The sequence below is a fragment of the Nicotiana attenuata genome, chromosome 10 (assembly GCF_001879085.1).
Source record: "Nicotiana attenuata strain UT chromosome 10, NIATTr2, whole genome shotgun sequence".
Taxonomy (NCBI): Eukaryota; Viridiplantae; Streptophyta; class Magnoliopsida; order Solanales; family Solanaceae; genus Nicotiana; species Nicotiana attenuata.
In genome coordinates, this window is record NC_031998.1 from 25,607,988 (window position 1) to 25,666,470 (window position 58,483).

At 38.7% G+C, this 58,483-nt stretch overlaps 2 protein-coding genes across 4 annotated transcripts; both read right to left on the minus strand.

The window, feature by feature from the left end:
• On the minus strand, positions 9,718-46,647 carry LOC109233181 (homeobox-DDT domain protein RLT1-like). 3 transcript variants are annotated; one of them, XM_019398962.1, is made up of 8 exons: positions 46,245-46,647; positions 44,243-44,350; positions 43,495-44,142; positions 42,459-42,529; positions 40,276-40,731; positions 40,107-40,190; positions 10,610-10,707; positions 9,718-10,031 (listed from the first exon to the last, which is right to left on the minus strand). In XM_019398962.1, exons 1-8 carry the CDS (start codon positions 46,249-46,251, stop codon positions 9,968-9,970), a joined length of 1,536 nt encoding a protein of 511 aa, XP_019254507.1. In that variant the 5' UTR covers positions 46,252-46,647; the 3' UTR covers positions 9,718-9,967. The 3 variants fall into 3 exon arrangements, with proteins under 3 accessions (XP_019254507.1, XP_019254508.1, XP_019254506.1); XM_019398963.1 differs by lacking the exons at positions 9,718-10,031; positions 10,610-10,707 and adding exons at positions 39,015-39,389; positions 39,915-40,012 and having other exon boundaries at positions 42,459-42,511; positions 46,245-46,646; XM_019398961.1 differs by lacking the exons at positions 9,718-10,031; positions 10,610-10,707 and adding exons at positions 39,015-39,389; positions 39,915-40,012 and having other exon boundaries at positions 46,245-46,646.
• On the minus strand, positions 10,714-14,701 carry LOC109233180 (pentatricopeptide repeat-containing protein At1g07590, mitochondrial). Its single transcript, XM_019398960.1, has 3 exons — positions 14,517-14,701; positions 12,676-13,136; positions 10,714-12,139 (listed from the first exon to the last, which is right to left on the minus strand). Exons 2-3 carry the CDS (start codon positions 13,021-13,023, stop codon positions 10,889-10,891), a joined length of 1,599 nt encoding a protein of 532 aa, XP_019254505.1. The 5' UTR covers positions 13,024-13,136; positions 14,517-14,701; the 3' UTR covers positions 10,714-10,888.

Below are 58,483 nucleotides of genomic sequence, written 5' to 3' on the forward strand. Positions count from 1 at the left end.
GAGTCAAAAGTGCATATTTTTAAAAAAGAAAAATCAGATAAACACTAGATTGTATTTGTTACATTTGACTCACTTCTCATTAATTATTTTTTATTTTAAGTAATCTCTTCTTCTTTTTCTTCTTTTGAGGTTTAGACGTATAGTATTTGAAATATATTGGCTTGACTTATCCAAATTTATGTCAAGAAAAATCCACTCGAGATTAAGACAATTCCTCCAAAAGAAATTTTCATTTATACTCAAAATCTCAAATTACGGAGGGGAGATATTTATCAACTTACCAAAAATATGGTAAGTAAAATTATAAGTATATTGTGATCCCATTTTATATTTTGAACGGAAGAAAGGAAATACATATGAAAAGTGAAAACAAGGGAAGAATAAGAAAACTTTTATTTTATTTTATATTCTTTGATTTTAAGTAAGTGTGGAAGTTGTGATACTAATGAAATCTCTAAACATATTTTAAATCTACATTTAGAAATCACATAAATAGCATTACAAATCATCCTTTTGATAAAATCATTTTTTTTCTCAAAAAGATATATTTTTGAATATTTAAAAGATTATATTAAACAAAAATTTGACTCCCAAATCAAAAGTAATATTGTCATGATTCATGAGTCCAATAATTCTTTCCCCCATTTTCACTCATATTTTCACCTTTTGTACTTCTCTTCCTTTTTCCTTTCATTTCCTACATTCAAAGCATATTGTTCGAATTCTGTCCAAATTCTCTCCAAGAGAAAAATTCCATTCCAAATCTCAAAAGCTAAAAAAACATTCTGATTCTCCTATACATCATCATAATATTTTAACATTTATTTTGATGTCTCGACTAATTTGAATTTGCGCTACGTAAGGTTTATTAAAGGGGGAAAACATTCCTACTAAATATTTTCCTGTTTGAGCGCTCGAACTCAAGACAATTGGTTAAGGCTGGAGGGATCCTATTCAACCAACCATAATTCTTGGTGGTTAATCATTGACTACAGGTAGTTTTGTTTACCTCGAAAATACGAGTAACAATTAAATTTGATTTGTGGTTTTAAAGATAAGTTAAATACTAATTAATAATCAAGAAGTATAACGTATAAATGAAAGAAATGAGTAAATCAAACCAGTGTCGCTAGGCAGTATCGACCTCGAGCCAAAGTGACCTTGAGATGGATCAATAATAATAAAGCAAGAATAATAAATCTAAAGGATAATTCTGATGAACAATGAGCGAGAAAGTAAGAGAGAGTATATTCTTTGCCAATGATTGAATGTCTTTACAAATGATTGGGGTCCCCTTTATATAACAGGGGAACCCTAAATAAGGTACATTTCTATTTACAGTAAATAATCTTATTGGGACAGCTGTCTAACCGCCTAGTGCGGATTCGTACAAATCTATTTCGGGATTTACACCACGATCTCGGGGACGTAGCAGGAATCTTGCTTATTCTGTTACAAATCCACAACGGCATTATCTCGAGGCCAATCATATTAGGCTTCGGCGTTCCTCGAACACTTAGTTCTTCGAACCTTGTCCTTTGTCATCGAGCTCGAGCATGGTCCATCGAGCTCGAACTCGATCCATCCTCAACTCGGGCTTAAGGCGTCCCCTCGAGCCCGAGAAATTGGGCATGCTCGATTTTGACCGTATACAGATAGTCCCCACATTTCTTAGAGTAAGATGATAAGAAACGAATTGAGTCCTTGATCCTTACCCCGATTTGTTACGACATCATCATCGTGGCGTAAGCGATTGAGGAAACAAAAGTTTGGAAGCTGGCCTTTCCCGAGGACGACTCCGATAACTCTAGCGAGCCCGGCGGTGGATAAGATTTTGAGGGTGAAGATGCTTCTGCCGATAAGGATCGCGCTGCTTAGGTTTTGTGATCTTCGTGATTTTTCGCTTTTGAGGCTGATCGACCCTTGCGAGGCATTCTTGATCATGACCTATAGCCCTTGTAAATAAGTTTGTACAAAGCTTTTATCCTTCCATGGCTCCTGAATCTGTTACCCTTTTTGTGCGGGTCAGAGCGTCTTAGCATAAAATTCCTTTGAATGTCCAAAGTTTTGAGACGGTAATGGCCGACAATAAGTACAACCCTCGAGCGTTTTTGATCAATGAAACCCCGAATGACCTTTTGAACTTGAGTTGAGTAGCTCTTAGGCCAAACAGTCGATGAGGTAAGGTAGCCCTTGGGCTTGATGGTTGAGTGAGTATATGCTCGAACTTGAAGTAAAGTTAGCCCTTATGCTTCATAGATAGTCCCCGAGTGAGAATTTTCTCGAACTCGAGTAGCCCTTGGGCTTAGTAGTCGAGTGAGTGCTTGCTCGAACTCAAAATAAATTTAGCCCTTAGGCTTCATAGATAGTCCCCGAGTGAGAATTTTCTCGAACTCGGGTAGCCCTTGATCTTAGTAATCGAGTGAGTGCTTGCTCGAACTCGAAATAAAGTTAGCCCTTAGGCCTTTGTATATTGGCCCTTATGCTTTTTAAATCGGCCCTTAGGCTCTTTTAGATCGGCCCTTAAGCTCTTTAAGTTGGGCCAATTCGGCCTCTAAAAACGGCTATAATTTTTCCCTCGTTTCGGCTAAAAGACTTGGTAAAAATTTCTTATGCCTTAGCATGTGTCTTTTGTACCCGTTGGGTTTTTCGAGGGTTCAACGATCGGAACCCAATTTTCCCTTAACTCATTTGTGTTAAGATAATTTAAAACCTCCTGAGGCTTTTTCGAAGGCTGATATTATCGAAGCCTTTAAATTATTCGAGGGCTGATTTCATCGAAATCCTTTTTTGTTTGCTTTGCCGAGGGTAGCCTTATTTAACCATATTTTCGAAGTGTTTGAAGGCCTTTATTTTATGGCGGAAGTCGGACGTCTCCGAGCCGCACTATTTCGGTCGTAGCCCTTTTATATGATCGTAGTCTTTAATATGGTCGTAGCCTTCGGGTATGTCTCTTGGACTTGTTTCCCGATAATATTTCGAACTTGTTCGAATCCCCGAGTGTGATGGACTTGACATGTATATCGGGGGGTGCCTCTTTGAGGCCTTATGATTTCGAACTTAGATAGCTCGAGTCGGTAGTCCCCGAGTGTTCGAGGTATGCTTGCACTTGGGTTAAGATAGCCCTTGGGCTTTTATGATCGAGTGAGGACTTGCTCGAACTCGAAGTAAAGTTAGCCTTTAGGCTTCAAAGATAGTCCCCGAGTGAGAGTTTGCTCGAACTCAGGATAAGGAAGCCCTTGGGCTTTTGTATTTGTTACGGATTTCGGATGTCTCCGATCCGCGTTAATTTGGTCGTAGCCTCTTTAGTGCGGAACTTGCCCTTTGGGCTTATCTTCCGTTTCACTTCGAGCTTGCCCGAAGTGTCAGTCCCCGAGTGGGGTGGCCGTGGCTCGTAAAGTCAAGGATTGCCTTTAAGGTCTTATGGTCTCGAAATGTTAGTAGTTTGATTCCCTTTGCTTTTAGGACAAATGGCAGGAATCTTGCTTATTCTGTTATAAATCCACAACGGCATTATCTCGAGGCCAGTCATATTAGGCTTCAACGTTCCTCGAACACTTAGTTCTTCGAACCTTGTACTCTGTCATCGAGCTCGAGCCTGGTCCATCGAGCTCGAACTCGATCCATCCTCAACTCGGGCTTAAGGCGTCCCCTCGAGCCCGGGAAATTAGGCATACCCGATTTCGACCGTATACAAGTTTATAAATTTAAAGTTACTCATAGATTATTTCTTTATATTATAAGTTTATTTTTTGTTTTTCTTGTTTAATTAATAAATTCCAAGCTACCTGCCACCTTGATGATTTAAAAAAAAAAAAGAATATTATATTTTTAGCCGTTTCAAACACTTTTTATTAACCATCTCAACCATAAAATTTGCAGCATTTATCACAAAAAAACAAAATAATGCACCATTTATTAGGGTTCATAAATGTTTTAGGTTAATTACAAAGATTAATTCTTGAGAGGTCACTCCACGCTTATTTCAAAGAGTTTAGCTTCTATGATGTAAAAATTAATCTATATCTATCTATCTATATTATTATAAAAGTATGAATACAATGTTGGTTTACAAAAATAACCTTATAATATCAAGCATAATAACTCATAATAAAAAGATATAACCGAAATTCTAGATATTAGCCTTATAATTGTATTAGTTTTAGGACATAATACTACGTGTTAGTAATCCTACATGATTACCCTTAGGAATCTTATTAGTATAATTACTTTCAGGATGTCTAATTCGTACAAAATTTAAAAAGAAAATATCTTTAGTCATATAATCTTATTACTTTTAGGATATACTTCTTAAAAATTTATGTTACTAATTTAAATATTGGAGTTTAGGCATACTGCAGCTTCATGTAATTTACAGGATATATATATGATGAAATAGGCAATAGGCATGACTGAGGGGCTTTGTATAGAGGGGCATATCCTTTTTGTTTTTGTGCAGGAGGCCTTACACTTTGTAAAGTTCAGTACTAGCGTAGTACTTGACTATTTTTTTCTATCAATAAAATTTACTCATTGATCAAATAAAAGGTAAACCTTGTCTATCTATGCGAAAGATTGCATGAACTGTAACATAGTGCATAATAACTCATAAATAAAAGGACATAATTGAAATTCTTGATATTAGTCTTGCAATTCTATTAGTTTTAGGATATAATACTAGATGTTAGAAATCCTATATGATTGCTTTTAGAAATACTATTAGTATAATTACTTTCGGGCATAGACATATAATACTACATGTTATCGTGTAAACCTTATCCCACATTAGGTTTCCTTTTGGTATAATTACTTTCGGGATAGACACATATTGTTAGTCATGTAATCCTATTACTTTTAGGATATACTTCTTAAAAAGTTCCATTACTAATTTTAGAAAATGAGAGCCTATATATTATAGCACGAATACAATATTGACAGACCAAAATAGCCCTAAAATATTAAACAGAAGAACTCATAGGGAAAGGACATAGCTGTAATAACTTATTTTTTTGGTCTACAATACCTTTTATGTTAATTTGTTTAATATATAATATTTTAAAATTAATAAATTTTTGTCTATATTAACAATATGTAGGAAGATTTACTAAAATCAATTTAAGAAACCTCCGTATTAGAAATACATTACCACTTCATAATGTCCGGTACTAAAAAATAATAAAAGTAATGTTAAATGGACTGCATAAAGCGTTTTATATTATATTTGAACTATTTTCCTACTCAAATAGTATCTTTTTAATCAATTTTTTGCGTAATATTAAAAAATACCCAATTATTAAACAACAACTAAGAAAATATTTACGAATATAAATGTGTGAGAAAGAGAAAAAATAGTTGGTAAGAGTCAATACCACTGAGGATTGTACAGACATAAAGACCTAAAAGTGAAATGCCATATCAATTTTTTACTCTATGAAAATAAAATTTATGGTAGATAAAATTATANGAAAATAAAATTTATGGTAGATAAAATTATAATTAAGAATAAATATTCAAAACAAGGGATGAACTAATATCAAGATCTGCAGCATAGAATAAATGATTTTTTATGTTAAAACTAAATAATTAAAAAAATTAATTAATTATTTAGCAATAAAATCCAATTCAATTATGTTTTAAATTCATCATATGAGTAAAATTCTTATTCAAGTTAAAAAAAATCTTAGGGTACATAAATTTATTCCATAAAAAGAACGTTAGAACACAGAGTAAAAAAGGTTAGTATATTATTAAGAATCAAAATGCTATACAAATCTTTGAGGAAGCGCATTCAAAGCTAAATTCTAAACAAGAACAAGCTTTCAAGACTATATTATAAAGAGTCGACTATAACGGGATTATTCTTTGTAGATGCCTCCAGCGAAATCGAAATAATATTTTTATGTCATGCATTGCTTGCAAACATCATATCAAGAGGCATGATATTATTAGGAATAATAGCAAGTGATGTACCAACAACTATTTTATTATGAGGCCACCCACTTTACATTTGATATATCTCTTCAAACAACTTAATTGACCATCACAAATATATCAAAGCAGAGCAATTGTGCTAAATTTATAGGGAAAACAAAAATGATAATATGTGATGAAGCACTTATGGCTAAATATCAAACGATCGAAATAATTGCCCGAAATTCTGAAGATATATTGGATATTAATGAATCGTTTGATGAAAAATTAATGGTTTGGGAGGTAATTTATGTCAAGTACTACCAGTAATTCCAGAATTGACAAAAACATAGACTGTAAAAGCTAGCTTGCCAAAGTTATACTTTGGCATCAAATGAAAAAGATTCAACTAACAAGAAATATAAAGTAAGAACAGATCCAATATTCAGTGCCCTCTCGCTTCGTATCGGAAACGAAGAAGAGCATCCAATAAAATATGATTTGGTTCTTCATGAACTCTTTGTTATCAATCCCAATGGTAATAGTAGTGCATTTAATAAAAGAAATATTTTTATAATTAGATTAAAATGTAATTTGTACAAATCACATGATAGAATTAAAAAGATATAGTAAATTGTTAGTTGCACCGTATATATAATAGAATAAGTTAAAATTGATCTTCCATTGTATATAGGTTGATTTTGAAGAAAAATATGCCCGTCATGCTACTAAAAACTTAGATACGCCGAATAACTTATGTAATAGCAGACATATGGTATATAAAAGTTTTGACAATAACGACATACGTGCAAAAATTATGATACTGGTCAATGTGCTTCTAAGTATATTCTTATCCTTCAATTCAACTTTCGTCTTTCGAAACAAAGGAATATCCTTTTAAATTTGTGTGAAAATAATTTTTAGTATGTTTATATTTTGTAAATATAATAAATAAAGGACAATGACAAACATCCTAAATATTGGACTATATTTATCGCGATATGTTTTCTTGCACGAACAACTATATGTTGCACTTCAAGAGAGATATCAAGATCGACAACGGGAGTTCTGATTAAGGCAGAGCAACCAAAGTATGAGGAGGAAACATACACAAAAAATATTGTCCACAAAGAAGGGTTCGTTAAGATACCATCACATTAAATACTGTTAAATTATAACACATAATTATCTAACTAACATGATAATATTGATAATTTATGTAAGTTTTGATGATGTCCTTTTATTTTAAATTTATGTATTATGCTAATGTAATAATATTTTTCGCTATTTAGATGATTGTTGTATTATTATACATAAAATTTCTCTCATTAATTAAATTTTATTGTTTCTTCATATAAATAAATATTTAAATCATCACGTGCCATTATTAACGTGCAACGCACGTTCATAGATACTAATATTTTGATAAACGCTAATGAGAATAGAGTTAATATTATGAAGAAAAAAATTCACAATATTTCAAGAGGTAAATAATCAATAACGTCAATTGACTTATATAAATTAGTCATGTCACGTGAGGGAAAGAAGATTAAACACGGAATAATAATTCTTTTATCTAGTTTCAAATTAACTTTTTAAAAAAGTATTAGGAGTATAATTACATTTATAAACAACCCTATCTTCAAATAGAATTACACTTATTACCTAACACATTACAATTCTTCCAATATATTTCTTAAGACAAAATGTGGACCAAAAAAGAACAAAAAAAGAAAAAGAAAAACAAGCTTCTTAAAATAAATAAAAATGTCAGCAATATAATGGAGAATATACCAAAAATACCCCTGACAAGAACACTTGTCTTTCCAACACATTGACAATAACTATCACCATAAGTTTTATGCACTTTTTTTTTTAGAAAAAAGGAAAAGATAGAAGGATCCACAAGGGAGAATTATGCAAATTAAAATGGTCCCCTAGTTCCTTTTTACAAAATTATGTTTGGGTAATGTGCTTATCAATTATAAAGTCAACAACCATTTGCCACATGCAAAGATGAAAAGATATTCAAGCAAAGTACCTCCACTTTGAAATATGTTTCACCTTTTTATTCTTCACAAAGGAAGCTTTTTGTCATGTGACAATTCTTGATTAAGGGCAGTCGGTGTACTAAATATTTCGTATTCATGCGAGTCCAGAAAAGGACCGTACCCCAAGAAGTATAATATAGACCGTCTACCCTGATACAAGCATCAGTGGCTGATTCCACGACTAAAACCGGTGATTCCATTGTTCCAACCCGTGATGTAGGCAGTCTGGTATACGGAGGAAGAAATTATTTATTCTCGAAAGATATTCATTGTCTAAACATAACTATCAAAAAGCGACACACTCGGTTGAAGGGGTTTATTGATGGTTTTTTCGTCAAGTAGAAGTGCTTAAATGAAAAACTCGCAAATTAGTAACTAGCTAGAAAAATTTAAGGGATCGTAAGGTCATTCAACATAAAAGTTAAAAATCGTGACATATTAGGATTTATGTCACCCATGAGACTGATGCTCTATTTCGCAATAAGTAAAACGTCTTACCTTACGCTTCAACTTTTAAGACACAGTAGCCATTTATAAGAAGAGAATTGATTAACTTACTAAAAGAAATCATTTGGATAAGTTTCATCTTATCTTGGTTCTGATTGCTGTCAAACAGTCAAAGTCCTAAAGTTTGCAAGGAGAAATTTAACATTTAAAGACTTTTCATGTTACTCACAGAATATAAATATATAAAATTTTGGATCTGTCAATAGTAACTTAACCTTCCTAGACGGCATCAGGCATCCAGTCTAGGTAAAAAAAAATCATAAAAAACAACACATTTTTTGGATTCAGTGTCCAACACAGGCAATAACAAGTTTTGCCACTTAGCCATTGGGCTTCTGACAACTTAAACTGTCATTAATTTTCTATTATATATCTCTGTAATTGAGTTGAATTACCTATTTAATTTCCTTCAAGTTTTTCATTGACAGTATAAAAGTGCAGTTAGATATATAATCTCTTTCTATGTGTAGGGTTCAAGAAACTGTAATAAGTTATTTCTAGGACTTGAATTCATAACCTCCTATCTATACGACTACAACTCTTATCGTTGCACCAAAGTTTCGCTTCTTTTACATAATAATATGATTTCTTACCATTGCACCAAAGTTTCTCAGCAATGGTAAAATAAGGAACATTCCTCTTTAACATCACATAATTGGCTCGCGTAAAAGCAAAAGAAAGAAAGTTGACCATTAATAGGGGCCTAATGCGTGTACCGGACACCCAGAGGAAAACCAAAAAAGAGAAAAGGTGACCAGGAGTGTCATATCACTTTAGCATCTTCACTCTTGCAACTCCTTTAAGCTATTACATTTGGACTGGGGCCCTCCTTCCCTGGTTCTTTTATACACATGGAGTTCCTACTATATCCAAACCTAACTTATACACTACTATGGATATAAAAAGACTTTTAACAATCATACAAATATGAGATTCTCTGAAGAGAAACAAATTCCTATGTAAAATTGCCATGTTGCTATTGTTTATTGGTTCATATCCACATCTGCCCTTTAACTGGCACAGTCTTCAATGAAATGACAGTGCTGCATTTACTTAGATTCAATCAAGAGATCATCAAGCTATTGCAGCAGCAAGGGAGGTTTATTTTGGTAAACCCTCCTCCTCTTTTGCATAAGTCTTTCCGGGACATCTGATAAAACTGTAACGATACAGAGAAGATAAGCATGGCCCCTGCGCAAGGATGACACAAATCGAGAGATGGTCTCCTCTTTTGTACAGTGGAAGTACCTTACTTTAAGCTGAATGACAATAAATATTACTCACAGTATTCCTATTTCAGTATGAAGCTACAAAATTGGATACAAATATTTTGAACTATACAAGCCCTGAAGAATCTCTTCAAATGCTGGAGTACAGACGAGTGAATTCAAGTTGCTTTGAACAGTACGAATCAGAAAGAGTACCATCGACACTGAAATCCAACAAATATTCGTAAAACTAATGGATCTGCTACTTTTCTTCAGTCAAAAGCAAATCTTTTAACTCTCAAAGGAACATGTTTCTTCATCTTCACTAAAGTTACACGGCATCTCAGCAGCAGTCCTATATATAGAAAATACAAATGGAGTCATTGCAAACATAAAGAAATTTTTCAAAATCTTTGGTTTTGCTTGCAAAAAGAAGAACACATGATGACTGCTTAATAAGACATACTAACCATGAAATTTTCAAATTTTTTGGTTTATTCTTGCAAAATAGTACATCACCTTGCTTTTATAATTGGTCATAGCAGGTAGAAAGTCTCGTAAGATAACATCTCAACTTAGTAACTACCAAGAAGATAAATGCACATGGTACTACAAAAATATGAGCCTGCACTTTGTTCATGAGTCAAACTTCTAGAGAAGGACCGAGATAAGCAAATAAAGGTCTTAAATCAGTTAAAAGATGGCATGACACACAGCCATTATTCTTCTGCACTTCAAATTGCCATTTTATATTTGAAATTGAATAAGAGAATGCATTCAAACTTCAAAGGGTAAATTATGACATCTAATAACATGATCATCTCACAATGGAGTTATATTCCAAGAATCCTATTAAATAAACGTGTTAAAAATACAGATGCAGATTCATGCATACTAAGTGGTGTAAGATCAAGTACTTTAAGTTGGTCTAACCTTATCCGATGATTTGTCTGCAGTGGCATTCCCATCATGGGTGCTTTCCTCAAGTACTCTTGATGGTCAGGAACTTCATCCATTGGACGATGTACAACCATCTCTCCAAGTATCTATGTAATATAGTGTAACTTGTCTAACCTGCCACCATCTCTCCAAGACTCGAACATAAGGGGCACGTTAAGTATGGCTATATCCAGCAAATGGAAAAATAGGACTACTCTTAGCTGAGTAACTTGAACCACCAGTATATAAGCATATAAAATAATTCTAATATAATCACGTCCGAAATTGGTCAACAACTTTCAAAAGGCTATAGGTTTCAGAATCTGGCCTCGCCCCTCCAAGAATCATTCTTTTAAGCAGATTTGGATCATATACCTTGCCCTTAACATACGCCTTAATTAACGTATTGTACACAAAGGTATACCTAGTATAATTTGCTTTCTTCAGTTCTTCAAACAACTTTTCAGCATTCTCTACATCACCATTATCTGCAAATATATCGATTATTGAAAGAGTAGTCTCCAACCATGGAGTTGATCTTTTCACCTTTATGCTTGCTGCCATATCCATCCCCAATTGAAGAGTTTTAATAGCCTCCTTAATTAACCCTGCTCTCAAGCAACCAAGAGCAAGATGCCGATAAGTAATGGCATTTGGCTTGCACCCACTTTTCTCCATCTCCTTATACAATGCAGTGGCTTTGGTGATAAGTCCATGTCTGCAGTATACAGATATCAAGGAATTGAACTGCTCATTTGACTTCAAAGAATTCCTTGATTTCATTTCGGACCATAGCTCTTCAGCACGACATATATCTCCGGTCCTACCAAATGCTTCGATCGCCAGGACATAACTCTTAGACCTAACATGGGACAGCTCCATAATGATGCCCCATATTCTCTCCAAATCATTCCGCTTCCCCAAATACCCATGAAGTATGATAAGAATGTCCAATGTAGACCAGTTTCGTCCAGTTGCAGACTTCTCAAGAGCTTCAACATAGGTCTCACAAACTGTATACAACCTAGCCACAGCATGTGCAGTGGCCAATATGCAGTATGATACCTCATTCGGTTCAACTTCTGCTCTCTTCATGTCACCAAATACTTTTAACAGGCGTTCAATATTGTGTTCATTTGCTTCTATCTTGAGCAGAATATTAAAGGTCGAAACATGTGGAATGACCTTATCGGCTTTCATCTGCGTCAGGATTTTAGGTATGGACTTCTTGCGGCTTGGGGAGGAGTGGAGAATAATGAGATGGTTGAACACCAAATAAGATATGGGATGACCCAGCTCTCTCATTTTCTTCATATATGCTAGTGAAAGCCTTATTAGGCCTCTGTTCAAGCATCCGAGTATAAGATTGTTGTAAAGCAACTCATTTTGGAACTCAGATGGTATTCGTGAGAAAAGGCTTTCAGCTTGTGATATCCCATGAAGCTTAGAAGTGAATTCTAGTAAATATGAGTAATCTAGTTCCTTTGGTCTGTAAGGTCTTTCCCTTATAACCCATTCCATCACCTGTGAAAAGTAAACCACAGAAGATTAAGAATACCGCTCAATATCAATATAATTACATTTGAAGTTCTAACTGAGCACCAAATTTATACCTTTTTTTTATTGTTAGCACCAAATTCTATCAATTTAATTGATAACTGAATCTAACAATCAAATGCAAGTGAATACAGCCAGATTAAGAACCTCAAAGATTGTCAATAGCAACTACAAACGAGCTTGATCTGACTTTATGATAAGTAAGACTTGAGAATGAGCTCAACAACAGTATAGACCAAATTCAGTATGCTGAAAATGCCAGAATAGCTCACAACATACCACTCTGCAGCAGCTTTACCTGAAACATGTCACAGAACTGTGCAAGGCAAAGTATTCCTCTCTCCCTAATACCATCACTACTATTACCCCTTAGACTTAGATTTCTCAAACAAACATATAGAGTAACTATAGTGATTTTCTCAGTAGGTTGAATATTTCACGTAATTCATAATAGGTAAAATGCCCATCTTCAGATTTGGCAAGAGGGGGCAGAGTAAAAGAACCTCAAGACCGCGCTTGATGAATTTGAGCTTGCGCAAACGATTGATAGTATGGAAAATGTCACCTCTATGAATAGGTAGACCATCACCCATCCAGCTTTGGAAAGCGGATCCGATGGACTCTCCTTTGGGTACACTTTCAATTCTGTGACTTAAGCTGTTCCTTGTTGCCACCATTCCCTGATCTATAAACCTTTCTTCTCTTTTTGATATTGAGTTCTCATTTGCATCGGATACTTTTGAGCAAAAACTGTGACATGAATGAATACTTTGTTTGTACAAAGATATAACAACTGTTGGATGAATTGCACTAATGATCCGATGTTGCCGCAAAATGGTTATGAAGTTCATTGTCGATATGTCAAACAAAATATACTTTACTCATCAGGACTGCTTAATGGAATGAATTGTTCTGAAATTATGTATTCAGCGCCACTAGCTCGACAGAAACCATTAGAGGGAACCTGCCACGGGTTGATAAAAACAAAAGATCAGGAGTCATTTTGGCTTGCAAAACCAGTAAATAAAAATAGTTTCTAGCTCTCTGATGACTCTATTTTTAGGACAGATCTTATTTACAAAATGCATTGGATTTAGATACAATCAATCAATACCCAGAGCAAAACAAATCTCCTATCCTACGAGTTTATTATAATTAGTACTAGAGCACAGAAAACTACGCGAGGAAAATATTACACTACTTAAGATTGACTTGCCGGCTAACCTAAAAAAGACTTGGAATAGCATACAGATTTACAACTAATCTCTCATGGATTTATTGGTGCTGCACTTTTTTTCTTGGCGGGAATGACTTATGATAGAATCCGTCTTGTTTATCTTGACGAAGAATTGGAGCAAAAACTGTTAAGTGGATATGCTGTATGATTTCACCGACGTTCTCATGCATTACATATAATCATTTGTTTCTCTATTCGAATAGGCATGTGAGAAAATGAATAACATTTGAATATGATCAGATTAAAAAAAAAACAGGGTCTTAAAGTTCTAGTCTAACAACTTAAGCATAAAATAAACACATATATATACCAAAATAGTTCACTCTTATTAGAGTTTTGATTAAAAATTAATTCAAGTTACATTCCAATTAGGAGTATGAATATTTTAGGGATCTTTACACAAATAGCCGTCCATATTCATATACATAGTTTATACATTGATTATACACAATTATACACATCTAATACATAAATTATGCATATATTTTATCTCCACCGGCTATTTTTAATTTAAGCGGTTGGGTGGGCCGCTATTTGGGTTAATTCTTCAATATTTACCCACTACATATGAGCTTTAACAAGTTTGGATAAATCCAGAGAATATCATCCACACAAAAAAAAAGGCATCATTGGAACACATCATAGAGAAATATGATTGTGTCATCAGCTGCACTTTCCAGTACAACATATTCTATCTATAACAAACCAAACAATCATTAGACAAATCCAAAACCACCTATAAGGCAAATTTAAAATCGGGGAAATAGAAATTTTAGTCCATGTGTTATTGTTTAATTTCAATTTTGGTCCCTGTTTTACTAAGCACTTATAACCTTTAATTTGTTCAAAAATCTGGTTTTGATCCTTGAAGTTAACGAAAGTTAAACATTTGCAAACATAAAACATTACCTAATTTCTCCAATGATAATAACTAGATTGTCCAAAGAATGTGACACTTAGCGAAACCTAAGAAGCAAATACAAATTTATATGTGTAAAATTGCAAACAACAATGGGAATAGACCACAACATAGTACATCTTCTAAAAAAATTAATACCCGCAACAATAAGGAAGAAGAAGCAGCAACAACATAACATTAAACTTAACTGCAAACTCTTTTGACAACAGTTTTTCACCAGATTGAAACTCCTTTTATTTCAGCATGGAGCTAAATAGACAGATTCCCAAAATGAAACAAGAAAGAAGAAAGAACTGGAAATTTATTGGAAGAAATTTCATGATTTTGCATTTGGAAGGTTTAGTGGTATCTTTTAATGGCGGAACCCTTCATTTCATATTTTATTTTTTAATATATTTTTTTAATACTCATCCGTCAAATATTTTTAACTTTCTTTAACTTCAATGGTCAAAACCACGCTTTTAAAAGATTGAAAGGTTATAAGTCCTTAATGTTATAAATATACTAGTTTCTTGATTAGTGCGTTACACATGTTTTTCGGTACAAGCAATAAAAAAATATTAAAATATTATCAAAACATATGAAATATTACACCAAAATTTCAAAAGAAAAAAATACAAGCTAAAAATAATAAATAGTTTTAGAGATGTAGTGTTGAACTCAAATTGACCGGATAGCTCTGCGAAAATCAATAATTATATTTAGTTAGACAAGTGTATTTTATAATTACATAAATTTAGTTGTTATGAGTTACAAACATATAATATGATCGTATATTCACATAATATTTCTTTGTAGATATTGTTCTTGAAGTTGTTCCATTTTGATGTTTCAGCGAAATGATCCGTGCAACAAATAAAAGAGAAACTAATACTTATTTGTACATGATATATTTTTTGTAAAGAATGGAAGAATTAAATATTTGTAAAATTTTGTGAACAATTAAGTAAGAAGTGACTGTCAATAATAAAAACATAACAAAAATTTTTTTTTTTCATAGCTATGCAAAATTATACAAGAATTGATATACTAATTGCAAAAGGTTGAGGGAACCAAAAAGTTTTGTACTTATTTATGAAGGTATAGTTTTTTGAAAGGTATCATAGTCACTTAAGTTTATAGGGTTATTTTGGTCTTTCACATTCAACTTTTGATCTTCATGCTTATGATATAGTATGATTATGGATGTTCATTTAGTACTCAATTGTAAATAAGCTTCCCAAAGAAGCTTATCCATACGGGACTCCGCCGTAAATATGTTTATCTATTTAGTACTCTATTGAAAATAAGCCTCCAGAAGAAGCTTATCACTTCGGTACTCGGCTATGGATAAACATTACCCCCAGTAGAAGATTATCCATACCGGGTACAATAAGCTTATCCTTTCGATACTCCGTTATGGATAAACATTACTGTCACGACCCGAATTTCCCACCCTCGAGAGTCGTGATGGCGCCTACTATTAGGAGCTAGGCAAGCCAATTATTTATTATCTTTTTTTAGCAAACCTCAACATTATTAAAAACAACGAAACATTTAATAAAAAAGCGGAAGTCTTAAATATAAATAAACTGAAAGCAATGCGGAAGTTCAATACAACTCTACCCAAGAACTGGAGTCACAAACTCACGAACGTCTAGAGAATGCTAAATACAATGTCTGAATAAAAACATAGTTTTGTTTGTTCCGGTACAAAGGATAACAAACTAAAGTAAATATAGAAGAAACTCCGGGCCTGCGGACGTCAGCAAGGCTACCTCGGTGTCTCTGGACTGAAGTCAGCTCCCAAATCTACTATTGCTGTCCAAAAGCTGCTCCGGCACCGTGATCTGTGCAAAAAGATGCACAAAGTGTAGCACCAGCACAACCGACCCCATGTGCTGGTAAGTGCCTGGCCTAACCCCGACGAAGTAGTGACGAGGTTAGACCGGACTACCAAACAAACCATGGTGGTTCAATATATATGTATGCAATATAAAGGTATACAGAAATTAACCAGTCAAGGGGGAAGGGGAGCATGTTGTAGGGGCTGTAACAGTTCAGGTATAAAATCAATAATTAAGGAATGAAACAGTACAACTACAATAACAACGAGAGTAGGAAATCAACAGTTGCACGGCACCACCCTTCGTGCTTTTACTCTCGTTCTCACCAAAACAATCATATAGAGTGCACGGCATCATCCTTCGTGCTTTACCTCACAAAATGATGGCACGGAATGATCCTTCGTGCATAAACACTCATATCATGGCACAGAATGTTCCTTCGTGCATTAGTAATCATATCATGGCACGGAATATTCCTTCGTGCATTAGTATTCATATCACAATCGTGCACGACATCACCCTTCGTGCTTTATCACTCGTCCTCACCCAAACAACAATCACAAACAATGGGGCGAGGGAACAGACAACAAAATAGGAATCCCGACAAAGGAACAATAACAATAATTTCAATATCCCGGCAAGGGAGAAAAGTCTACCAAACAGCAAAACATCCCGGCAAGGGAATAACCAATAACTCATTAGCTTTCTTTCATTTCTTACTTCACATCTCACTATATCACTTGAGCCAATGCTCCCAAGAATCTTATAATCTCAAATACCTTTTCAATTCGTATTACAACCAAGCCAATACACCACGAAAATCAAATGATCATAATGTTTTTCACATATTCTTTACAATATATAAAAGTCCTCAATTAACATGGAATTCACAACAAAATCATGATAATCACCCTTTAAGGACTCACGGTCATGCTAGACACCAATGTATAGATACTCGCCACCATGCCTATACATCGTACTCGATCAATTAGCAAATAGCAAACAAGACTCAACTCCTATTCCCTCAAGCTAGGGTTAAACCAAACACTTACCTCAACTTCCACAGCTAAATCAATCCACAACGACCGCCTTCCCTCTCGAATTCGGCTCCAACTCAATTAAATCTATGAAATAATGACTTTACAACATTAATATAAGCTAAACAAATCAAACCCAATGCCTAAATATAGTTTTCTAAGCTTTCTTCCAAAAATTCCAAAAATCGACCCCGGGCCCGCTTGGTCAAAACCCGAGGTTCGAACCAATTTCATATCACCCGTTCCCCCATGAGCCCGAATATACAATTTGTTTTCAAATCCGACCCCAAAACGAGGTCTAAATCAAAGGAAATTGAAAAGCCCTAATTCTACCCATTTCCCCCAATTTCCACCCTAATCTATGTGATTTAAGCTTAGAATTTCAGTAATTAATGAAGAAAAATGAAGGAAATAAGTGGGTATTTACTAACCCAAGTGGACTTGAAGAATAGGGGCTTCAATGGACTCCTAGAAGCTTGGGGAAGAAGAGAGCTCGTGAGAATTAGAGTTAAACCCGTAGCTACTGTTTTGAACATTTTAAAAAAAATCACTGGGCAAAATTGCCCTTCGCGTTCGCGGGAGCAAGGTCGCGTTCGCGAAGGGTTGACTCAACAGACCATCGCGTTCGCGATGAGCAGGATGCGAACGCGAAGAGAAGGACTAGGGGGGGTCCAGGAATTGGCCTACGCGAACGCGTTGTACTACACGCGGACGCGATGAAGAGATGTTGGGAACTACGCGAACGCGAGGATTCAATCGCGAACGCGAAGAGGAAAGAAGACTAAGCCCCTCAGGGTCACTTGACCCTACGCAAAGCAAGGGCTGCGAACACGATGAAGGAAAATTGATGAGCTTCGCGAACGCGTGAGAGAGAGTGCGAACGCGAAGAAGGATTCACCTAGGCACCTGTGGCAGATTTTCTACAACATTTCTAAGTTCAAAACCACCCCGAACACCTCCGAAAACACTCCCGAGCCCCCGGGGCTCCTAACCAAACACACACACTAACTCAACGACATCCTACGAACTTAACCATGCGATCAAATCGCCAAAATAATATCAAACTCAATGAATTAAACCTCAAAATCATCACTTTTTCATCAAACTTCATAAACTTTCATTTTTTTAAAGACTTAGGTCCGAAACACGTCAAATGACGTCCGATTTCAACCAAATTTCACAGAAAGCGCTTAAATCACATATAAGACCTGTACTGGGCGCCGGAACCAATATACGGGCCCGATACCAACACGTTCTAATCTATTTTCGTTTCAAATTTCCATATTAATTTCAGAAAAACAACTTCACAGAAAAATTCATTTCTCGGCTCTAGACCTCGAAATTCGACTCCGGGCATATGCCCGAGTCTCATATTTTTCTACGGACCCTCCGGGACCGTCCAATCACGGGTCCGGGTCCGTTTACCCAAAATGTTGACCAAAGTCAACTTTAATCATATTAATACCAAAATTCATCATTTTTCACACAGAATTCATATTTAAGCTTTCCGGCTACTTGCCCGGATTGCGCACGCAAATCGAGGCGACTAAAAATGAGGTTTTCAAGGCCTCGGAAGCACAGAATGAATGAGAAAACAAGTGATGATCCTTTGGGTCATCACAATTACCCCCGGTAGAAGATTATCCATACCGGATACAATAAGCTTATCCTTTTGATACTCCATTATGGATAAACATTACCCCCGGTAGAAGATTATCCATACCGGATACAATAAGTTTATCCTTTCAATACTCCGTTATGGATAAACATTACCCCGGTAGAACATTATCCATACCTGGTACAATAAGCTTATCCTTTCGGCACTCCGTTATGGATAAACATTACCCCCAGTAGCAGCTTACACAGCAGCTTGCAGTAGTAGCTTAACCAGCAGCTTGAAGTAGCAACTTACACAGCAGCTTCCTTTCTTCTATAAATAGAGGAGATTTCAGTTTATTATATATATAAGTTTGAAGTTGAATAATGTATCAGTTTCTCTCTATAATTGTCTTTAGTTTATTTGCTTTACAATCGTTATTTTATAACACGTTATCAGCACGAGACTCTGCCATCTCGAGCAAATACTTTAAAAGTATCAGAGGTACTGTGACGACCCAACCCGTCGTCACGTGTGTTACCGCCCCGTTTTCCCCATTTTCTATTTCTTTATGCTTCATTATCAGTGTTTGGTGTGAATGAATCGATTTGGATTGGTCCTAGAGGGAAATGAGACACTTAGTCTCTTTTAGGAAGGTTTGTTTTGGAAAAAGTCAACCGGACCTTCACTTAGCTGTTAGAGGGTTCGGATATGAATTCCGATGATTCGGTTAGCTTCAGGGGATGATTTGTGACTTAGGAGTGTAATCGGAATTGATTTTGGAGGTCCGGTGTAGAATTAGGCTTGAATTGGCGAAGTTAGTATTTTGGCGAATTCCGGTTGATAGGTGAGAATTTGATCCGAGGGTTGGAATGGAATTCCGAGAGTTGCAGTAGCTTCGTTAGGTGATTTGGGATGTGTGTGCAAAATTTCAGTCGATTCGGAGGTGTTTTGGTTGGGTTTTCGATCGAATGCAAGTTTCGGAAGATTTGGATGAACTTAGGCTTGAATTTGGTGTAATTTGAAGGTTTAGGTGTTATTTGTGGTGTTTTGATGATTCGAGCAAGTTTGAATAAGGTGTTGGATCATGTTTGTGTTTTTGGTTGAGGTCCCGGGGGCCTCGGGATGATTTCGGATGGCTATCGGGGAGTTTTGAGCCTTGGTGAATTGCAGGCTTCTGCTGGTATCTGGTATTTTCGCACCTGCGGTTATGGGACCGCAGGTGCGGTTTCGCAGAAGCGGAGGAGGAAGCCGCAGAAGTGGTTTTGGGTCTTGAGGCAGTTTTTGCAGAAACGGAAGGGTGGACCGCAGGAGCGGTTCCGCTGGTGCGAAATTTGGAGCCGCAGAAGCGGCCGGGTGCTTTAAGTGGAAGTCCGCAGAAGCGGATGGAGCGACCGCAGAAGCGGTCCCGCATAAGCGGAAATGGGACCGCAGAAGCGAGAAAGACTGGACAGAATATTTAATTGGTCTTCTTTGCGAATTTTGAAAGAGTTAACATATTTCACTTCGGACTTGGAGAGTTTTTGGGCGATTTTGAAGAGGGTTTCAAGGGGATTCGATAAGGTAAGGATTCTTGAACTTAAACCACGATTTTATGGTGCAAATACGTGAATTTAGACTGAAAAATTAAGGAATCAAGGGTTAAGAATGGAGGTTAGGGTTTGAAACTTAAGAGAGTTAAAATGGGAATTTGAGGGGTCATTTGGACTCCGATTTTGGTGTTCTTTATATGTATAGACTCGTGGCGAGATAAGGAACCTGTTGATGGTAAATTTTCGGACTTTCGAGAAACAGGCCCGGGGCTCGGGTTTTTGCTAATTTCGAGATTTTAGCTATTTTTCGATTGTTTTCGATTGGGTATTGTCCCATTAGCATATTGTGATGTATTCGTTGTGGTTTTGATCAGATTCGGTGCACGAGGAGGTCAATTCGAAAGGCAAGGGCATAGCGAGCTAGGATTTTGGCCGGCTTGAGGTGAGTAATAGATGTAAATGATGTTCTGAGGGTTTGAAACCCCGTGTTTGCACATCGTAGTGCTATATTGAGGTGACTTGCACGCCGGGTAGCGAGCGTGGGGTAGAGCACCGTTGGGGATTGTGACTTGGTCCGTCCCGGTAGATGAATATACTGCGTATTTGACTGAAATTCACTTATTATCATTTTAACTGAGCTAATTGCTATGTTTGGGCTTCGTGCCAATTGATTAAATCCTTCAGGGATTTTTATTACTGGTTTCTTACCATTTTACATATCATTGAACTCAGTCCTGGTATTTAATACTGTTTTGCAAACTCAGCCACTTTTTCTTAAACTTGAAACTTAATTAATATTTTTAAATGAAGTTTGGGCTGAATATTTCTATATTATTGTGCCCGAGAGGCTTATGTGATTTTGGACTGAGTATGGGATCGGGCTGCACGCCGCAGCGGTATGATATTGATATTGATATGAGGCCGAGGGCCTAGTTGATGCCACGAGATGGCTTATTATTGCGCTTGGGCCGTAAGGGGCCCCTCCCGGAGTCTGCACACCCCCAGTGAGCGTCGTCGACGATAAATAAATGGAGCGGGCTGCACGCCGCAGCGGGTACTGGAGAGTACCGGTCTATGTGTTGCATTGCATATTATTAGTTGTCATTTATTTACTTATCTGCTCTGATATTTCTGTAATTGTTTTCACTATTTTACTGGATTTCATGCTGCTGGGTTCAAGTTGCTGTATTTATACAATTACCTTGTGCCTATTCAGGATTTCTTATTCTCAGTCTTTATTTATGTTTATTACTCACTGAGTTGGAAGTACTCACTTTACTCCCTGCACCTCGTGTGCAGATTCAGGTGCACCCACTGAGGCCGAGTGAGACTTTCTCTGTCGAGCATCATATTCGGGAGCATCAAGGTAGCTGCATGACGTCCGCAGTCCTGATCTTCCCATCTATCCTATTTATTTTATTCCGCATTTCTTCAGACTATTATGTAGTAGGTTGACACTCGTATATTAGAGGCTCAGACTTGTGACACCGGATTCTTCGGGCTGTGTAGTAGTATTTTTACTTGGGTTTTCCGCATGTTTGAACTTTATTTCAGATATTCAGTATTATGACTTATTAATTTAACTGTGTTAAATAAATTCATGAGCTGTATAAATAGTCAAGGTTATTGGATTGGTCGGGCTTTCCTAGCAATGTGTTGGGCGCCATCACGGCCGGGGTTGGGGTCGTGACAGGTACGAACTTTCTTTTTCTAAATAATGTCAAATCTCTCTAAACTTGAATTTGTAGCTCTAGATATATCGGGCAAAAGCTACATGTCTTGGGTGCATGATACTGAAATTCATCTTGATGCGATGGGTCTGGCAGACACCACCAAGGACAAAAATCAAGCATCAAACCAAGACCGTGCCAAAGCAATGATATTCCTACACCATCACCTTGATGAGGGCCTGAAAATGGAATATCTTACTATTAAAGATCCGGTCATACTGTGGAATAATTTGAAAGATAGATATGACCACCTAAAGATGGTCGTTCTTCCACAGGCACGTTATGAATGGACTCATCTAAGGCTACAAGATTTTAAATCTATCAGTGAGTATTATTCTGCTATGTTCAGAATTATTTCTCAATTGAAATTATGTGGTGATAATATTACTGATCATGATATGTTGGAGAAAACTTTCACCACTTTTCATGCCTCGAATATGCTCCTGCAGCAGCAATATCGAGAGATAGGATTCAAAAAGTATTTTGAACTTATCTCACATCTTCTTGTAGCCGAACAACATAATGAGCTATTAATGAAAAACCATGAAAGTCGACCTACTGGTTCTTGTCCATTCCCTGAAGTGAATGAGACGAACTTCCACCAAGCTAAGCGCGGAAGAGGTCGTGCCCAGTCGTGGTCATGACCGTGGTTGGGGATAAACTTTAATCGTGGTAATAATAATGCACCAAAGAACCCTCCTCACCACCAGCAGTGCAAAAGGAAGGAACAAAAGCATGAAGCGGTGCAAGCTCCAAATGTAGAAAATACATGCTATAGATGTGGAGGAAAGGGGCATTGGTCACGTACTTATCGTACGCCAAAGCACCTGGTTGAACTTTATCAATCCTCCTTAAAGAAGACAGAGAAAAATGATGAAGCAAATTTTATTTCTGAAGATAATTTAGACTTCATGCATTTGGATGTAGCTGATTACTTTGCACTCCCAGAAGGAGAAACAAGTCATGTGATCGGTGGTGAATCTGTAGAAATATAAATATTTTAATTTTTGTTGTTTGTAATAGATAGTATGGTTATGTACTTGTACATAAATAAAAGTTATGCGTTGATAATGATGTTTACTATATATATTTTATTTATGTTATTTTGAAAAATATGGATAATATTATTAGATCAACTTAAACTCCAGCAGAGTTTGCAAGAAATATACAACCACCAAAAGTGGTTATATTTCGTATATCTCATTGTAACTAAATTTTGTTAACCACTAGAAGTGGTATATGACTATGATCACCATAACTGATAATTTAGGTTTTTTATGGTTACAATTGAAGATAAGCTACATAAATATTCTCTATATTAAATGCATGCCTTGATTTGCTCCTGAAGTAGTAAATATTTTTAAAAGAGGTTGAAGCATCACAATTTGATGTGATTAATGCGCGTTTAGATAATTATGTTCGATTTTCTGAAGGATGAGAACATTTGATAATATTAATACATTCCCTGAAGTGAATGTGACAATATTAATAAATTTCGTAAATATGAACGCGCTCTTGATGTAAATATATTACAATTCACCTCCAGAAGAGGTAGTATAATTGAGAGAATATATACTCAATTTCATATTTTAAATTTGCTCCTGAAGAAGTAACACAATTGAAATTGCCTCCTGAAGTAGGAAAATATTATGAAGAGGAGTTTTCTTGTGCTTAAACAATTGTTTTATATTATTTATTTGATTGTGATTTTCTCTTATGATACCAGAAGTGTCTGAGCAATATTTGATGGTACAAAATGTATCAACAACTCCTGAAGAGCTAACTGTTTGCCTAGAAGACATATGACACCAGTCGTGTCCGATAAATATTAGATTGTGGATAATAAATGAAGGCTCTCGAAGAGCTTATATACAAATATGTCATTCATATTATATGATTATGGTGAAAACATATGTTGCAGTAAACCCGAAGTTTACTAAAATAAATGGCTATCATATTGAGACTATAAATAATTGGAAGATTGAAAATCTTCATGTTTTCACAATCATAGGGGGTAAAATAATATGTATATGAGAAGTTACCCGCCTTATTCTTCGATTTGTACTACATCATGTATCGTTGTTAACCAGAAGTTTACTAATATAAAAGTAGCCACAGTAAATCAAAAGTTTACTAATGCAAAAGTTTATGTCATAGTAAACCAGAAGTTTACTAAGAGATAGCACATGCCGTGATAAACTTGAAGTTTTCATTTGCCATTTTTAAATGAGCTATTTGAGAATTCAGATAAGCATATACTGAAGAACTAAAAGATTCTTCAAGAATTCTACTGTGTTGCTTGTTCTCATAATAAATTGATTATACTAGCTAAAGTTGGGAGTAAGACCCCTGATTCTGAAATATATAAAAGGTGAATATGGGCCAATTCACCTATCATGTGAACCACTTATAGATGCATATATATAAGATGGTTACATGTATGTTTATTGTCAACCTGCAGTTTGACATTTAAAATTGCTTTTCTCACTTAAGAGTATAATTTTCAGATTATGAAATCAAGACAGTTCATCTTGATAATGCTGGCTTATATACAAGCTAGTTTAGCAGTGAATACCTCCTATTAATGGCTAAACTATTGTTTATGAGAACAAAGCTTCATGTGTTGGTCTAAGATTTTCTAAATTGCATGTAGCAGCACTTGTATGCATCAGACCAACAATATATGATAAGTCCTCCCCTCACAATTGGTTTAGGATCAGAAATCAAATATTTTACTATCTTTTAATGTGTGGTATATGATTAATTTATCTACCACAATGCACAAAGATATGTTTCCCAAAGAAGATTGGGGATATATGGTAGTTTTTCTAACATTTGGGGGATGGAATAAACAACTGAAAAATATGCTATATGAATCGAATTATCATTAATATGATCCTCACTTAGAAGATAATTCAAGTCAAATGCCAGAAGCATTTGCTGATCCAAAATCAAATATCATATTTCAGCTGCAAATGCTCCTATTAAAATTTAAAGTCCCTGAAGGATAGAGTTTACTGTACGGATGAAGCGTGGTAGAAAGGTAACAATCCTTGAAAAATGATAAGGAGCTAATGATCAAAATAATCATAATGAGGAGGAAATGAGCTCTAGAAAGCCCACGGCATAACATTTCATGAAACTCCAGAAGAAGTTGAGGTGCCTGAAAATATAGGAAGTGATGAGATCTCAACAAGTTATGTCGCTTAGGAACCGATACAAAATGATCGTCGACAATATATTTGATACAATATAGTGCACAATACTGTGAAATATTGTGAGGATCGGACCAGTAGTCCAGACACCTGAAGATGTCATGCCATTTAAATGCGAGTCATAACCTATATGACTCATTTGATTAAATCTCTATAAAGATCCCTGAAGGATTTAAAATGCCTGAAGCATATAGTTCAAAGTCTCGAGAAATGTACTCGATCAGATTATAAAGATCTTTGTATGGTTTAAATCAATCTGGGCGCATGTGATATAATCGCCTCAGTGAATATTTGCTGAAAGGAAGTTACATAAATGATGTTATTTGTCCATGTATTTTTATAAAGAAAATGTTATCAGAATTTGTTACACTTGCTATTTACGTTGATGACATAAATCTTGTTGGAACTCCAGAAGAGCTCCAAAGGCAATTGAATATCTTAAGAAAGAATTTGAGATGAAAGATCTTGGAAAAATAAAAATTTATCTTGGTCTGCAAATTGAATATTTAGCAGACGAGATCTTTATTCATCAATTTGCCTATACAAAAAGGGTCTTTAAATGCTTTTACATGGACAAAATGCACCCATAAAGTACACCAATGGGTGTTCGATCACTTGAAGTGAATAAGGATCCGTTCCAACCTTCAGAAGAGGATGAGGAACTCCTTGGTCCTGAAATACTCTATCTCAGTGCAATTGCTATGCACTTATGTATCTTGCTAATGCTAACAAAGGTGGTGCAGATCGTATTGGTTATGCAGATACAAGATTAGAATGCAGAGACTCAAATATTTGAAACAAGGTTTTTAACAGGGGGAGTAAAATACGCGATGCACTCTTTTTTTCCTTACTAAGGTTTTTTCTCACAGGGTTTTCCTTATAAGGTTTTTAATGACGCACCTAGCAATGCGTACTACTAAATATGTGTACTCTTTTTCCTTTACTAGAATTTTTTCCCACGGGGTTTTTCCTAGTAAGGTTTTAATGAGGCACATTATCTTTTAATGAACATCTAATGGGGAGTGTTATAAATATATTATGGATGTTCATTTAGTACTCCGTTGTAAATAAGCTTCCCGAAGAAGCTTATCCATACGGGACTCCGCCGTAAATATGTTTATCTATTTAGTACTCTATTGGAAATAAGCCTCCTGAAGAAGCTTATCACTTCGGTACTCGGCTATGGATAAACATTACCCCTAGTAGAAGATTATCCATATCGGGTATAATAAGCTTATCCTTTCGATACTCCGCTATGGATAAACATTATCCCCGGTAGAAGATTATCCATACCGGGTACAATAAGCTTATCCTTTCGATACTCCGTTATGGATAAACATTACCCCCGGTAGAAGATTATCCATACCGGATACAATAAGCTTATCCTTTCAATACTCCGTTATGGATAAACATTACCCCCGGTAGAAAATTATCCATACCTGGTACAATAAGCTTATCCTTTCGGTACTCCGTTATGGATAAACATTACCCCAGTAGCAGCTTGCAGTAGTAGCTTACCCAGCAGCTTGAAGTAGCAGCTTACACAACAGCTTCCTTTCTTATATAAATAGAGGAGATTTCATTTTATTATATACATAAGTTTGAAGTTGAATAATATATCAGTTTCTCTCTATACTTGTCTTTAGTTTATTTACTTTACAGTCGTTATTTTATAACACTTAATAGTATATTTTAATCACAAAATACTTTTCTCAAAATAAATTTCCTAACTTTTTTTCCATTCCATATTGGTTGTTCATCCTTTTCTTTACCAAAATAACTTTTTATTTTGTAGTATTTTGTAAAAATATTTAAGGATATTTTAATCATTTTAACAAAATAATAACTTATCAGTGTTTTTTTATTACGTATGTCAATTTCAACATAAATACTTATATTTAAAACATCAGTTTCAGCACTTAAAAATGCTTAGCAACTATTTACAATCAACTAACCCAAACGAGCTTTTAATGGTCGTCTTTTAATGGCGGAACTCTTTAGAACTCGCTAATCCTTCATTTCATATTTTATTTTTTATTATATTTTTGTAATACTCATCCAATAAATATTTAACTTTCTTTAACTTCAATGATCGAAACCATACTTTTAAAATAATGGAAGGTTATAAGTGGTTAGTCAAATAAAACAGGGATCAAAACTGAAATTAAGCATGTTTACCCTAAAAAATGGATAATAATTGAATTTATACGCGGTTTTAAGGATATGTGATATAATTTGGTACAAATTAAGAAGACAGATTAATATTGAAATTGGTGATAAGAGAATAAATGCAAGCCATACAAGTTGAATAGCCTTGGCCTTCGAGTTCGATCACCCTCGAACCAAGAAATGCCTCAACTGATGTAAGAACAGAATAATAGGATGATAAGAGCTAAAAATGACAGTATATTGCTTTGTGATGCGTATTACAATATGTCTTACAAATGATCAGACTCCCCCCCCCCCTTCATATAGTAGGGCTGTCCTACTCTTGATACAATTCTATACAAGGTAAAAAATATCATAATTTGCTAATTAATCGGCTTCTCCTTGATGCGTGCCGAGATTTCCGCCGTGATCTTCAACTGATAGAGGATATTTCGATCTTCTGTTATTCGGCTCGCAAGATTTCCCTCAATTTTGTTTGGTCTCGATCTTGCTCGGTCCCAGGATCATGAGCTCAACGATGTACCTTCGTACCTCGGTTCAATATAACCCGAGATTGAGCTTTAACCTGTCACGTTTTAGTCTCGATTGGCCACGCAATAGACGAACCCGATTTCGACCATATACAGATATTCCCCTCATTTTTTGGAGAGAAGATGACGAGAAACGATATGAACTTTCAAACCCCGCTTCGATAGATCATGACGTAAGCGATAAGCGATTAATGAAACGTCCCGTCGGTCCAGTTACCAAGGCATTAAATGCCTGTCAGTCGTTGGTCGGCCACTACGGGTTTTGAACCGTTATTAGCAGATTATAAATATCCCAACTTTAATTCATTCAAACTTTATGTTCAAAATATATTCTTTTCTTCAAAAAATCTCTTCACTCTCCAACTTCAGTACCCAAATTTCTTGAACCTTTTGCAAACCACTAAGCATTAATTTCCTCTTCTTCATCTCTGCTCTAAAATGACGAAAACTTCTAAGGTTGTCCCACAAAAAGAGGCCACTTCTTCATCACGACCGCCGTCGATGGGACTGCGACGGAACCACTCCCTGAAGAGTTCTTTCCCAGAGGGTGCCCGACCGGTGCTGATTTTAAGGTCGAAAAAACTTCCTCGGTACCGGGTTGCTGCGAGCTGGTCTCAAGGTACATATGTTCTATCACCGATGATCTCCTCTCCAAGGTCAAAGAGGATTGTAACTGGGTCGATAAGCACGTGGTGGTGCCTTCACCTAAGGAAGGAATCACTACCCACGTGGAGGTTTTTTTAAGTGTTTACACTTACCCCTTCACGTTGGGCCCCTTAGACTCGGTCATTATCGCCTTCTGCAAGAGGTACGAGGTGAACCTTGGTCAAATCCACCTCTCCTTCTGGAGGATAGTGATTCTTTTTCGTTTTTTTGTAAACAAATTGAGAGGTGTCCCTTCACCCTCGATAATCTTATGCGCCTGTGTAGTCCTTGACTCTATCGAGGGGGATTAATCAAACTTGCTCGCCGGGCCAGTAGGGACCCGTTCTCGAGTATAGATAAGGATCGGGACCGAGGCTGGATGGGCCGATTCGTTCAAGTGAGGACCTCGGACTTGATCCCTGCCGAGGACATGCTATTTTTCGAGAAATGGAACATGAAGCATAAGTATAACTTTGCCTTAAAGATTTTATTTATTGTTTCTCCCCATTCCTCCCTTCTTATCGGTGTTTTTGTGGTGCAATCGTGGCTCTGCCGGATGCAGTTCCTCAACTCAAGGAATGGGTCGAGGGTCTCGTGTCATAGAGACCATATTTCGAGCGTGCATGGCGGGAATTGTCGAAGGGTCGATGGGAGGCCCGTAATCATGGTAAGTTTTCTTTTCTGATTCAATAATGTTTGATTTTCTCCTTGCACCGTCGAACCCTTATTGGCTCTATTTTTCTTTTGTAGGTATCCCCAAAGACGTTGCTATGAATCCTCCATCCGGTAATGAGGATGTGCCTCTTGAGTCCCCTACTCCGTGGCAGGGTGATGAAAAGAAGAGAAAAAGGGTTCCGAGTTCCTCGAACTCGGAAAAGAAAAAACCAAAGAGGGGTCGCGCAAGCCCAAAAAAAGCTCCAGCACTCTACCTTCGGACTCAGTCCATCGGCTAACGGATGAGTCCGAAGAATAAGAAGAAGAAGAAGAAGAAGAAGATAAATCCAAGTTGGTGGCCTGCGTGCGGGCAAGTGTCACGATATAAGAGGCTTCCAAATCGGCGGGTGCTGAAATTGAACCGTCTCGACATGAGGAGGTCGATGAGAGAGCTCTAGCCGAAGCTCCCGAACCAGAAGGGGGTGAGGCCAATCCGCCCCAAGCTAGGGGGTCGAGAGGGAAACCAGGGTTGATAATCCCCGAGCAGAGGAAAATGCCCCGAAAGATGTGCTTAGGCGATTGACATTACCAGGTCTCCTCAGTTTTTAGATGCCATTATCCATGAGGCCGGTATGCTAGAAAGTTGTTCCTTCGAGGGGCCTCAAGGGGCGACAGATATCCATAACTTCTTGGATGGATTAGAGTCTATTGCCTCAGAGGACGTCACTGGGCTCGGAGACTTGCGAGTGCCAAAGAAGGTACCATCGTTGGGAGCCAGTGGGTCTTCCTCGAGCCCAAAGTTAGTGGACCGGTTCCCCGCCCCGAGTATTGACCCTGACTGAAAGCGGTCAATAGTTTTCTTTATCTCGAAGGATGCGCGGGTTTTATCTGCCCCCGAGGGGGTTGCTAGCTATCTTCAGTATTTGGTGACGGAAGAGGAATAGACCGTGATGGATAAGGTGGAAGCGCCCTACCTTTTCAATGAAGCGTAATAGGCATTGAATCGGGTAATTTCGAGTGTCTTTTTTTTACTATCTATTTTAAACTTAAAGTCGTAAATAATCATAACACCTTCCTTTATGCTTGCAGGCTTCGGTATTGCACCATGAGACTTTCCTCCGATACCGGGAGGAGTTAACCCATCATGAGGCTGAGGTTCGGGATCTCGCTGAGAAGAGGGATACCTACAGTTTCTCAGTGAGAAGCTTCAACCCGAGTTAGAAGCGGCTCGAAGAGAGCATGCCGAGATGGCCGAGCATGTAAAACGGGTACTTCACGACAGTGAAGACGAATTGGACATAGTGACTAACAATCCGATCCTGCAGGTCCGACAGAGGCTTGAACAGATCGGGTAGCTCCAGGCACAAGTAGATACGATACAAGTTGAGGCTGAGGAGTTCAATAAAAATATGGACCTCTTTGCCTCGAAAAAGGAAGTTGTCCAAGCGCAGCTGGAGTCTGCCGAGGCCCAACTCTGGGCAAAAGAGAAAAACTTGGTGCATGCCAAGAAAATTGAGGAGCTCCAATCTCAGTTGGACTTGGCTACTTCTAGTAAAGAGAATCTGGCCAAGGAACTCGAGGCGGCCAAATTAGAGGTGGTTATGGCCAAGACCGAGGCTAATGCTAAAGTGGCCAAGTACAAGGTTGACGTCGAGGCGATTCAGGTGTAGGCTAAAAGTATGGTGGAGCATGCAAGGTGGCAAGCTCGAATGGAAGCCCTCGAGGGAGTCCATGGTCAGAACTTCGACATACTGGCTGAAATCGAGAATGCAAAAGCAAGTGAAGCCAGGGCCCGGAAGCTGGCTTTTCCCGAGGAAGATCCTAGATCTTAAGCGAGTCTAAAGGCGGGAAAGATACCGGGGATGAAGATGTTGCCTCCGATGAGGACCGGGCCACTTAGACCTTTATATGTTATTATTTTTTTTGCATCTTTTTGAGGCCGTTTCGGCCGTTGTAGATTTTTGTATTGGGTCATTCTGGCCTTTGTAAAAAGATTATTGGGTAAATATATATACAAGGCTTTCTTTACCCTCCGGATTTCAAATTTTTCCTTTGCTTTATCACTTTTATTCACAAAAGGCCAGAATGCCTTAGCATAAAATAACTTAGGCTATGTTCGAAAGTTTAAACAAACCTCGCCTTTACATTGCTCTGTTTTGAGGCGACTTGGGGGTTCGGTGTTGCGTAAACTTTCTCCAAAAGTAGGTAATTTAGATTATAGTTTGCCAAGGGTAGCCTTTAAAATCGGTTATGAAAAAGTAATTTTCTTTTTTGAAGGTCTATCTTTTATTACCGTTCTCGAACGTCTCCGAGTCGTACTAATATGGCCGTAGCCTTTTAGTTCGGGCATTGCCCAGTGGGATTGCCTTCCCGAGTTACCAGTCCCCTAGTGGGTACGGCCGTGGCCTCTAAAATTCGGGGGTTGCCTAATAGGTCTTATGCTCCCGATGTTTAATAGCTCGATCTGTTCGAGTTTGTTTTTCAGACGGAAGTCCCCGAGTGAGGGAGTGATCATCCGAACTTCAGTTATAAGCGGCCCTTGAGCTCGTTAATTAAGATATTGGAAGTATGAAATTCTTTAAGGGATGTAAATAGGAAATTTTGAAACATAAGATGATTGCAAGGAAAGTATTTCTCTTTATTCTTGTGCAAAACAGTTATACATGCGTACATGTTTTATGACAGGGCTCGGGAAATCTATGTGGGCACGGTTTATTTGACCGTTTGGACCTTACAACAAATCCTACCTATCGAGACCCTTCCATTACAAAGTAATTTCTTTGCTAAAGTCGATATCCGAGGGTAATGCCCCCCAGTATTCGAGGTTGATTGTAGAGGAACCTCGGATACTGTAAACGTGATCTTCGAATCCGTTTTGTGATTGGCCTTTTATTCTTAAGTTAGCACGATCCACTATTGCCTCGTTAAAAACCTTGCCGGAAAACCCATTTGGGACAAAACCAGTCTAAGGAAAAAAGAGTTCAACACGTGCTTTCAGACCTAAAACTTCATGTTGCTTCTTGTTGATTACCTGCAAATGTTAGTCTGAAATAAAAAAAACGAATTGGTTCATACCTTAGTAGTAATATCGTTTTAGGTGAGTTATGTTCCAATTGCTCGGATATATGATCCTTTCCCGGTGACTTCGATAATCTGGTACGGTCCTTCCCAGTTCGGACCCCAACTTCCCTTCATTCGGATTCTGGGTGTTTAATGTGACCTTCCTTAGTACTAAGTCCCCAACATTGAAGTATCAAAAGTTGGCCCTTCGATTATAATACCTCTCGATCCGTTGCTTTTGAGCGGCCAATCGGACAAGGGAGGCTTCACGCCTTTCATCCAATAGCTCCAGGCTCATATTCATGGCCTCGTGATTTGATTCCTTCATTGCATATCAGAATCTGATACTTGGCTCACCGAATTTGACCGGTATTAAAACTTCGGCGCCATAAACCAAAGAGAATGGGGTAGCCCCGGTGCTGGACTTCGAGGTTGTGCGATATGCCCCAAGAAATTTGGGCAAGATCTTCTTCCATTTTCCCTTGGCGTCGGTCAACCTTTTCTTAAGGTTTTGGATTATGGTTTTGTTGGTTGATTCGGCTTGTCCGTTCACTAGGATGATAAGGTGTCGATAAGATTCTTTTGATCTTATGATCTTCGAGAAACTTGGTCACCTTGCTGCCGATAAATTATTTCTCGTTGTCACATACAATTTCGGATAGTATCCTGAACCGGCATATGATGTGGTCCCAAATGAAGTCAATGACTTCCTTCTCCCTGACCTTCTCATACGCCTAGGCTTCAACCCACTTAGAAAAATAGTCAGTCATAAATAAGATAAATTGAGCCTTACCTGGTGCCCATGGAAGAGGGCCAACAATCTCCATTCCCCGCTTTATGAATGGCCATGATGACAAGACTGAATGCAGTAGTTCCTCAGGTTGGTGAATCATCGGAGTATGCCTTTAGCATTTGTCACATTTTCGTACGAACTCCTTCGCATCTTTTTCCATATCGATCCAGTAATAGCCGACTCTGATTACCTTTCGAACCAATGATTAGGCACCTGTGTGGTTTCCGCAGGTGCCCTTGTGGACTTCCCTCAGAACTTACTCGGTATCTCCCGGTCCCAGACATATTGCTAGAGGGCCATCGAACATTTTTCTGAACAACGCTCCATCCTCGGACAAGCTGAATCGGGCTGCCTTTGTGCACAGGGCCCTCGATTCTTTTGGATTTGAGGGTAGTTTCCCGGTCTTCAAATACTCTACATATTTATTTCTCCAATCCCAAGTCAGGCTTGTGGAGTTGATTCGGCGTGACCTTCTTCTACTACCGATCTCATGAGTTGTACGACTGCCCCCGAGTTGAGCTCGTCGTCCTCGACCGAAAAGCCTAAGTTCGCAAGTGCATCGGCCTTACTATTTTGACCTCGAGGTACGTGCTGCAAAGTCCATTCTTTGAATCGATGTAATGTTACCTGCAGCTTATCTAGGTACCTTTGCATCTGTTCTTCTTTGACTTCGAACGTTCCGTAAACTTGATTTACCACAGGGAGGGAGTCGCATTTAGCTTCGATCACCTCATCCCCCAAGCTTTTGGCTAGTTCGAGACCTACAATCATGGCCTCATATTCGGCCTCGTTGTTAGTTAATTTCACAGTTCTAGTGGATTTTCTAACTATATTACCAGTGGGTGGCTTCGGTACGATGCCAATTCCGTACCCATTTACGTTCAATGCACCACCCGTAAAGAGGGTCCAGATTCCCGAAGACGTCCCCAAGTTTACTAACAACTCTCTTTCGACCTTAGGTATTAGGGCCAGCGTGAATTCAGCCACGAAATCTCCCAAAATTTGTGACTTAATGGATGTTCGGGGTCGATATTCAATGTCGTACCCGCTGATTTCTACGGCCCATTTGGCCAATCGTCCCGAGAGTTCGGATTTATGCATTATAGTGGGCAATGGGTAAGTTGTCACAACACATATAGGGTGGCACTGAAAGTACGATTTCAATTTTCTAGAGGAGCTTAGCAAAGCGAGCGCTAGTTTTTCTAGGTGAGGATATCTAGTTTTGACCTCACCTAAGGTCCAGCTAACAAAATAAATCAGAAATTGCGTACCTTGTTCTTCCCGAACTAGGACTCCACTTACCGCTATCTTCGATACTGCCAAATACAAGTATAGTTGTTTGTCTGCCCTCGGTGTATGAAGCAGTGGCGGGCTCGATAAATATCGCTTAAGTTCTTCCAAGGCCCGCTGGCATTCCGGTGTCCATGTGAAGTTGTTTTTCTTCTTCAGCAACAAGAAAAATCGATGACTCTTATCGGAGGACCTCGAAATGAATCGCTCCAGGACGGCCATGCGCCCGGTTAGCCTTTGCACGGCCTTCACGTTGTCCACTACCGTGACATCCTCGATAGATTTGATCTTTTCGGGGGTTGATCTTGATCCCTCAGTTGGATACCATGAACCCAAGAAATTTACCCGATCCGACTCTGAACGCGCATTTTTCCGGATTCACCTTCATGTTGTACTTCTTCAATATACTGAAGGTTTCCTACAAATGCTTTAAATGATCCTCTGCTCGCAGGGATTTAACTAACAATATTGTCAATGTAAACTTCCATAGATTTCACCTATTTGTTCTTCGAACATCCGGTTTACTATGCATTGGTATGTGGCACCAGCATTTTTTAATCCAAATGGAATTACGTTATAACAGTATGTGCCATACTTAGTGATGAAGGAGTTCTTTTCTTGATTATCCGAGTTCATTCGTATTTGGTTGTACCCGGAGTAGGCATCGAGAAAACTAAGGATCTCGTGGCCGGCCGTGGCATCGATCATGCGATCGATGTTAGGCAAAGGGAAAGAGTCTTTCGGGCATGCCTTATTTAAATCCTTGTAATCCATACACATTCTCAGTTTGTTCCCTTTTTAGGGACTACTACTATGTTTGCTAGCCATTTCGGGTATTTGACTTCTCGGATGGACCCTATTTTAAGGAGTTTACTTACCTCATCCTTGATGAAAGCATGCTTGATCTCGGACTGTGGTCTCCTTTTCTGCTTGACCGGATGGAATTTCGGGTCCAGGCTTATTTGTGAGTGGTGATATCTGGGGGGATCCCTGTCAGGTCGAGATGGGACCAAGCAAAACAATCCATGTTAAATTGAATGAGTTTTTTCCTATGCTCGGGAGTTAACCCCGTGCCTAAGTATACCTTTCGATCGGGTGGATATTCGATTAGAATGACTTGCTCTAGCTCTTCGACCATTGATTTGGTAGCGTCTGAATCATCAGGGACTATGAAGGATCAAGGAACCCCGTAATCATCATCTTCGTCAGTCCCCTGCTTGTCCGGATGGGTCGAGGCCGGCATCGGTGTTTGCTATTTGGCTTCCTGTTTTGCTTTCGAATTTGGCTCATTTGTTGACGAGAGTGTTGATATTGGAATTACTTCATCGATGGAAAACATTTCCTTTGCGGCGTGCTGCTCCCCGTAGATCGTTTTACTTCCCTCTGGTGTCGGTAATTTTAACACCTGGTGAAGGGTCGAGTTGCACAGCTCTCATGTTGTGGATCCATAGCTCCCGAACAGGGCGTTATACCTCATGTCCCCTTCGATCACATAAAACTTGGTCTCCTGGATGGTTCCGGCTGTGTTTACCAGCAATGTTATTTCTCCCTTAGTAGTTTCACAAGCCATGTTGAACCCAATTAGCACTCGGGCTGCGAGTATGATTTATTCCTGTAGGCCGAGTTGTTCTACGACCCTCGATCGAATGATGTTGGTCGAGCTACCTGGATCAATTAACACACGTTTAACTCGAGTTTTATTCATGAGTACAGATATTACCAGTGCATCATTATGGGGCTGCATGATTCCTTCCGCATCATTATCGTTGAAAGATAAAGTTCCTTCTAGTATGTAATCTCGAGTCCATTTCTCCCTCGTGATCGATACCTTGGTGCGCTTTAACATCGGACCTTGAGGAACATCGACCCCTCCGATGATCATATGAATGATATGTTTAGGTTCCTCTTGCTCGTTTTGTTTATTGGAATCCCTATTTCTGAAATGATTCTTGGTTCGGTCGCTTAGAAACTCCCGAAGATGCCCGTTGTTGAATGACTAGGCTATTTCTTCTCTCAACTGTCGACAATCTTCCATTCTGTGGCCATGAGTGCCATGATATTTGCACATTTGGTTGCGATCTCTTTGGGCTGGATCGGTTTGTAAAGGTCGAGGCCATTTGGTATCTTTGATGTGTCCGATAGCCGATATGATGGCGGTTGCATCAATATTAAAGTTGTACTCTGATAATCGTGGTGCTTCTTTAGGTCCGATAGGCCTGTCGAAGCCGTTCTTGCTCATGAGCCCTCGAGAGCTCTGGCAGACTGGCCTCGATCGCTCCTCCTTTTATTTCGTATAGGATTTCGCACTGATCCGTTGCTCCTACGATCTCCATTATATGGCTGATATCGATCTCTGTTCGACCTCGGTTCTCGGTCAATATCCCTCTTGATTCTGTCGACGGGTCTGATACGATAAACGGACTCGGAAGGAGCCCAAAGTTGGTCGTCTTCGACCCTGATCTTCGATTGATACCGATTATGTACACGACCCAAGTAACAGCCGGGTACTCTATCAAATTCTGCTTCAACTACTGCTAAGCCACTGAGCTTCGAACATTGAGTCCTTGGGTGAAAGCTTGAACAACCCAATCATCGGCGACTGATGGCAGGTCCATCTGTGCCATTTGGAATCGAGACACGAATTCTCTGAGCATTTCGTTGTCCTTCTGCCTTACTTGAAGAGGTCCGATTTCTTGATTTCAACCTTGATGTCTCCGACGTGTTCCTTTACGAAAGAATCTGCAAACATAGCAAATAAGTCAATAGAATTAGGTGGTAAATTGTGGTACCATATCATAGCCCCCTTTGACAGGGTCTCTCCGAATTTCTTTAGCAAGATAGATTCGATCCCGTCATCCTCTAAATCATTCCCTTTGATAGCACATGTGTAAGAGGTGACATGCTCGTTCAGATTGGTCGTTCAGTTGTATTTAGGAATCTCGGGCATGCGGAACTTCATGGGGGTCAGCTTGGGAGCCGCGCTCGGGGGGAAAGGCTTTAGCACAAACTTTTTGGAGTCCAGACCCTTCAATATCGGTGGTGCCATGGGATTTGGTCGACTCAATTCGTTTTGTCAGCTCTTTGAGCATCTTCATGATTGCAGGATCGGTCCCCGATTATTTCTCGTTCGATTTCCTTGAAGCCGATTCAACCCTGTGGACAACTTCCTGTGACGGCTCGGGCTCGATCCTGCTCGGTGGGTGATTCTGATTTTGGAGTTGGGCTATCGCTGCCTGTTGAGCCTGCAACATTTCGAAGATCACCCGCAGGTTGATCCCGCCATCTTCGTCGCCATGTGTGCTTGAGTGGCTGATCGAATATCCCTAAGGATGCTGCCCTCAGGATCGACGGCCAAATTTGCGTTGATGGCTGCATGCGAGCTGACGTCGATTAGATCTACAGCCGGAACTCCATCGAGATCGACCGGGGGTACGTCGTTCCCTGGTGCTATGTTATCATTCTCGCCGTGGTGGCCGAAATCATTGTCAACGTGAAGGGGTGTTGACTGAGAGTTCGACAGTTTGGTCCTGGAATCAAAGATACTTCAAAGAACAAGTGAAAAATAGTGTGTGTTATGAAAGTTTGTACGGAATAACCACTATTATCCTTAGCCCCACGGTGGGCGCCAAACTGTTTACCCTAAAAAATGGATAATAATTGAATTTATACGCAGTTTTAAGGATACGTGATATAACTCGGTACAAATTAAGAAGACAGATTAATATTGAAATTGACGATAAGAGAATAAATGCAACCACACAAATTGAACAGCCTTGGCCTTCGAGTTCGATCACCCTCGAACCAAGAAATGCCTCAACTGATGTAAGAACAGAATAATAAGATGATAAGAGCTAAAAATAACAGTATATTGTTGTATGCTGCGTGTTACAATGTGTCTTACAAATGATCAGACTCCCCCCCCCCCCCCCTTATATAGTAGGGGTGCCCTATTCTTGATACAATTCTATATAAGGTAAAAAATCTCATAATTTGCAAATTAACTGGTCTCTCCTTGATACGTGCCGAGATTCCCGCCGTGATCTTCAACTGATCGCGGATATTTCGGCCTTCTATTATTCGTCTCGGTAGATTTCCCTCGATCTTGTTTGGTCTTGATCTTGCTCGGTCCCGAGATCACGAGCTCAACGATGTACCTTCGTACCTCTATTCGATATAACCCTAGATCGAGCTTTAGCCTGTCATGTTTCAGTCTCGATTGGCCACACAATAGACGAAGCCGGTTTCGACCGTATACAAAGCATGAACGCAAACTGCAAAATTTCCTAGATGGCGTCATGCATCTAGTTTAGGAAAAAAAATCATAAAAATCCAATAGATTTTTTGAATTCATTGCCAACACAGGCAATAACAAGTTCCCATTGCCCCTTAGCCATTGGGCTTCTGAAAACTTATACTGTCATTTATTTTCTATGATCGTATTTGTAATCGAGTTGAATTACCTATTTAATTTCCTCTCAATTTTTCCTTGATGATCATCAAGCTACTGTAGCAGTAACTGCAGGGAAGTTTATATTGATAAATTGCCTCTCCGATAAGATTGGAACGATATAGAGTAAGAAGGTATGGCCTCTGTGCAAGGATGACACGCACAAATAGAGAAATAGTCTCCTCTTCTGTATAATGTAAGTACCTTACTCTAAGCTAAATGACAGTTGACAACATATATTACTCACAGTATTCCTATTTCAGCATCAAGCTACAAAATGGGATACAAATCTTTTGAACTATACAAGCCCTGAAGGATCTCTTCACATGATGAAATACAGGCGGGAGCGAATTCAAGTTGTTTTCAACTGTACAAATCCGAAGGAGTCCTATCGACACAGAAATCCAACAAATATCCCCTAACTAATGGACCTGTTACTTTCCTTCAGTCAAAATCAAATCTTTTAATCCTCAAAGGAACTGGTTTCTTCTGTTTCTTCATCTTCACTAAAGCTACGGCGCATCTCTGCAGCAGTCCTATAGCAAACACAAACAGAGTCATTGCTAACCAGAAAGAGTTTATCAAAATCTTTTTTGCTTGCAAAATACGTAATGACTACTCAATATGATGACACTAACCATGAATTTTTAAAATGTTTGGTTTTTGCTTGCAAAATAGTACATAACACCTTGCTTTTATAAATGATCATAGCAGGTAGGAAGTCTCGGTAAGATAAACATCACAACTTAGCAACTGCCGAGAAGATAAATGCACGTACTAGAAAATACTAGCCTGCACTTTGTTCACGAATCAACCTTCTAGAGATGGACCGAGACAAGCAAATAAAGATCTTAAATCAGTTCTAAGATGGCATGGCGCACAGACATATATTCTTCTTTTTGTCAAAAATTTTTATTTTGAGAAGGACAGCCATCATGTTACCAATTTAGATTCAAAATTGAATAAGAGAAGGCATTCAAAGGGTAAATAGGAATCTAGTCACAGATGCAGATTCATGCATACTAAGTGGTGTACGATCAAGCTCTTTAAATTGGTCTAACCTTATCCGGTGATTTGTCTGCAGCGGAATTTCTAAGCCAGGAGCTCTCCTCAAGTATTCTTGATGGTCAGGAACTTCATCCATTGGACGATGTACAACCTTTAAATTTTAAAGTTGGGTTTAGAGAACTCATAAGCATGTCCAAACCAAAAGGAAGTTGCAAGAATTAAACCAAAACAGCCATAAAGCTTACTCTTGTCTCATTGTGCCGGGGAACCTTCACACGAACTAGATCATGGTTTTCGTCAACTGCTGTCCTTTTTCCACTGATGTGATCCTATATATCATTTCAGGAAATAGGTATCAGGATTTGCTGAACCATAAAACAACGTACATAAAGCCAATATGGTACTATACTATACCTTTTCCACTATTTTGGGGAGCTCTCTCCCCTCAAAATTATGATAGTTAATTCCCTTATAATCAGAAGGCTTGCGATCAAAATGTTCCTTCTCAACAGCCTTAAGTCTCACTTCACTGTGGCTATTAAACCGAGGTTTCAATTGCTCCCCGTTGACTTTTCCAACATAAGGACTTCGAAGACCATTGCTCGAACCAGTACTAGCTCTAATTTCAGCACGTCCATGTTTGGGCATAAACTTACAGCTGTCTCTGCTGTCAACTGCAATTTTTCTTGCAGAACCTTCATTCGTGTCAAATGACGAGTTCCGCTTAGGATATTCATTATGCTCAGAGGAATTCGGCTTAGGCTTTAGATTGAAGTGATATTCAGGAAGAGCGGAATTGGCTTTTCTTTTGAATCTCAAACCATCCAGATCAGAATCATGCGAGTTGGACTTGGAATTGGATCCGTATCCCTGATGGGGCAATGCAAAAACAAAATATGTATAATATAGAAACCACATATCATGAGACTTTGGTTTAGATAGTACGATCTATTCGGTAACTTGGTAAAATGAGTGGCCCTAAAAGACAATCACACTTCCGTTTTAGTCCATCCTAAAAATTAAAAGATACATATATAAAAAAGGAGTGATTTTTATTTCGAAGACAGAGGTTACTTCAGAGTACAGACTATTTTTTGATGCCCAAGAAAGGTAAGTGACAAACGAGATCACTGGTGTAATCACAAAGCAGCCTTTCTATAAGGATTCAAGAATTCTCTTGATTAGTGCAACCATCACTTTCAAACTTTCAAAAGCATGATTCTCATATCAGAGCTATTTTTAAAAGTGAATCAACAGAACTCAACAGCCTACAACACCTTACTTTACTTTGCTAAAGATTCCATTAATGTACTAATCTTTATTCTTGGACAGTAATTCCACTGAATTCGGAGAAGGTTAAGTCATGATATAAAGAATCTAATCTGGTACGTTACACCAAGTACCGGTAAATCCCTTGGAGAAAAGCATTTTTATTGTAACAAAGTGATTAGACTGGTAATAAGAGGTGTATTAAACTATATTTATCAGAAATAATGGAACTATAATGTTTAAAGAAAACCAACAACACTGAAGCAGCCATCAGAACCTTCCATTTCTTTGCTAAAAGTTTCCGGTGCTATAACAATCCTTATTCTGATAAGTCCACAGCTATAACCATTTTTATCTGAAGATAGAATCCCTTGTCAATTTAAAATAGTTTTGCCATGAAAGACCCAATCCGGTATCTTATAGTCCAGTTGAAACAAGTCTCTCTTCATGGACAAAAGGAAGAGAAAAATTCTAGCGTTCCCAACAATACGAAGGAAAATATGGAGTAATATTTAAAGAGTAAGTTTTTATTTTGATGAAGTAAGATATTTCATTAATAAGCATCCAGAAGAAGCAAATACATAACTATCTTACCTTATCAAAAAAAGAAAAGAGAAGAAGAAGATGCAAATACATAGAAGGAAAAAAAATAGCTCCTGTATATTGGATGTGCATTTTTAAGAACTTTTTTTTTGGTAAGTTAGAAACTTTGGGCCGATAATCCAACCTTAAAGCACTCCAATTCGCCAAAGATGCAAGCCAAGAAAAAAATTATTGAATTTCTACAAGCTTTTATGAGATAATACTGGGTCTACCGGAAACAACCTCTCTGCCTTTTTAAAGGCAGGGGTAAGGTCCGCGTACACTCTACCCTCCCCACATCCCACTTGTGAGAATATACTGGGTTTGTTGTTGTTGTTGTTCTTGTTGTTTTGTGAGATAATAACTAATTCAATAATTTTGGCCTCCATACCAGTAATAAAAGGGAAATCTAGTCCATCAAAGATGTACCATCTAAGAATTTACCAAAGCTTCAAATATGTTTCAACATTTCATATCACACAATGGTTTGAAGTACAGTTAATACTTATATATACAAATTTGTGCAGTTTTGCTATAGCAGAGTTCTAAATATGGCACTTCCTTAGTTCCTTCGCTTCAACAGTCAAGTAGTAAAGGGTAAAAAATATCGTCTAAATTCTAGTTTTAATTGAGTTGCCAGAACAAATTAAGCATTCTTGTGGAATATGCAGAACGTTCACGGTTTTGAAATTCCTAAATTGAGGTCTACCAAACCAATTAAGAGGAATACGGCAAGATCCACTTACATTTGACCGCCTGTAGACGTTGGACATATCTGGTGAGCAATCTGGAACAGGTTCTGTAGAATAATAAGGGTCTGTGAAAAATTCATATGACAGTATCAGTGAGCAACGCTTTGTATCAGGAAACTAAGTTACTTGGAAATCCATATTTTAGACATACAACCAGGAAATGTAACATTAAGAATATAAACTTGCAGATATATAACAGAGTTGAGGTGATACTGGACATACTAATAAGCGCTTGACATTCAGCATGAAAAATCCCTCAAACTCTTATTGTAAATACAGAACCAAGGTTGACATCTATGTCAATATCATACACCACCCGGCACGGACTAATGCCTATGAATAATTTGAAAAACAAAATTCCATGTATATAATAAAGTGCTCAGCATAGTTGATAAAACGATGAAAAATGTTCCAATTTTAATCCCCTCAGATGTGAAGAAGACGAGTTTAACAGTTATTGCCCAATATATGGAAGACACAGCAAAAGCTGAAGCAAAACATAGCTGACAGCATAATCATGTTTCTAAGATAAAGCTATATGTATCATGTTTTTCTGTGATAAAGCATTGATAAGACAAAAAGTTGTGTATTCATAAAATACAATACATGTGAACAAGTAAGCAGCCACGCTGAATAAGAACTAAGCATGGCAAAGCAGAAAAAGAGAGGCATCCTCTTGAAAGATTAAGGCATACGAGCTGGAAAAAAAGAGAGTAATTCCACACAGCATAAAACTTGGAGGAAAGGAAGAGAGAAGAAAAAGAGGGAGAAAAAGAATAAGTAGTACCAAATAGTAACAACAGGGAGTGCAAAATTGGATAACCAAAACACCAAAAACAAACAAGCATTTGACCTCACCATTGACAGAGGAGGGAGGAGGAGGAGGAGGAGGAGGAGGAGGAGGAGGAAAGAAAAGGAAGAGAGAAGAAAAAGAGGGAGAAAAAGTATAAGTAGTACCAAATAGTAACAACAGGTAATACAAAACTTGGATAACCAGAACATCAAAAAACAAACAAGCATTTGACCTCACCATTGACAGGATTTGGCACTGATGATTCAAAAGCACCAGGCGGAAGTGGATCAAATTCAACACCAAGTGCTGGACCATCCAGTCGATAGTGCCTCCCCAATTGCCTCTTCACAGCAGTAATTGCAGCGTTCTCTACCTGACCCTTTACTTTTAAATACCCAGATGGGCCATTCTTTGGTTTTACACCCTTAAAGTCAGTAGGTAAATTCTGCGATATGTATCTTGAAGTTGCTATATCATATGATTCTGCATTGTGTGAAAAACATTCATTCCGTAATGAAGAGCTACTTCTTGAAGATGCGTCATCCATGCGATTAGACTTCCCTCTAAAATGAGTGCCAACCTCATATGTCACATCTGCAGTTGAGAATTCTGGGCCAGTTAATCTTCTACTCTCAACTTCCCGATGATCAAATCTCTTATCATCCGCTTGCTTGGTGCTACCACAAGAATCCTGCCTAAATCCACTGCCATGGTCCTGAATGACGCCACTTGAACGATCTTGTCTTGCATTTGCGTATATTTCCCCGTTTGATAGCCTCTTGTCCTTCAACCGCCTATGACAAAACCAACCAGAAATTTGCTTTTCTGTTAATCCCGATGACTCTGCCAGATCAGCTTTCATCTCATCGGTAGGGTACTTGTGCTCTGAAAATTTATAAGCTTTCTCTTATTGCTATGTCTGAAACAACAGGTATGATGTAGTAGCTAATTGCAAAACAAAAAAATAGTAAATACGATCTCTTACCCTCATAAAGTTTCTCTAGAGCTTCGACCTGAGCACGTGTCTTGATTATTCTTTTCTTGTTTTTCTCAGGGTGACCTTTATCATCTTCAGAATGCACTTCACATAAATCTGCAAAAGGTTAACAACTTAACTATTATCCAAGCAGGAAATAAAGACTGCTAAATGTTCCAACAATAGTGGATTCTACTTGAAAAAGAAATATCATTTGCTATTTCGTATATAAATTGAAAAAATCTATTATATGAAACATCAAGGATCCAAAACCAAAAAGAATAAAAAAAAGAACTATTTCTCAAGGAACCTAGAGACCGAAGATGGTATCGTATCAACCGGTAAGCATTTAAAAGAGGGGGGCTTTGGAAGGGGGTCATGTGTAACAATTCTGTGATAATGGAGCACTTCAAAAGGTGATAGGTATAAACGACGAAACAGTAGTTCATTACTTATTCCTCCCTATCTCATCTGAATTGACTCCAGTCACATCTACCTATATCACTTTAGCTATTTTAAGTTTTAACTTATAAGTGAATTCAAGTACTAATGGAAAATGAAAGGAAAGGGGCATTCCCCAATTCAAATACGCTACGTACTTGATACCCAGTGATCTTAGTCATGCACCTAGCATAGAAAGAAAAGAAAAAAAATGCAATCTCAAACATCATCATCTCAAGTTTCGACTTTCGACCACTTTTTTTTTTTATTCAGGACTCAAGTTTCAACCACTCGAAGTTAATTCCAAATTCAATCCATTCCCTGTCATCATAACCAATTAACACCTCCCTTGTCAGGACACTGCAAATATCATATTACAAATAAAGTAATCCGCATACCAGCAAAACGTTCAAATCCCCACCCCCTAAAAGGCACACAAAACCACAAAATACCTACATTGCATGTAAATCTCAAGGTATAAAGAAATATTCAACAACAAATTGCCCACTCCTCTGGAACCATTATTAATCAATATCAATCAACTGCGCCCAATCCCTGATAGATTATTTGAATCCTCGATATCAATTCTGCTCAATACCATTATTAGTTGATTTTATTGTTTTCTTTAGCCATGAAGCATGATTTACAATATTTATACACCATGAACTATCAGATATCAACATTCTCTACTAAAGAGAACATCAAGGCTTAAACACTGTACAAAAACCCAACTATGGATCTCTCAAAAAAGCACACCTAAAGCTTATCAGCTGCAAAATCAGAATCTTTAACTCACAACAATGCAGAAACTGTAATTTACCCATAGAACTCAACTTAAAACAGCACACAAAACCCAATATTTCTAAAATCCAAGAAACACCCAAAATTGTAAAATCCAACACAGTAGTAAAACACCCAGAATTACATTTTATTTTGATCTGTAACCAAAGAAGGTAGAATTTTGATACCTTTCATTATGATTTATCACCAAAACAGAACATCTAACTCAATATCACAGAACTAAAAATTGCAAAACTTTAAACCCACAACAATGCAGAAACTGTAATTTACCCATGGAACTCAACTTAAAACTGCACACAAAACCCAATATTTCTAAAACCAAAGAAACCCCTACAATTTGTAAAATACAACACAGTGATAAAACGCCCATAATTACCTTAAATTTTGATCTGTAATTAAAAAAGGTAGAATTTTGATACTTTCCATTATGATTTATCACCAAAAAGAACACCTAACTAAACTCGATATCACAGAACTAAAAATTGCAAACAACGACGACGATGACAACCCTACTAGTGGGTTCTGGTAGAATGTACGCAGACCTTATCCCTACCCGAAGAAGGTAGAGATGCTGTTTCCGGAAGACGCTCGGCTCAGGAATGCAGAAACTGTAATTTACCCATAGAACTCAACTTAAAACTGCACACAAAACCCAATATTTCTAAAACAGGAAAAAAATGCCTATAATTGTAAAATCCAACACAGTGGTAAAACACCCAGAATTACATCAAATTTTGATCTGCAAGAAAAAAAGGTGAAATCTTTATACCTTCCATAATGATTTTTCACCAAAATTTTTGTGGGTTTTTCCTTATTCCCTCTATCCTTTGCTCTATCACCTCAAAGACTCGACCTTTACGCCTTACCAAGCGGAGAATGCAAGAATTGAAGCACCCTTTTGTGCATCTTATGCAGAGGAAGAAATTGGAGGAAAAAAAATAGATTTGTATATACAGAATAGAAAAAAATCAATAAAATTGTAATTTGATACAAATCTGGATTGGAGAAAGCATTATTATCAGAAGGGTGAGAGAATTGTTGTGCAAATAAAGGAAAAAATTAAATGGCAATAAGTTATGGACTTATGGTTTTGCTTTGCTTCTTTTGCTTTGAGTTCTTTTCTTCTTTATTACACGTTCGTCTTCTCTCTCTCTGAATTTTCAATTAATTTTCTGAATTTAATACTCACTTTACTACTGCGGCAAAATAAATAAATAGCGCTACTTCCTAAATTCTCCCTTTTCTTTTGTTTATTGATTTTTACAGTTTTTTTTTTTTTTTGGGAATTAAATGCTTTCAGTTTTGCACACTGTGAAAGGGGACTTTTTTTTTTTTTTCTTTTTTTTAGGAAAGGGGGCTTTGTTTGACAATACCAACAAAAATAAGATATTTATTATTCTTCAATTTGTTTTTAGAGGTTAATTATTAATGTATCTTGTACACAAAAAAAAAATATTAATTATACTTTGAATCAATTTTTTTAAAAGAAGAATTAGATGAGACTCTCTTTAGGTTCATATATATTCTGCAAATCATGCATTCATTATATTCAGAAATTAAATACTTCAATTTTGTCACCATTCTCTTCTCTTGATTTGTCATATTGTAGGTGTCTGAAATATAAAGCAAAAGAAAGGAAATTGAATTAGCAACAACTAAAGGAAACCGATAGTTCGAATTGAAAATATGTTATTAGATTATCAGTATCGAATTATTTGGTTAATTAGGTAACATTTTACCTATTTAACGATTTAAGATAACCCAATAAGCATTAATAATAATAATTTTATTCTTAGGTGAAGAAGCCACCTTAAGGCTTAGAGACCTTCGTTTTAAAATTTTCACACACGATGTCTCCTCACTCTTAAAAAATGCACGGTAAGGCTGTGTACAATAGACTCTTGTGGTCCGGCCCTTCCCTAGGTCCCGCACATAGCGAGAGCTTAGTCAATCGGGCTGCTTTTTAAGATTTAAGTCTCCTCACTCTTCAGACTTAGGTAAGTTTAAATATGGGAAATTTTCATAAAGCACTATCTTTTAGTAGTAATTAGCCATCTATAAATACCATTTGCTATATTACAGATTATAGCTACCTTTTATGTGGTTATAAGATGTATTTCATGTATTTAAGCTATTGTATTCATGAATACAGTAGCAAAAATAGGCGTGAATCGGGGAAGTACAGCTAATCAGTTGTTGTATTCGAGTGTATATCGACATGGAGTGAAACATGGGATTACAGCTGGACAGATTATTCTATTCGACTGTATTCACGGCGTGAAATAGGGGATTACACTATTTTTAAAAGGGAAAGTGAATCATTTAACATAATAGACTCCTAATATAACTCAACAAACTCAATTATAACACACAAATTTTGTACTTTCAGTTATAAAAAAGATTCTCAACCGAAAAATACCCCAAAAATATAGCAATCTTCAGAGAAATTATATAATACATCTGAATACATAAATTATATTAATTGAAAAAAACTTATGAATACATTCATGGCATATAGCGAGACAGTGAATACAATGAAATACATAGAATACAGCGGGATACATTGAAATACAATGAGAAAAAAAGACAGTGAATACAATGAAATACATGGAATACAATGAGATACATTGAATTACAATGGGAAAAAAAAAAGACAATGAATAAAATGAAATACATTGACATATATTAACAGAAAATCATCCTACAACATCCATATCTCAATTTTTTCAATTGGCAGGGACGGTATTCACGAGGCTAGTGGAGCCAGCTTATACAGCAGTGAAGAACGAGTTTAGGAGGAAATATGCTGATGTTTGCGGGCATGGAAATACGCTGCCGCAAGACAACTTCTTGATCCGTAGCAGAGAAGGAATCAATTAATGGAGGATATTGACTTCTTGCTAACAACGCTGCCGCAAAGACAACTTCTTGATCCATAGTAGAGAAGGAATCAATTAATGGAGGATATCGACTTCTTGCTAACAATTCTCCTACTACAATGGAGGATATCGACAGAGGAGAAATCGCAAGCGAACTAGACAGAGAATCGAAAATTTTAATGGGATGGGGGAAAGAGAATGGGATGTATCAAAGTAGATAGAGAGAAAGAAAATATTGTAACTGATTAGCGTATTTAGTGGCTTAGGGCTAGGAGGTAACCAAAATTAAATATTTTGCTATAAACCTTAAAAGGTATCTATAGAATATAATTTTTTAAAATATTATTTATTTAAAATAAATAAGGTGTTAACCTTTGCTATATGAGGTAAAAATTCCTTTAAATATCATTGCTAAAATAATATTACATGCACATATTTGTTAAAAACCAGCAACATAGCTATCAAGTAATTGTATGGGTCAAAATCTGATCAGACGAGAATCCGCATGAAGAGGAACGACAAAAAGTCACTTGGGCCGAAGTCGTATCCATACAATGCTATAACGAGACAGAGACATATTTTCAGAGAAAAAGAGGGATCTTCATCTCCTTCTCCCCGCTAAGAGAAAGAATCAAGGAAGCTTAGATCCTTAGTATACATCGTTAGTCTCATCATAACAAATGTGGGCGGGTCAACCTTGTTAAAGATCGGTGACCCTTTTTATCTATGTTTTCTTCATTATTATTGAATGTTATGAAAATCACCATCTTGTTCTTACATTACGGGATTCAATTATTGCTATGATTAAATTTTACGTTCTGCTATGCTTGTTTGTTCTTATCTTCTGCCTCAGATCTAGGACGAATTTTCTTTGGCTAGGATTTACCTCAAATCTTCCTATTTAATTAGTTTATAAAAAGGCCTATCACTTTTTAGTCAAACAATTTCGCGCCGTATGTGGGAATTCTCTAGCCAAAATTTTAGTTTCCTCTAGATCTAAAGTCACCCAGAGTTGCACTTCCCGGTTATTGTAGCCTCTCCCTCTCATTACAAACACCAACTTGAGAAATTCGTAGGCAAGCTTTTGAAATAACTGAACCAACCAAGGTCAGGTCTTTGCATAAAATCAAAGTTGTTTGATATGTATGCAAAATCCACGTCTTGCTGTAGTGATGGGTTTGGCACGTCATGAGTATGAGCTGTCAAAGTGGAATGATGGCCACCACGCACTGAGCACGTCTGCAATCCTATCTGCTATATTAACGTTAGATACCAATATATACTTCATGCACATCGCCCCCTCCCTCTTAGGAAGGGACGATAGCCTATTGTGTGATTCTTTGAAATAACAAGCTTGTCCTACCCGTATGTACGGAGTATAACTTATGTTTCCCTTATTTTTGTGCACCTCGGACGGGATCGGACCGGGAATCGAGCTCGAGATCCCAACGGGCGAAATATGTTGTCAGCCCATAAGAAGCCCAAACTCGACTAACGACGAAGCTAAGCACGAGGCTACCAAATCTGAAGCCGTCATTCGAGTACGGGACAAAACGAGTCGTTCTAAAGCACCTCTCTCCCCTCGCCAACTAATCAGGTCAAGGTAACAGACGATTTCGTTTGGGTTTAACTTGTTATTTTTCTTTTTTTGATTGGGATAGGAACATGATCATTCTCCCAGGTGCGCGAACAAGGAACAAACGCCACCAAAACAACACGCCAAGAAAACGTTCCACACCATATCGTCCCGCAGGCAACGGTCGAGCGAACCCCCCACACCGTACCATACTGCGAATAACAGACAAACGACTCAAAACAAGCAGGCATTATTCAGAAACAATCTCCATAACCCGGTACTGGGCGGTGAGCCCATGGAACGTACAATCTCTCCAACACAGGCAGAACATGAACACAAAAAGCTTGCACGTATGCTCGCCATGGAAATCCTATACCGGTTCAGCCGACTAAATATTACGAATCACGTCCGAACTTCGTTCGAATTAATCAAGTCCCAGGGTGCCCAGAAGCCCAAGCAACAAATTCATCGCCCGTCCCGTCAAGGGTCTCTCTAGGCCGAAAATGAAGGTACTAGATAGACTGGGACTCACCCCGACGCATACATAAACTGTGCAGCAATGAGTAATATTCTCTAATAGAAGTAAGGCAGCATGCAACCTTCTTACCACTCCACCGATCCCGCACATCGCCAAGTGAATAAAGTTCGACCTCGTTCGAATTCATAACGGGTTACAATTCGACCTCGCTCGAATTTACACCCTCCCCCGGCCATCGCCAAGTGAAGGTAAAGTTCGACCTCGTTCGAATTCATAACGGGTTACAATTCGACCTCGCTCGAATTTACACCCTTACGGCCCCTAGCCATCGCCAAGTGAAGGCAAAGTTCGACCTCGTTTGAATTTATAACGGGTTACAACTCGACCTCGCTCGAATATACAAGTCAAAACTGACTCCGCCCAAGCTGGAAAGTCAAAATTCGACCTTGCTCGAATTTACAAGTCAAAACTGACTCCGCCCAAGCTGGCAAGGAAAAATTTGACCTTGCTCGAATTTAAAAGTCTAAACTGACTCCGCCCTTGCTGGCAAGTAAAAATTCGACCTTCCTCGAATCTACAGGTCAAAAGTTACTTCGCTCAGACTGGCAGGACAAAACTCGACCTCGCTTGATGTTGTATTCTTACAGCCCCCGGCCATCGCCAAGCGAAAGTAAAACTCGACCTCGTTCGAGTCAACAAGCCAAAGTTCGATCTCGCTCGAACTTATAACGGGTTACAATTCGACCTCACTCGAATTTACACCCATACGGCCCCCGGCCACCGCCAAAGAGAAACTCGACTTTCATTCAAGTTATTAAAGTTCGACCTCGCTCGAACTAACAAAGTAAGGTTCGACCCCGCTCGAACTAACGAGATGAGATCCGACCATGCTCGAATCGGCGAGCTAAATTCGACCTCATTCGAATTCCCAACTGAAAGTCAGGGACTCATCACGGGGAAATCTGAAGATCTTTTTCAAAAAAAAAAAAAAAAGAAGAGAAAGAAAGTCAAAAGATATGCTACCAAAGGCAAACCAACTATCTTATTCAGATATATATACATATATGACAACGTCTTACAAAAGGCAGAAAGCGTGCCCCCATAAAAAGAAAAACAAGCAACAACAAAAGAAACAAAAAAAAGCTAAGTACAAAAAGCTACAAAAACTTCACTCGGCCTCATCTCCACCACCGTCCTCGTCAGCATTGCCACCGGCTTCTGGTGTCGCAGGGTCATAACCGTAGGCAAGACGAGCCTCGCGTGCCTTAATCCGAGCATCTTCAAAAGCGGACTCAGGAACGCTCCCCGCCACCCATAAACCCTTGTATATATCTCGCTAGGCCTCGGCATGGACCCATAGCTCGTACAAATGGCGGGGGACAGCAATAGAGGTAGATTCCTGGGGGGGGGGGGGCAAGCCAACAGCTGCGCCTTCTCGGCCTCGAGAGCCACAACTTGGTCTCCCAGGTTCGAGGCATCCCGCTCGAGCTCACCGATCCGCTCCTCGAGCCTTGCCTCCCTCAGTGAGGTCGTCGCCCCTCTCGACTTCCCACTCTGACCTGAGGATGCGGATAGTGTCTTCCAGCGCCGCTGCCCTCGCCAAAGCCGCCACACGGGCCCCCTCGGCCTTCTCCAACTCGGCTACCTTCCTTTCTAGCTCAGCCACCTTTTTCATCCACTTTACACTTAGATTGGCAACTCTAGTGGCATTCTGCTCAAGCTTCGCTCGCAAAGACAACACCTTCGCCTGAAGGTCCTCGCATTCCGCCGCAACCCCTTTGCCCACCTCGAGCTCCTCGTTTTTGGCCCTAAGCAGTCCCTCGAGCTCGCTACAACTGCGGATAGATCGCATCAGATCCTCGTCCCTTTTTTTCTAACTCCTCCCTAAGGGATTGAGTATTACTGTCCGCCCTAAGTTGTGCATGCATCTCACGACACCTGTTGCGATACCGGTGATACTTCGTGGCCATTTTCAGAAAGACTTCGGCCCACGTCTCAACCCTACGATCACTCTCGATCTCCAACATGTAAGTCTAAAAAAGTGGAGGGGGGGGGGGGGGAAGAATCAGCGAAAGCAAATGGAACAAAACAAAGAAAATAGCAAAAGGAAACTCACCCTCAAGGCCATCCCAGCCACACCGCGTGACAAACCAGAATCACTGATCTCCCGAAGAGACCCGCTTTCGGCGACGGAGCACAGAAGGTCAAATTGGACCACCAAGTCCACCGCGTCCTCCAATAGGTTAAAGTCCGACAAAATTTCGAGCATACAGGAAAGGCCTTCCGCCCTCACATCGACCCTGGTAAAACCTTCCTCGAACATCCGCATGTCCTCAGGATCGATATCAGAATCGGATTCATAATCCTCTAACACTACGCCTTCAACCTCTCATTAGCCGAAGATGGGGTACGGGCCTGCCGAGACATCGATGGGCCGCTCGGAACAATCACGGCAACCTCGAAACAATGTCCCCCTGCCGCATCAGCCTCTTCCATGCCCGTAACGGGTATCGCCTCCACACCCAGGCTGGCATCACCGCCGGCTTTAGACACCGCCAAAATGGGGTTGCCCCTCGAGGGCGTTTCAGTCAAAGACGCACCCTCTGACACTATACTCTGCCTCTTTGACGGAGCCTCTTCGCCATCACCATGAGAAAGTTCGATCGCCAAACGAACCGTGGGGACCGGAATGTCCGACCGATGAGCAGACTCTGAACAACCAGATCTGGACGCGGACGCGATCTGCGGAATAGCCAGATTCTAAACGCCCTCATCCGTAGTCTCCACTAGCACGGGCCTAGTAGAAGAGGTCGGCTGACGAAAAGCAAGGGTGGGAGCCCTCGCCCTTCTCGCCCCTCTCCGCCTGCCGATGAAAGATTCGACCAAATGAAAATGTAAGGCAAAGAAAAATACATAGCAAAGAACAAGATAATTAAGGCCGAGACAAGGCGACTTACCGGTGGAAGGTTTGCGCCCAAACCTCTCGCGGAAGGGTGCCCATGCGCGAATCCCCATCGTATGGGGCAGAACTAAGCTCACCCACCCACGAATATCAACAACTTGCGGAGGGGGTAGTCTCTCGGCTGCAAAATGAAAATCCTCAACGAGATCACTAGAGGAAAACAACCAACAGCCATTTAAAAAAAACACACAAACAAAAAAAAAAGATGAAAAGAAAGGCCTACGGGCGAAATTCCACATCTCAGAGAACCCAGCGGGGTTAGACACCACGTGCTCCTTGCGAACATAGAAGTAGTTCTCCCAGAAGCGACGGTTGGTCTTGTCGTCCATCTTTACCACCAGGCTCTTAGCGCCTCAGTGACGAAGATGTAGCATGGTACCCCTATGAAAGCTGGGGACGAAGAGGTGGAGCAAGTGTTGAAGAGAAACCCCTCGATCGGCCAGCTCCGCATACTTGATGAACATTAAAAAGAGTTTGTATATATACGGGGGAGCTGAGCCGGACACACTTCGTAGAAGTGGCAAAAATTTGCCACCAGAAAGGGGAGGGGAAGCATGTATCCCATGACAAAAGGGTATGCATAGAACGCGCAGTATCCTGGGCGGGGTATGTGCACAACATCAGAACCCACCGGAACGAGTTCGATATGCTTAGGGATTCTCCATTTGGCCTTAAATGTCGCAAGCGCCGCGACATCCATCGTTGAAAGAACAGGTTCTGGCTCATCCCCAGCAGGGCTATTGAAGTCAGTCCTTGCCTTCCCTGGGCGGGGGACCACTTCATCCACCGTCGGAAAACTTTCATCCTCCACCATAGCCACTCCCTCTTCAAGTAGGGGTATATCATTTTCCAGCACGGGGGCACCAACGGCTCTATCAGGGTTGGAGGATGCACTATCCATCTCTTCTTTGATTGCGAAAATCGGGAATGATAAGGGAAAAAGGTAGTGGCCACAGGAATTTTCAACAGAAAGGGAAATGTGAGAAACTGAAGGAGAAGAAGAAAAGCTGCAAAAGTCTCTCTTGAGCGATTGGGAAGCACTGCATTCAAATGTAAGATTTTCCCCTATTTATAGGGATATATATACCCTGAGCGGGAAAACCAAAACTCCGCCATTTTGAAAGCGGATAGGGCACGGGGAACGACGCAATGCATAGAAAACGTGCGCCATAATGACGCATGAGGAGTTTTAATGACATTCTGAACTGACGTGACGGTCTGATGCAGCTCTCGAAACGTCACGTCGCTACCTCGCCACGAGGTACTCGCCTCTCGCACAAAGTGCTCAAATTTCTCACAACTTTCAAATTGACAGAGTTCGCCCATCGAGCTCGCCAAAAGACGACCCCAATAGGTGGAGGGACTAACTTTATGTGTCGAAATCTGACTAGACGAGAATCCACGTGAAGAGGAACGGCAAAAAGTCACTTTGGCCGAAGTTGTATCCATACAATACTATAATGACACGCACCTCGGCCACGGTCGAGGTCGTGTATTCACAATGCTTGAAACGTCGGATTGGATGTTACCACATTTCATAGGGTCAACCAATAATACAGTTTAATAACTTAGGTATTATGGCTAATGACCGTTGTGTAAATGATACCTAGTATATAAACTAAGTGAGAGGAAGGAGAAGGGGGGGGCAGGGGAGACAAACTCACACACAAAGACATGTTTTCAGAGAATAAGATGGATCTTTATCTCCTTCTCCCCGCAAAGGAGAAAGAAGCAAGGAAGCTCAGATCCTCAGTATACATCATTCGTCTCATCATATCAAATGTGGGCGGGTCAACCTTGTTAAAGATCGGTGACCCTTTTTATCTATGCATTCTTCATTATTACTGAATGTTATGAAAATCACCATCCTCTTCTTACACTACGGGATTCAATTATTGCTACGATTAAATTTTATGTTCCGCTATACTTGCTTGTTCTTATCTTCTGCCTCAGATCTAGGACGAATTATCTTTGCTAGGATTTACCTCAAATCTTCCTATTTAATTAGTTTATAAAAAGGCTTAACACTTTTTAGCCAAACAATAATACCATCTAGCAACCTTATAGTTGATCGGTTAAGGCATTACTTATATCCATCTTGTAAACTCATAAATAAAGCTCCTGATTAAAAAATTATTAATCATCTTGTTGTCTCCATAATCATTAAGGCATCACTTCGTCTTATCGGGTAAATTAATAATTGAATCGTTATGATCGAACCGATTAATTGATATCCAATAACTGATATCTTATTGGTTCAATTATTGATTTAACATATTTATAAACCGATAACTGATATTGCCGAATCACCAAATCAATAACATTTAAAAGCGAACTGAATCGACTAATACCCATCCAGCTACAACCATTTTGAGGTCCACTTAAAGACCAAAGTGAATATCTGAGGATCATTTGGGAACAAACTAAAAATCAAAAACCACCATGACATACATTTATACTCCATTCTTTCCAAATTTTTGTCATATTTTGTTTCTCGAAATTCAAACTATGTGAGTTTTGATCAATATTTTAAGAATGTAACTTTTTAATGTATTGACATGAGAAGAATCTGTGAACGCTACTGTGTTAAAACACAAAATAAGAAAAAAACTGTTAGAAAAAATAAAAGAAACTGGAAAAACAGAAGAGTTTAAGAAATATTCCGAGTCCACAATTTGCTTGTGTGTCCTTAAGGAATTTTAACCCCCTCACACTTTGCCAAGGTAATGGATTAAATCCTCCCAGGATAAAACGAAATAAACCTTCCTGCAACAGTGGCAATACAAACTGCAGGATACCAACGAACTTAAAGAACGGAGCAAAATCACACTTACGAATTTGAGAGAGAGAGACTGCGAATTAGGATGCAGTATATTCAAAAAGAAAGAAGTTCTGGAGTGTTTTTCGTGTGTAGAAAATGGAGCCTTGCCTCAGAATTTATAGGCAATTATCAGAAGAGGTGTCTAGAAAAGGTGCCTTTTCAGAAGAATACGCTGCCTGCCGCGGTTCTACCGCGGTCGCGGCAGAACCGCGGTCAGAGAGGCTTTTTGAACCTGCTTGCTGCGGTTCTACCGCTGTCGCGGTAGAACCGTGGCCAGAGAGGCCCTCTGAACCTTCAGCAGGGTTCTGGCGTATTTTCAGCAGTGATTTGGCATTTAATTAATTATTAAATAATTAAATAAATTTTGTCCAAAAATAATCTTATCGATCGATCATTTGACAAATCCAAATCCAAATCCAAATCCAAATCCAAATCCAAATCCAAATCCAAATCCAAATCCAAAGCCGAAGCCGAGCCGAGCGAGCGACGACGACGGCGCGAGGGTTCATTTCTTCAACTCCTTTTAAGAGCTTTAAGAAGTGATTCTATATATAAGCACACAAATGTGGTTGTCCCTCACCAATGAGGGACAAAGACTAATGAGGGACAAAGTGCAAGACAAAACTTCACTTCTTCAAATTTTCAATTTCCCTCCATTTCCAATTCACACTTCTTCTACTTTAAAGCCCAATGGCTTAAAGTCCAACAATCCCCCACATGAATGGGAATGGCTGTATCAAGAAAGATCGTAGATGAAAGCTATGTGATTTTGCAAGTAAGGATTAATTGCATCTGGATAAGTAGGTTTCCCTTTGAACTTTCTATAGTGAACATATGTCGGATATACTCGGTCAATCGGTAGATTTGATATCTTTGAACCGTCGAACTTTAGTGTATACCTAGACAACCATATGTCACACAACCAACCCTTAACCGTCTTTTGGTTCTCATTGTTGTGTTCGTTTTAGCCATGAACACCGCCTGGTTTCATAAGTGCGTAGAGAATTGGCCTTACAAAATTCTCATTAAAGCGGCTTCCACTTCACACTTACATAGGTGATTCCTAAACGTGTAATCCTTTAGATTGACACTATTTGATAAATACCTCATCAAACTTAGGTAATCATTAAAGAACGTGTAAAACTCTATCCTTGTTACTGAACATTGTCTTCATCACGAGAAGGGACCAAAGATTTTACTTTGACAATGTTGAGCCGGTCAATCACAACTTTGTTTGAGCTCCTTGAACCTAGATCTCGGAACATCCAAAATTCTAGGTAGAGTTACCGCCATGTTGACTTGTCCTCGGCCTTAGTCCCATTCCCTTAGATGATTTCTCAACTCCCTCTCTAGTTAAGCCTTTTGTAAGCGGATCCGCCACATTATCCTTTGATTTTACATAATCAATAGTGATAATTCCACTAGAAAGTAGTTATCTAACGGTGTTATGTCTTCGTCGTATATGACGAGACTTTCCGTTATACATAACGCTCCCTGCCCGTCCTATTGCAGCCTTACTATCGCAATGTATGCAAATAGGAGCCAAAGGTTTTGGCCAGAACGGAATGTCTTCTAAAAAATTTCGAAGCCATTCAGCTTCTTCATCGGCTTTATCCAAAGCTATAAACTCTGATTCCATTGTAGAGCGAGCAATGCACGTTTGTTTGGAAGACTTCCAAGATACTGCTCCTCCACCAACAGTAAAAACATATCCACTTGTGGACTTTGATTCTGTTGAGCCGGTTATCCAATTTGCATCACTATATTCTTCGATAACCGTATGATATTTATTGTAGTGCAAAGCGTAGTCTTGGGTATATTCCAAATATCCCAGAACTCGTTTCATTGCTACCCAGTGATGTTTGTTGGGATTACTTGTGAATCGACTAAGTTTACTTATCGCACAAGCTATATCAGGTCGTGTAAAGTTCATGATGTACATTAAGCTTCCCAACACACGAGCATACTCCAATTGGGACGTACTTTCACTTTTATTCTTTATAAGATGATGATTTAAGTCAATTGGAGTTCTTGCACTTCTAAATTCCAAATGTTTGAATTTTTCAAGTACCATTTTCACGTAATGTGATTGAGACAAAGCTAGACCCTGAGGAGTCCTCTTGATTTTAATTCCTAGAATTACATCGGCAACTCCTAAGTCTTTCATATCAAACTTACTAGCAAGCATGCGCTTAGTAGCTTGAATGTCAGCAATGTCTTTGCTCATTATTAGCATATCATCAACATATAAGCAAACAATGACTACATGATTTGGAACGTTCTTAATGTAAA

Bases quoted from the DNA above. Each gene is read 5' to 3' on its own strand.
- LOC109233181 (XM_019398961.1), bottom strand. The intron at 44,143-44,242 runs GTAAGAGATCGT...ATAAATTTTCAG, and splicing joins TCTAGAGAAACTTTATGAGG to AGCACAAGTACCCTACCGAT. The intron at 40,191-40,275 runs GTATAGTATAGT...AATGATATATAG, and splicing joins TCCCCAAAATAGTGGAAAAG to GATCACATCAGTGGAAAAAG.
- LOC109233180 (XM_019398960.1), bottom strand. From the start codon at position 13,023: ATGAACTTCATAACCATTTTGCGGCAACATCGGATCATTAGTGCAATT. The intron at 12,140-12,675 runs GTTCTTTTACTC...TACTTTTCACAG, and splicing joins TCATCAAGCGCGGTCTTGAG to GTGATGGAATGGGTTATAAG.